This window comes from Aedes aegypti, chromosome 1 (assembly GCF_002204515.2).
Source record: "Aedes aegypti strain LVP_AGWG chromosome 1, AaegL5.0 Primary Assembly, whole genome shotgun sequence".
NCBI classification, from domain to species: Eukaryota; Metazoa; Arthropoda; class Insecta; order Diptera; family Culicidae; genus Aedes; species Aedes aegypti.
The window spans coordinates 114,016,940-114,089,028 of record NC_035107.1 but is presented as its reverse complement, the minus strand read 5'-3'; the positions used below and the strand labels follow the sequence as shown (position 1 = coordinate 114,089,028).

The following is a 72,089-nucleotide window of genomic DNA, read 5'->3' as shown; positions in this document are numbered from 1 at the left end:
GACACCCAGTTTATTGCCGTAAGACGTAGTTAACGTCAAAACATGGTGACGCTGTACAAAACACAACTACCTCCCTGCCCTGGATTTCGATACAAATATCAAACAATGTCCACCCCACAGATGTGGATCAGTGGGAGAGGAGGATCCTTATTATGGATCAAATCGACTCATATTATGGATCAGAACACTATAACAGCAATTTATCTGCGAGGTAAACGAAAAATTATATCCATTCGAATCGAATGAAAATAGAAATTTATAAGGTTTGAAATAAGATATCCGATTTTAACGTCCTTAAATTGTTTCAGTCTTGAAATTCAATAAACCGATTTACTACTTCAAGTCTAGTTCAAAATTTGGTTTCTTTATAATTAGATCGTTGAGATATATCCATCAAGTTCAACCAATTCATCAAATTGAATCGAATGGAGAAAATCGATTCACCCGATTTCAGATATCCAAAACATCGATTCATAAAATCGATTAATCGGAATGAAAACATCGATTTTCGGAACATCGATTCAAAATGTCCCAACGCTAGCTAGTGCGTTCCAAATGTGTACCTAATTTCATAATTTTCGTGTACAAAATCATCAAAAATAGGAGCTATGATGGAACAAACAGGTAGTAAAACAATTTTGCCCGTTACTGGTATATGATAAATTGTGGTAACGACTGTGCTATATAGATTTCGAATGGATTTTCTGCTTTCCGTAACATTGAGGTTATTTGTTTTGTCTCAGCTGCTTGAATTCCGAATGTGGAAAAAGTGTTTGTTTCGTTCAGGCAGATACTTGATTATGTTGGAAATTCTGTGAGAGCATTATGGGAAGGTATATGGTACGATAGGCCAAAATGTCTTCGACTCTGGGCACAGCGTTTGCATTGGATACAACCAGAAATGCCAAGAATACTTGCACTTGACGACGTACGTACCTACTGCAAAGTTCTCACCCGGAAGATGTCCTGCACGAACTACAATTGAAGATCGGAACAGACTACCATTAATGTTCGCTGAAGTGTTCTTGTAAAGCTTGAACTGCACGTCGCAACCACATTGTAGTTGTAGCATCTTTTTCAGTGAGTTTACATAGAACATATGTTATTTGTAATCAGTATAGTCCAACATTAATACTTCAGATTCAGCTACGTGAAATATATGACTAGCACCGATTCTTGGCAAGCATGGGGAAGGAGTAAAACTGGAAATAAACAGTGGCGTGCCAAACCGGTGATGGAATTGTACTGTGTCTGTAAACATCCTACGGCTTCGTTCTCAGAAGCGCTGAACAACAAGATCTTCTGCAACAGGCGTTCAATCGAATTTTGGAAGATATAACAGTTTAAATAAAAATATCATCGCGTTTTAAGCTAATCAAAAACTATTGCTTTCTGCATCTCCAAATTTGATAGTCCAGAAACACATTGGTGGAACGGAACCCAGTGCTCCAGTGCGCATAACAGGACCTGAAAACCTATGTGTCTAGGAATGAGCTACAAAAAATGATCATCAATGTCCAACCAGTTTCGTTGCAAGTTAAAGAATTTGCTCTGGACAATAATAAAATATCACACGAGAAAAATTTAGAAAAAAATGTCCATACGGTATTGAATCATTACCGTACAACGGGATAACTTCGATAATGCGAGACCCATAACATACTAAACGAAATAAAAAAGTTTCTGTTAATCAGTTAAGAAAAATGAATGCAAACATAAAAAAGTATTAGTATGGCACTTCATTTCAAAGCTATTTTCATTCATGAGATATTATCATTTTTCAAACGCTCACAAACAATCTGTTCTACGCTCACTATTTGATGAAGTCATAACAAGTTCATCACTTATCCTTGACAGCCTAGTTATAGTAGAACATGAATTCGGTCTCAAATATCGTAGCAAAAACCATTTGTACTGGGACCATTTTTGTAATCTAAGTCAGAAATTTCCATATAGCGTTAAACGTCTAGAGGTATGCAACGCCCTACAAATGTTCCGTAATTCATTCAATTTTGTTCGATTTATACTCCACTATCAAAGTTACCCCAAAAACAGAGAACCGTCTTTCGATTATATGAAAAAATATTTTTCGGGTGAAATTGATAATTTTTCATAGTTTTTCTTGTCTGTTTTTAATAATGTTGAAAATGCAAAACAACTGAATGCAGTAAAACAAGTACGACAGTCGGCCTTTTTGGCTCATGGGCCAAAATTTTCAACTAAAGTGTTTTTAGAGCCAAAAATCATCCTTTAAATAAAAAATCAGGGAATCCCATTTCGGGGTGAAATTGATCACTTGTCTATGCGATTATTGTTATTTTTGAAAACGACTCTACATAATGAATATGAGCTCCCTGAATCCCTAAATTCTTAATAATGCAATATTTAAAGAAATAATAAATAAACGCCTAAATGTAGGCAATTTACTAAGGATATCCCTGGTATGTAAAAGAAATTTAATTATTTCAACCGTATGAGGTAATTGGTACGACTTTAGTAGATGAAATCGGGCTCGGGGATATATTTTAAGCATCCTCACAAACTTAACTTACTTTGAATAATGCCGTTGTAATCGTCGCTACCTACATCAGGGTGTCTACTTCCTGGAAAATCTTGGAAAACCTGGAATTATCAGGGAATATTATTCAACCTGGAAAAAACCTGGAATTCTCAGAGAATTTCGATTACACTCAGGGAAATTTTTGCGAAACAGTAAAAGGCGGTAGAATATGTCCTCTTTGTAAAACAAAATCCTTTCAATGAAAAATCAGAGGGGGTTGTGTACAAGACACGATTTTTAATTGACACCCAGTATATTGCCGTAAAACGTAGTGAACGTCAAAAATTTTCGGTTGCACCGCTAGTAAAATTCTGTTTGAGATTTTCAGTATTTTAATTTTGAGTGATTTATATTTATTCCGAAAAAAAACTTATTTAAAGAAGGAATCAGGACCTAAGATTTCCAAGTTGGTGAAGGCAAGGACATTTCCCAGTGCCAGTTGGGTGTCTTTCATGAGCATATGAAATAATAAATTTTGTAAGTAAAGAGCAAAAATAACAAAAGGTACGAATAGTACATTATCAGATAATCAGGTATCTTCCAAGAGTCTTGATCAATATTTTAAAGCATGTCTCTAAACAAATTCTACTTTTGGTTAAGGTTATAAAAGCATTTTTATCAAAATGGTCTCAAAAGGCACTTTTTTGTCTTACCCCCATGGTAGCTACAGAGCTCCATTAATGTTCGACAAACCAGATGAATACTATGTATTAGTTACAAGAATATAATTCTATACTCCTCAGATTATTCCAAAATTGAACTGACTGTTTCAACAGTAAAACTTTTGATAAACAATCAATTTACTATTGAAATATAATAAACTGATTTAAAAAAAGACCACTTGAAATATTGTTTGTTCAAGTATTTAAAAAAAAACATAAAGTAATAGTCGATCAAAGTCGTGGGAAAAATAGGGTTAATCTGTTTGCAATGAATCCTAGTACAACATTCTAGAGGCCATAAAAAACTCAGAGACTATTATCTGACTATTTCTGCAGAGATTCCTTCTGGAATACTTTCAGAAACTCCACCAAAGATGCCACCAGCAATTTATCAATGGATGCTTAGAGGAATTTCTTCAGAATTTAGTCCAGAAAATCCTAGAGCACTCCAACGCTACCTCCACTAAATTTCATAGAGATTATGCTGAGGAAAATAATCTCAGGATTTCCTGCAGGTGTTTTTCCCCTGATGCTTCGCCAATTTCTCCAAGTGTTACTCCAGGATAGGTTCTTCCACAAAGGTAGAGGTAGAGTATCTTTAAGACATTTTTCCAAGAAATTACAATCATTCCTTTGCCTTTTTTTCATTTGATCCAGAAATTTCTATTAAGATTCTTTACAAAAACAATCAACAATAACTCTCCGGGATTGCTTAAAAATTCCATAAGGCATCATTCGAGGAAATAAAAAAAATCTTGATAAATTCCACTTGAGATTTATCATTTGTTCTTCTAAACATTTCTGCAGCATTTCATCAAAATATTATTGCTGCAGTTCAAACACTCCACTAATAATTTTTCAAATACAATTTCTTAATCTCCATGAACTCTTTAAAAATTCATTTAAGGTTTGGTGTGGAACCTTAATAATACAGCAATTATTACAGTTGTACTCCGATCATTTATAGATAAATTTATTCAGGGATTTTATCCGAATTTCTTCAAAAAGCTTTGTGAGACATTATTTCCTCAAGGCATACTTAAAATTTACACAAGTTTCATTCATTCATCTCTAGAAATTCCAAGCGAATTTTTCAAAACTCTTCAAACGAATCTGAAATATTTTCTAGATATTTTTCTGGAGACAAGCTTGGATAAATAAACTGAAGAAAATATTTAAAGGCTTCATTGGGATTATTTTTTTTTTTTTTTTTCAAATAATTAGGAATAAGTCCTAGGGCAATCAATGAAGGACTCCATGGATAATTTTCTGAAGAACTTGGGACTTCCTTGCAAAATGTCTGACACGATCCTTGATGGGATTCCTGATGGAATCTTCGAAGTAATTTCTACGCCATAATACAGAACCAACCAATATGATACTCTTTTGAAATAAAACCATGGTTTGTATTAGGGAAATCAGCCGTGGTAGATGCAGAAGTCTAGTTTTATGAAAAGGTATGGTTTTTCTTAGAAAAATCCAGATTGAATTAATGTAAGAATTACATAAAAAAGTTCGTGAAATTCTGGGTACGTCGGTGGATATCAATAAATCTGAATCCCATTTTAATGGAAAGGTTATTTTTTCTTCATGATTAAATAGAATATTTTTTCATATCTGATGTTGCTGGTTATATATATTTTCAGATCATTTCATGAACATTTTTGTTGATGGTGAAAATTAAATAAAAATCATAAATTTCTCTATTTTTTCATATGATATTTACATTCAGAACAAACAAATAAACTATATTTTAAAATATTTTAAGTGTTTCGAAGCCAAACTACCTATAATTGAAAATAAATTTTTAGTCAACTAAATTTAATCATTCGTCATATATGTATTTTAGAGCATTTCTTAAACCTGGAATTATTTTTTTTTAATCTGGAAAAACCTGGAAATATCAGGGAATTTGATTTCTGTAAATGAGTAGACACCCTGTACATGTAAATGCACACAGGGAAGACTGCAAAAATGCTACCGCCGCCCGATCCGATGAACGACGGGAACCTAAGTACCGTGAAACGGGGTAGCTTTGATAGTCATTTCGAAGAAAACTTGAATATTTAAGCATGCTGTTTCAAAGAATTATAATTTATATTTTTAAAACAGGTACTGGTATCCCAACTATCGATTGCAGTTGATAGATTGCCAAAAGATTTATTCTGAATGAATACATAATTTTTCATATAATCGAATGTCGATTTTCTGCTTTGCGGTAACTTTGATAATGGAGTATCACTCGAACAAAATTGAATGACGTTTAACGCTATATGGAAATTTCAGACTTAGATCACAAAAATGGTCCCAGTTTGTGATAGGGTCGGGGTTTCCTTAGTGGACAGTCCCCTATAGTCGCACTAGTGGCTTTTTGCGGCCGTTTTGCCATAAATCTTTTCTTGCGCCTATAGTTAACCTATTGTTCCTATAGTAGCACTACTGAGAGAAATTATTTTTTGTTATACGAAATAATTGATGAATTAAGAACTTTTTTTATATCAAACGAAAGGTTTTGATTCACACTTTGTAGGAAAAATATAAAAGTTTTGTAAAAATTCAGTTTTGATTAGTATTTTGCAAACGTCGTGATGCTAGAAATAGTGCTACTATAGGCACATGTATTCCTATAGTGGCACAAGCGATAATAAGTAGAAACATATGAGTTTCATGGTTTTCTTATTTTTCCCATCGACCCTAATGGGTTTCGCTAAGAGATTTGAGAGCGAATTCTACTGCATCTAGGCTGTCAAGGATAAGTGACGAACTTATTATGACTTCATGAAATAGTGATCGTAGAACATATTGTTTGTAATCGTTTCAAAAATGCTGAAATCTTATTTTTTTAATATATGCATATATTTTCTCAAATGTACTTGATTCTAACTAAAATAGCTTAGACATGAAATGTCATACTAATACTCTTTACTTTTGCATTCGTTTTGCTTAACTGATTAGCAGAAATTTTGTTATTTCGTTTAGCATGTTGTGAGTCTCCCACTATCAAAGTTACCCGCATTATCAAAGTTACCCCGTTTTACGGGACTACTTTGTTTGCCATTCATCTCCGTTCATTACCGTGACTGGCAACTTTAACATCGATTTGAGCAAAGAGGGAACATGAAGCTCCCGGACTTCATGGAGAAGTACCTCAACCCCAAATTGGCTTCGGAACCCACTAAAGCAACCAATCTTAGTGGATCATGCGTGAACCTAACGTTTGACCGGAATATTTGTTTGGGAAGCAAGAGTTACCGCTCATGCTTTTTCTTCCATTGACCGATTCTATCGGTGTTGAAGTGTTAACCGAACCTACCAAATAAGTGTGTTATTATTATTATGTCCATAATAGGTCAGAATTGACATGCAACAAATAGTATGAAAATTGATTGGATTTTTATCAGTAGAAATCTTTCATAAATTCGTGAGGGTCTCAAGCCAGGAAATAGAAGAAGCTAACGTTATCCAACGTCAACTTGGCGGTTGTATCTTGGAAACAACCTCTTACTTTTTATGACCTCTCTTTTCCGCATTTCAATACGTTGCTCGACTGGTGCAAAAATCTCGGGAAGTAAATGTTCAATTTCTCCCGGATAGACCCTGAGGAGCAAGTGGCAAAGTATTGGAATAACCAATTTAAAACTCATTAATTCCCCAATAACTATCAACAAACGATTGTTATCAACTGTAATCAAGAGTTAGGATACCAGTACTTGTTTCAAAAATGTAAATTACAATTCTTTGAAACAGCTTGCACAAATATTCAAGTTTTCTTCGAAAAAAACTATCAAAATTACCCCGTTTTACGATACCGATGAAACCAAAGATCAACGAAACGATGCTTAGTACTTACGTCGTTCATTATGAACTACTGCAAGTTCCTGTTACGATATATTTATCGACACTCGTAATAAGAATGTAGATTGGGCTAAGAAAGTTTAGCAGTGGGGGAAGTGTACCAGTTATGGCCATAGTGGTTCCCTATTTGGCCATACGTGAAATATTGATAACTTTCACATTTTATTTTTTTTATTGTTTTAACATCAAGATATATCTTAAATCTAACTACATACTACAACACACAAAAATTTTCAAATTTCTAGACATTAAAGTAAACTAAACTGTTACACAAGAAACTTAATCCGTTGGTGAAGTAATGTGGATTTATTGTTAGTTCAAAGGAGCCATGGCTCGTTTCTACAATTCATTGGAAATATTGATTATACTAAACAAGCTATAATTTAATTGAAATTGTCTGGACGGAAATTTACGGTAATAATGCAAAATGCCCCGCCTACTCCTATTTTTTTTTTTCAAAACAGAAGATGAACAAACTTCAAGATAATAATTATATATCAGATTATTTTCGAGCCTTCCTTAGGCGAGTGGTTAGAGTCCGTGATCTTTTCGTAAAGGAAATTTCCTTGACTTCCATCGTATCATCGTACTCGCCACACGATTTACAAATGCGAAAATGGCAAAAAAAGCTCTCAGTTAATAACTGTGGAAGTACTCATAAGATCACTACGCTGAGAAGCAGGCTTTGTCCCAGTGAGGACGTAATGCCAAGAGGGAGAAAAGCAGTACATTTTCCAATTTCGTTCCCCAATTACATTTTGCCAATACTTACAGAACACACTCTGGACTAACCGCGCGCTTCTAGCCAAACTCTCACTTTCTCTCACCACGTTGGACCGTTTCCACCGATAAATATGCTCACGCGATTCGCCCGTTTTCCTCAGTTCGATTCGATATGACCCGTCCGTTCGTCGCGTCGTTCAACATCAACTGACTGCTTGTGATCTCTCAGCAGAACAACCAGACAGACACCACCCCGGAGGGATCTTCTGGATTCGGTTGCTGCTTCCTAGAGCGGGAAAATCGACACCCACCCAAGCGAACGAACGCCAAAGCATAAGAAGCGAGAGGAAAACGTGAGAGAATGTTTTCTCGGTGAGCGAGAGAGTAAAATGTTAATGACGTCATTCAGGAAATGTGACCTAGTGACTGGATTTGTGGAATACGGCTGAGATTTGCACGTTTCGGCGGGACCGACGAGGGAAATTTTCGGTAGCACATGGTGGTTGCTGATGATTTATTGGTGCAGAGAGTGTGAGAGCGCTAGGAGAGGTTTTTGGGGAAATTCACTCGTGCTTATGACGTTACGTGGATAAGATGTTCGGTTGAAATGTAAAGCTGCTACTGGTTTGTGTATTTGGTGTGTAACGTATTTGAGAGCTAAAAAGTTTCTATAAAAATAAGCTTTTTAGCAAAATTATATTTGGATTCGAATAGGTTAAACGTGAAGAGTTTTTTGCTATTCGAAGGGGTATCACAGGGGGGGGGGTATACGCAACGAGGTGCGCCTACCGTTCATGTTTTGTGGGTGTATTCGTTTGGCCCACAACTCTGCTAGGCATCTCGCTGTTTGAGTGTTGAAATGCATCAGCATTTGCTGCCTGGCATGGCCCGCGTTTCGACCTGTGCTGTTTGGACCAACCCGCGTGAGCGATGATGCTGTTTGGGTCGGCCCGCCCGAGAGATGATTGTTAGGCGAGCTTTGTTTGTAGTTGACAGCCGTACACCCACCCTGGGGTATCAGCCATCGCTTCGTTCGTGTTTCTGCTAAAAATTCTTTCCGCAGCCAGAAGATGAATATTTTTAGATCGATCGCTTAGAGTGGATTATCTGGACATTTGAAGTCTCTGTTGGGGCGTGTTGCCTCCAGGGTCTAATGTCACTGTACTGAGTAAGGTTTAGATCTTCGATGGATTGTGTTGATCCTATTTGCCGGTCGTCCAGGCTGCTAAAATATTGTCTGAATATGCTGGTTTTATGAGGTGGTTCATTTTTTTGGTTCGTAGTCCCTATTCGAGTGTTTGGAACGTGGACAGCAAGACAAACCGGTTCTCCGGCTTTGGGTAGTGCGTTTGTACTTGGCTTTACGTTATCTGTGTTTCTTTCATGGTTGATTGCATCTTTTTACGTCGCTGCATTTCCGGGCATCCAGGGCCATTTGCTTTGTAGGCTCCTTTGAAATTTTGATATCTTACTACCGTTTTACAGACTGATGCGTAATGTACTCCTCCGCATGCAGCGCAATGAGTCATGAAAGTGAAATTTAGCGCTCTGTTACCGTATCGCCAGCAGTTACTGCATTGCCTAATGAGAAAAACGTATAGTTCGGATCAAAAGACCTTAGCTACTTATTGCTTCCGGTATTTAATCCCCTTCAACTGTCACTTTCAGATTGTAGGTGTCCACCAAATCGTTGGATTGAACAGAGATTATCTCATCAAATAGAGTTGCTACAACGCAGATCCCATTTTACCTAAGTGAACTATAAATCTATTTAGCATCGCAATCAATAATAATGAACTTTACGTATTTTCTCTGATTCTGCTAAATAAAATATCTATTACCGTAAGATGAGGTAGCTTTGATAGTTTTATCAAAGAAAACTTGAATATCATAACTGGCGATTGCAGTTGATAGATTGCCAAAAGATTTATATTGAATGGATATAAATTATTCATATAATCGAAAGTCGGTTTTCTGTTTTGGGGTTACTTTGATAATGGAGTATAAATCGAACAAAATTTAATGAATTGCGTATTATTTATAGGGTTTTACAACGTTAAATTTCTGACTTTGATTACAGAAATGGTTTTCGCTAAGAAATTTGAGACCATATTCAAGTTCTATTGTAAGTAGGCTATCCAATATAAGTGACAAACTATTCAAGACTACATGAAATAGTGATTGTAGAACAGATTGTTCATAAACGTTTCGAAGTTGGTAAAGTTGCATCAATGTTTGATATTCGTATAATAAGTCTCAAATGTTCTCGATGCAAATGAAAATAGCACTCACATGAAGTGTCATGCTAATATTATCAACTGTTGCATTTGTACTGTTTAAGTGATTAACCAATGTTATCTTATTTTTTTTAGCATGTGGTGGTTCCCGCACTATCAAAGTTACCAGTATTATCAAAGATACCTCGTTTTACGGTGCTTACAATACTGACCTGTTCTTAACATTTTTAAAAAATTCTCCAGAGTTATTTCCATATGAACCGTCTTTGGGCCACCTTCATATCACCACCTAGGAAACTGAAACTTTCTCAGAACGATATTTTTGTGGTTAGGATAATGAGGATAAGATATGAAAGATCTCTAGGGGTCAGGAATTTCTGTAGCTATTCAAACACGAATTCGTTCAGAAATTTCATCAGGAGTACCTACTAATATTCATTGCACTTGAGGAATAAGCGATAGTCGAACCAACAATTGGGTATACAGAATATGAAATGAAATCAATAATCAAGCATTATTCATAAATAATATACACTACCCATCAGAGTATGGAATCTTTGAAATACTGAGTATTGCAGCACTTTTAAGTTAAGCATCAACCTAGTTAAATAAGGTTTCTCAACTGAAATCAGAAATGTTAGGGAATAAAGGCCGCATATCAAATGACATTCCCGAAAAACAAATTAAGATTTTTATCTTTGCAATCCCGAAATAATATTCAATTTAGGTGATACTAAACTTTGCAAGGTGCTGCAATATTTAATATAAGTAATTTAATCAAGATTTCGTCCAGTTATTTAACCTAAAAAAAATCTTCCTCTTAAATTTCCAAGGGAATCAGGAGTTCCTCTAGGAAATCTTTTAATTGTTCTTCCCGGTATTCCATCAGGAGTTTCAACATCAAAAGTTTCCATCAGCAGTTCTTGTAAGGATTTCATTACAATTTTCTTCAGAGATCCCATCATGAATTCCATCAATAGATCCTCCAGGGATGCCATCAGTAGGACTTCTAGGGGTCAAGAATTGTTGCAGCTATTTAAACACGAGTTCGTTCAGAAATTTCATTAGGAGTACCTCTAATTATTCTATCATGAATTCCACGAAGGATTCCAACAGAAGTCTTTCTAGGGATCCCATCGGAAGTTCCTCTATGGGTTCCATTGGAAATTTCTCTACAGAAACCATTAGAAATTTATCTAGGGATTATATTGGAAATTTAGGGGCCTTCCTTAGCCGAGTGGTTAGAGTCTGCGGCTACAAAGCAAAGCCATGCTGAAGGTGTCTGGGTTCGATTACCGGTTGGTCCAGGATCTTTTCGTAATGGAAATTTCCTTGACTTCCCTGGGCATAGAGTATCATCGTACATGTCACACTATATACGAATGCGAAAATGGCAACTTAGGCAAAGAAAGCTCTCAGTTCACACTAAGCTGAGAAGCAGGCTCTGTCCCAGTGAGGACGTGAATGCCAAGAAGAAAAAGATATTGGAAATTTTTCTTGGAATTTTATCAAGAGTACTTTTGAGAATATTATCAGTAGTTGTTCTAGGGATTCCGTAAGAAGTTCCTTCAGGGATTTTCCCTGAAACTCCTCTAGGGATTCCACCAGGAATTCCTCTAGCAATTCCATCAGAAGTTTCTTTAGAGTTCCACCGAGAATTTCTGCAGGAATTCTATCAGGAATTCCTCAAGACTTCTAGCAGGAATCTTTTCAGGAATTCTTTCAAGAATCTCATCAGGAGTCCCTCTAGGCATTCCATCGGAAGTTCCTCTAGAGATTTCATCGAAAGTTCTTCTATGGATTCCATCGCAAGTTCCTCTAGGGTTTCCATTGGAGATTTCTATAGGAATTACTTCGGAAATTTCTCTAAGAATACCATAGGAAATATTTCTAGGGATTCCATCAAAATTTCTTCTGGGGATTTCATCAGTAGCTCTTCTGAAATTCATCCAGGGATTCCATCAGGAGTTGCTTCAGGGATTAAACTTAAAACTCCTCTAGGGATTCCATCAGGAGTTCCTCTACCAATTCCATCATAACTCCTTCAGAGATTCTACCTGAAATTCCTCCAGGGATTCTATCAGGAGTTCATCTAGGAATTCCACCTGGAATTCTACTAGGGATTTCATCAGGAGTTTCTTCAGAGATTCCACTTGCAATTTATCCAGGAATTCTATCAGGGGTTCTTCTAGGGATTCTCTCAGGAGTGCCATCGGGTATCTTATAAGACATTTCTACTGGGATTTCATCATGAGTTTCTATAGGGATTGCATCAGGAGCTCCTCTAGAGATTCCATCAGAAGTTTCTTCAGAGAATCCACCTGGAATTCTTCCAGAGATTATTTTAGGAGTTCCTCCAGGGATTCCTTCAGGATATCCTTCAGGAATGTTATCAGTAACTTCTCCAGAAATTTCAATACGAGTTCCTTAAGAGATTTCATTAGGAATTCCTCTAGAGACCGCATCAGAAGTTTCTGCAGAAACCTTCCACCAGGAACTCCTCCAGAGATTATATCAAAAGTTCCTCTAGGGATTACATAAGGAGTTCCTCTGGGGATTACAGTTCTTTTAGATATCCCACCTGGAATTCCTCCAGGCATTCAATCAAAAATTTCAGTAGGGATTCCATCAGGAGTTTCTCCAGGAATCCCATAAGGACTTTCTCATAGGGATTCCATTAGGACCTCTACAGGGGTTCTTTCAAAAGTTTTTCTAGGGGTTCCATCAGAAGTTCTAGAGATTATATCAGGGGTTCCTGAAGGGATTCCATCAGGATAACTCCTTGGAATTTTTAAAAAAAGGGTTTCGTCAGGCATATTATCAGAAATCCTTCCAGGGATTTCATCATGACTTCCTTCAAGGATCCCCTCAAGAGTTATTTCAGAGATTCTATTAGGCGTTCCTCCTGGGATAACATCAGAAATTATTCTAGGGATTACAACAGGACTTACTCTAGGGATTCCATCAGGAGTTCTTTTGGGGATTTTATCAGGAGCTTCTCCAGGGTTTTTATTAGGAGTTCCTCTAGATAGAGATTCTACCTGGAATTCATACAGGAATTATATTCAGATATTTAGGAATTTTATCAAGAATTTCCCCAGGGATTATATCAGATGTTCTTTCAAAGATTCATCCAGAAGTTTATCAAGGGATTTCATCAGAAGTTCTTCGAAGGATTACAATAGAAATACCTCTAAAAATTTGTTTTAAAATCCTTCTGAAGTTCCATCATAGACATCTTCTGGGATTCCATCAGAAGTTCTGTCAGGAATTCTTCTGATAGTTTCTTTAGGGTTATTCTGGGTTCCATCAGACTATTAACTACGGATTCCTCCAGGTATTTATTGGGGGTTTACACCACAATTTGCTGCCAGGGGTTTCTTTAACGAGTTCTTCAATTCCTCCCGGAATTCATAGAGAGATTTCTTCTTCTTTCTGGCGTTACGTCCCCACTGGGACAGAGCCTGCTTCTCAGCTTAGTGTTCTTATGAGCATTTCCACAGTTATTAACTGAGAGCTTACTATGCCAATGACCATTTTTTTGCATGTTTATATCGTGTGGCAGGTACGATGATACTTTATGCCCTGGGAAGTCGAGCAAATTTCCAACCCGAAAAGATCCTCGACCGGTGGGATTCGAACCCACGACCCTCAGCTTGGTCTTGCTGAATAGCTGCGCGTTTACCGCTACGGCTATCTGGGCCCCCCGTATAATTAATCAAGAGAAAGTTTCTGAAATTCCTCAAGGAATTAATCTCGAAATGCCTTAAAGAATTTCTCCCGGAATATTGTCAAGGATTCTCAAAGGTTATCAGAAATTCCTCCAGAGATTTTACCACAATTTTTTTCTGAGGATTTCTTTACCGGTATTCCTCTAGAGATTCCTTTCGGAATTCATGAAGGGACTCCTCCCGTAATTCTATAAAGAATTAATCTTGGAAATCCTCCCTGATATTCTCAAGGAATTTCTCGCGGAATTTTCCCAGGGGGTTCTCTTGGGGGTTTTCATAAATTCCTCCAACGATTTTACTAAACATTTTTTATGACATTCTTTCTTTCTCTACTCTAGAGATCTTCTTAAAACTTCCAATAGATTATTCCTCCTGCGATCCCACTGATATTTACTCAGATGATTAAATATTAAATGATATTTACTCAGATAATTAAATATTAAATGATCTCTGAATGCATGCTTTCAGGTGGAATCCCTGAAGCAACATCTGGAAGATACTTGGAAAAATGCATGTAGCGATTTCTTAAGAAATCCTTGAAGGTATCACCAAAGATACGCTGTAGGAAATTATAAAAGGATTTATTGCAGATCCCTAGAAAAATCACCGGAGGATTACCTGGAGAACCTCTCAAAAAATTGCAAGCGGAATCTCTAAAGGAAATCCTGGTGGAATCCCGGTGGTGGAATGTTTTGGTGAATTCTTTTGCAGTTTTTCTTGAACTATCCCTAAAGGCTTCCTGGTGAAATCCTTGGAGGGATTCTTGGTGGAATTTTTGGAGGAACTCCTTGTTGAATCTTTGGAGAAACTTTGGATAGAATCACTGTTAGAGGTTCAGGGGTATTTCTGTAGGAATGTTTGAAGGAATTTCTAAAGTATATCGTGTAGGAATACCTGAAGCAATGTTTGTATTAATCGCTGATGGATATTCTTCAGAAAGCTGTGGAGGAACTCTCAAGGAGATCAATAAAAGAATCACAATAAGATTTTTGATAGGAGCAAACCCTTGTGAAATATTTGATGAAATTCTTGTACCAATTTTTTGGGAGGGATTCCTTGAGCAATCTTTTATGAATATCTAGAGGAACTACTGTTGGAATCGCAGGTAAAGAATCCTGATAGAATCTATTTAAATTTATAAAATAAATCCTTGGAGGATTTGTTGGTGGAATTCTTGAAGGAAACATTGGATGAATCACTGAAGATATCCCTTGGCAAACTGAGGCAAAGAGTAAAAATTTGGTTTATTCATCTATTTTTAAGGCAATTCGTGTAGTTTTCAACCAAAAATGTTTGAATGTTACATGATCGTGTTAGTTTAAAGTGCATTTGATTGAAAAATAAGCGATTCATCGTTGGAATTTCCGTTTATTTTGCTGCTCCAAATATGTGCATGAAAATAAACTTAAATTTACAACATATGTTTAGCTGTGTAGAAAGAAAAGCTGGTGACATTCTGAAGAAGGTGGAATTTTTAAAGCAACTCCTGGTACAATGAATACTAGGAGGACCTGAGAAAAAGTTCTGGTGGAATCACTGAGGGAACTGATGAATTTCTTGCGGAATTCCTTGAGAAGTATCTGGAAGAATCCGATATATGATGCCTAGGTAATGCATGATGGAATCCTTAAAACTGTCTTCTTGAGGAATTCCTGAAGAAATCTCTTGTATAATCTTATGAACAATTTGTAGAGGAACCTTTGAAAGAATCTCTTAAAGATTGCCATCTGAAGGTTTGTCTGAAGGATTTTTCCTAGAGGAATTTCTGTTTAAATCTGTGGAAAAAAATTATATAGGAATTAGTAATAAAATTCCTGGTAGAATCCCAGGATTAATTTCTGGTGGAATCCCAAGTATAATCCATGGATTCTTGGAAAAACTTCAAAGTAGAATAACTAGAGGAAACCATTGAAAAAACTCTGGATAGAATGATTGGAGAAATCCCCATAGCCATTCCTATATCGATGACTGTACACAATAATCACTGAAAAAGGCCTATCATAATTTAAAAGTTATGCCGAAACACTTCGTGTTCCTCATCAATATCATTTTCTTCCGTTACTTCAATTTTGAAAGTCCTGCTTTTGCTTACTACAATTATTGCCCAAAAATCGTAAAAATGTTACACCCCAGAGCCACAGAGCTCGAAAAGAAACACATATCCACTAGACTTGCCGAGATCATTCAAAACATGCGAAGAAATATAGTGTTGCTGCAACGAACTTTGAAAGTCGGTCAAACGGTTGCAGCAACATAAATCGATTTGACTAATTGGGGGGCGGAGCCAATGTTGGTCGAACCGTCCGAGCATCTGTGGGCTGCATAATACATCAATGCGTTAAAAATTATAATTATTGCAATGAAATTGGTTATAAGTGTTACGTTTATTCGTCTGTGGTATGAAGTAATATCGTGACATTTTGTTCTGGATGGTAAACAACAGGAAACCAGAATTCAACCCTGACAAATTCTTATTTCTGCGCATGACCGATAATATTTTACCAACGAAGTTGTCGTTGTTACAACTGCTTGCCAGAAGATGACGTTTATCGTTCGGAGTATTTAAAGCCTACTATATGGCAGCTTTTGATCGATTGAAAGTTGCTCGGTTATGGTTTCCAAGTTAGAAAAGCTCCTACTAGTAATATCATAACTTGTCGGTATAAAGTTGACTTTTATCGTTGGCAAAATTGTCGGTATCCAAACGGTTCATTATTTGATATTAATTGATGAATAATTATTTTTCGCCACTTGTTAACTTTTTGAAAGAAAAAAGGCAAACAAGAAAATTATTAGACGAATATAGTGGCAATGGAAGTTTTTCGGAAAAGCATAACAGCAATCAAATTAGTAGAATATTTTATCCATTTATTGTATTTTAGTTTTGCTAGCACAAAGAAGCACTTGTACAGTTGATGATAGTTGTCCCTAACAAAAAATAAATATATAGCTTCTGTTATCGAGCAAAGCACAGGAAAACCATACTTGCGGCATGTGATAGTCAAAGATAGAAATCTGAAACTAAGACCATTGTAATCCTACTGATATGTCGTTGAGTTTTGTAAGGAAATCAATTGGTTTTGTTTGCAGATAAAATGTGTAAGTGATTCGGTAGCTCGTTATACATCAATTTCATTAGATTTTCACTTCTATGAAACTATCACTAGCTCTAGTTGTGAAAGTATACAAGTGTGAGTCCTGAAGGATTCAAGTCGACGCAGTAGTCAAAGGTTTTCCGTAATCTGGTATTGCATTCAGTTTCATGGGTTCGTAGTAGCGAGAACGGCCTTCAGCAGATGGATCCGGATAACCGTAGTAAGATTGCTGCTGCTGGTGATGGCTCTGCTCCATTATGGTGTTGTTCTGATTTTTGAACAATTCTCCATTGTTGTTCTCATGAGTTTTATTATTGGATAGTTTGCATTCCAGTTTCACTTCTGTTCGTTCCTCGTTGACGGAAGATGATTGTTTCATGCCACCATTGCCGTAGAACTCATTCACGATTCCATTGCTGATAGTAGCGTTTTCATTTTCCTGTCGAAAATAAATAAAATAAAACACATCAAAATTCTCCATTCAAGCTAGTCAAACCTAAACAAAGAAACCACACCAAACCACTTCGGCCTCTATCGAGCTATCTTAATTGCTAATTGGAATCGCTTGCAACCAATTTGTTATATTGCACCCATTTCGGGCCGCCAAGTTACAAGTACAGTTGAATTGTTAGTTGCAACGGTTTCGGTGGCGCTCAAAGTTGCAATACCCACCGCAGGTGGTCGTCCCTCTTTTTTGCAATAGGGGAAGACGGGATAATATGCGCCCCTAAAGAAAATGCTTATTTTAAACAGTGAACTTTGTAGAAAACTTTAATCTAGTAACCAAAATTTATTTTATTCTGCATATGTTACGGTGCCGCCATTTACCACGACGGACAATTTTACACCTAGTTCCTCTACATTCAAAGACATAAAACTAACGACATATCGCAGGAGGGTGAAATGGGGTATAGTGACGTCCGCACAAGGTGCAATGAGGAGTGATGAATTGCCTAATTGCATGACGATTACCCGTTTTTTCTGCTACGTAACGTAACGTTGTTGATTTGTGTTTTTTTTCTTCGACTAAATGCCTGTATGATGATGCCTAAATGTGCGGAAATGGGGAAACCGATGCCGTCAACCGGAAGGTAAAAATCAAATTAGCCAATGTTTCACCTCTTGATGACGTATTGAATTTCGGGAGGGCTGCATTGAAAGGAGGTAATCTAATTTAAAAGTTTGAGGTTATATGGGGGATGCGTCTTACGAGGAAGATTGTAGAACAGCAAGGTGAGGTAAGAGTGAGCACATAGTGGTGAAACATTTGTAGCGCCAGTATGAACAAGACGATATATTTGAAAAAGCAAAATTACCTCTGGAAATTGATTAAATACAGTTCTATATATGTTTCCGATATTCTATATTATATGTACCCGATTGTCGAAGAATTTTGACCATACTATTCCCTGTCGTATTGTATAAAAAAAGCTTTCTGATGTTTAACAGCTGTAAGGCACCGAATAAGAACTGTGCTTGTGGTGGACCAGTGGATCTGAACGCTGTGAACCGGGTTCCCGAGCCTAAGGACTGTTCATTTTATAAAGTGGACACCTTGTGCATGCTGTATCTTTCTTATTAATCAATGAAATTTCAATCGGTTTTTTGCACATCGTTCGACTAGTATTGTACAATGTTGTGATAATAAAAATTCTCCAAAATAATTAAATTTCACACGAATATGGAACAACGATTAGATCGATCGATTTTTTGAGGTTATCAAAATCAATGATTGTAAGAAATTGGCTGGAAAACTCGATAATTTATATTTTCTATTTTCAAAAAAGGCTTGTTCTTCGAAAGCACCATCAATCAGAAGTCTGATGGAAAAAATCAAGTTATTTTTGGAGCAACAATTTTACAGATATAATAAAATCAATTTTCCCGTATATTTTTAAAGAAATTTTTTTTAAATTTGATGGGAATTGATATGAGTAGATTTTTTTGTGTAAAAGTACGTCCTGACGGAAGTCCTAATATAGTTTTAATATGAAAAATAACTGACGCCTTCATAGAGTTACTTAGTAAGTCCCCACGTCACATTCAAAGCACAACAGAAACACAATTGTTTTATTCTTAGAAGACCTATCAAAGTACATTGACAATTATCAAAATTGGCAACACTGCTGTAATAAAATCGATTTTATTTTCCACATATTATTTTCATAATATGTTATTCTGAGATTACCAATTGAAAAATTCGGAGAATATTGTTTACAATTTGCTGTAGATCGATAAATATGCGTACATGATTTTAAAAGTATGAGACTTTTTAGTAAAACGACCATAAACAGTAAAATTTATACTTAAGACTGTAGTTTAATCTCGCGATTTAGCTTTCGTTTATACTAATATAGTTTCTTTAGTAATCCAAACTAGTTTTGAACACGCTTTTTACTTTTCTCTTTTGCTGGGAGTGAAAGGATGGTGTATCAGCAAATTTGGCCATAAATGGGTAAATCACTAAAGTTACCTAATGTCATAGAATGGTGGAATATATTTGATATTTTTAAAGCTTTACCTTTAGAAGAATAGTAAAGGATACAAACATACAATTTGTTCTTAAAAATAAGGATTTTTGTTTTGCGAAAAATAATGTTAAACTTTGACGGACAGCTTTTTTAAGAGTTTTTGGAAAAACTATTTAGCTCTTCAACCAAAAGCATTTTCAAAGATTTTATATTTTCATAGCATTTTAGAATAATAGGTCAACGATACACAGAAAACCGATTACGATTTTATCAATAAATAAAAAAGATATAGCATAAACAAAGTGTCCACTTTATAAAATGAACAGTCCTTATAATCTCTGAATCGCACGGTTCAGGAAATGAAGCAAGCGGTACGATCTTATGAGAGAGGATCGAAAAGAACCCGAAGCAGCAGACGACTAATAACGAGGAATAGGTAGCAAAATGTCCAATACCTTATACACGTACTGTCAATTTTAGTAGACAACCCCCCCAAATGATGGACGTCATTTTAATGACCCCTTGGCGAGAAAGTGTCTCGCCGATGGTATATATGGGATACAACAGTTGGCTCTCCTCAAAGGACCTGCGTATTTTCCATTCGCCATATAATATACTTCAGTTCCGAGAACGATACTACATCCATACGATATACGATACATCAAACTCTTTGGTAACCGAGGTATACGTTATGCTGCCGACCAATTTGCGAACGACTATCCAACAGCGGTTCAATATTTGAAACTAGATCATTTGAAATGATGTTGGTAGCACTGCAAGGAGTAGTCACTGACCAGAAATGTCTTGATACCATATTTGAAGATTTTTCTACGGAAAATGTATCGATCCGGCGTACAGAAGCGACAAAGATACCTGCTACACATGGCTCATCTGTTTAAAGGTAGTTCGGCACGGCTGTTTTCGTTATCTCCACGGCACTAATGGTCCGGGAAAGTTTCTTTCCTCTGTGGAACACCACCTGCCCATTTGAGCAAATTCGCTAATATTCACAACGGATCTGATTCCTTCTTCATAAGCGCATCTAATTGCTTTGTATCTCCACCCAACGACCCTAACATACTTTGACAGGAACTTGGAACTACCATAGTTGGTAAGTGGCTATCTCATTTCGTTGAACAGGCTGTGTGTTGAATTCATGAGACTTATTTCACGTCTCGCTAGACGATAATTTGGCATCAGCGCTTATAGCGCTCTTCAAAGCCGCTAACTAAACTCAAAAACAGTGGTGCAATACTCGGTTAGAACTAGGCAATATTCCAAATCCTAGTATACTAATTTTGGGAACATTTGGTAACGGATTCATCCATTTATTTAGCTAACATCTAAACAGATAACACTGAATCAACAATTTCACGCCACAATACTCGGTTCGATGCCGCATCTCTCCTTCCTCGGTTCTACCTCACGCTCGCCAAATTGATGCGCACTCGGTCTGCCCACCTAGCTCGCTGCGCTCCACGCTTTATTGTACCAACCGTATCCGAAGCGAACACCTTCTTTGCAGAGTTGTTGTCCGGCATTATTGCAACATGCCCTGCCCATCGTATCCTTTCAGCTTTGGCCACCTTCTGGATACTGGGTTCGCCGTAGAGTTGTACTAAGACGAAGACTGCTTGCAAGTCCTCCTAGAACATCATCCACGTTTCATGCTCGTAGAGAACCGGCCTTATGAGCGTTTTGTACATGATACATTTAATGCCGGTGTGAATCTTTTTTGACCGCAGCTTCTTGTAGAGGCCATAGAAGGCCCGACTTCCACTGATGATGTGCCTCCGTATTTCATGGCTAACGTTATTGTCAGCCGTCAGCAAAGATCCAAGAAAGACAAAATCTTTGACCACTTCGAACCCCAAGTAACACCGAAAACATAAATCCAAATCTAAAAATACACAGTTTGTCCTACAATGATTGCTAGAAAGTTTTTGAAACATGTCATGTCTCACGTAAGTCGCTATTTTGTTTTGATAAACCTTTTAATATTGAACTTGAATGGAGATGTTCTACTAAGGCATATTATTTGTTTTGCAATACAAATCTACCATTTTGCTGACAATGTTCTAATTATGTTTACTATGTTTCAACCATATTATGTTTTATATTTGTCTTCTTATGTTTATCAAAACATGTGTTTGGTTATATGTCTTATTTCGGTTGTTTTAGACATGTACGACAAATAAACACTCTCAATATGTCATATTCATGTTACATGTTATGAATAAACAAATAATGTTTATTTTCAGTCGAATATAAGTTTTTCTAGTTGTCTATAAGACAAATGCAACAAAAGTGACATTTAATACTTTTGATAGCATGGATGATACACTGCCGGCTAAGAAATTCGCCATATGGCGTTCACTGAATACTTTTAAGCAAATGTTTTGAGTAAATTATTATTTTTGAGGTATGCTCTAAATGCCGATTTATCAATGTATATGAATGAATAGAGTGTGGCGATTGTTTGCCACTATTTAGTACGAAAAAGGTTCAATGGAATTACCTAACTCGCTTACAGTTGTGTTCATGCAGGCCTTACGTGTTTTTGTGAAAAATTGTAGGAAAAAAATATAAATACTTAGAAAACACTTCATAGTCATTTGGTATAGAAGTTTTCTGTCAACAAAATTGTAACATAAAGTTTGTCGGAATAGGTTTTGGTAATAACCTGATTAGACTATTTTATTTCGGGTACAAATCAACAACGGTTCGTGAGATTTGAGAAGCAACTTTCATGTTACAACTTCCATTTATGCTGTCATAGTCAAGTGATTTATCAAACTGATATCACACTGTAAATTTATGATCACACTAGTTGTCCCTGAAAACTGTTCACTGCCTTGAATGAAACAATGGCAAATGATTGGCAATGAAATTTTTGTCTTTTCCCAAAACACTTGTCATGCAGTGTGTCTAAGGGGAACAAGATCCGCACTTACTCAGAGTCTTTGGAAGGTTTTAGGTGACAATTTAAACACCGAATTAGGCAAATCCGAAGAACGTTATTGAAATCAACAACCGATGGAAGCGATACAACAACACACTTCTCAGGGGATCTGTTTGCAGATTTCCCCCTTGTAGAAAACAAAAAAAGGCACGATTTTAACGAGATTCGATCAATTTGTCTGCTTCGTTGATAACATGGATATTATTGGAAGAAAATTTGAAACGGTTGCAGATTTTTTAGATGCCTGAAACGTGAAGCAACAAAAGTTAGACTGTTGGTGAATGATGGTCGTGAAGGCGCATAATCTGTGGAAGTCGTGCCTACTATTGGCTCCAGGGGAAAGGGATCGTTCAAATATTACGTTATGCAACAGGGGGAGGGAGGGGGTCTTCCGTAGTGTTACGGTCCATACAAAAATTTTAAATTTTCCTTACAAACGTTGTTACGTGGGGGAGGGAGGGGGTCTAAAATTGGCAATTTTTGCATTACGTAATATTTGAATAATCTCAAACTGCAGTAAAGAAAGATTCACGCCCGCACCAAATGCACGATGTACAAAGCAACGCTCAGTGGCACAGTTGGAAAACATTACTGATGAATAGTTTTCCGGCCTGAGGCGGGAATCGAACCCACACTCCTTAGAACGATGCGGCTAAATGCTTTGGTGACATTAACCGCACGGCTACGGAGCCTTGCTGTCTCCGTCTAACAACACCTTAGTTTCGCGATGGAGTGCTTGCAGTTTGACTCCGCTCATCAAACTCCATAACTGTATAAAGAATGATATTTGGCGGCGATGAATAAAATCCGAGCTCGCTCGATTATATGACGAAGGTCGCTTAAGCTGGAATACACTGGACGAAGCCTGATATAAAAAAAGGCGTATATTTCGGTTAGAATAAGAAGACGTGGGGCATTGCGAGCGAGATACATTCCTCTGGCGTAACAGGACCTGGAGATCGTAGGTCATAGACAAGGCCATTTTAAAGTGAACCATGAAGGTTACAAAGTATACTTGTTTTTAATTATGAATCGTGGTTTACGGCTACCCAGCCGGGTGGAAGTTTAACAACTACCGAAAACCTAAACATTACATATAACAACTACCGAAAAGCTAAACATTACATATAATTTGCAATTGGATTAGATGGACAAATTGATGTGAAGATTTGCGAAAAAGTTACACGTCTTCTCAGTGAGAATCGAACTCACGACTCCCCGATCTCTAGTTGGGGCGCGTTAACCACTACGCCATGAGAGGACTCATGAACGCAGAAGTTAACCTGAATTCGATTTCAGCTCAATAATCACGTGGTCCTCTTTCGCAAAGTGCACCTCTTTCGGAAGAATTAGATGTCCATCCAAACACAACGCTTTCTATATATATCCAATGCCTAGCCCGAGAGCGCATTGTTTTTTAGATATAGGAATAGCACACTACACTAGCCAGCAACTGCGCTGGCTGAGGTTTCTATTGTGTGGGCTTCCAATGGGTCGCGACGTTCTCAAACGACCGGTTACGGAACATGAGTCCGTTGCTCGATCCAATTGCAAATTATGTGTAATGTTTAGCTTTTCGGTAGTTGTTAAACTTCCACTCGGCTGGTTGGCCGTAAACCACGATTCATAATTAAAACAAGCATTACATATAGTTTGAAATTGTTTGCAAACTATATGTAATGTTTAGCTTTTCGGTAGTTGTTACAAAGTAGTTATTTACCTTATTCGCTGGAAATATGTATAAAAGTTAATAGTGTATAATGTAAAAAAGTTAATTGTTTGTATGCGCATCACATCGTAGCCGTTGTAGGTTTCAAATTGAACTAATGTAAGACGCACAAACATCGTATTAATCAAACAACCCTCAAAAGTCACAGACATTATCATAATCGTTTTATGGTCACCATTGACTCTGCCACAACAAATTACGATGCGTTGAAAAAAAAACCCAACCCGCAATAGAGATATGCGTATTCCACCCACCCACCGTCGTCAACCCATTTGTGTTTGTGTTTATTGATACTATCTACGCTACCCGAAGTTTGCTCTTCCGGAAATGTAAGCGATAGTTCCGTTTGCGACTGGTTGGTCATTGAAAGAAAACAAAAATCCTACACCGAAGAGCAAACTTGACGTCATGGGAAGGGAACGGGTCATTTCTCCATAGCAGGCGCCTAACAGTACACTAGGTAGGTAGTCTAAGCAAAAAATATCATAATTTGTAAGGGGGTGACGAGTTCCGAGGGGATAGCAGAAAAAAAAAATAAAAGGGGAAAACACAACCAAGGCTCACACACAGACAATTTACGACCGATCCATATCGCCGGACGGGTTTTGTTATTTTTATGTTTTTTTATGACTTTATTGAATTTGATTTGCCGTCACGTCCGTTTCGGCAGCAATTTTCTTTTTTTCCTGAGTTGGGAAGAGGGTGAGCAACAGTCGAGTCCGGAACCCCCAGAATTGGCGACCAGCAGGATCAAACCAAAACAAGATTAGAAGCGATTATCATCATTGATTTCGGATTTTGGCGCGTTTTCTAAACTGACCGTAAGTGGTTTGGTCATTGAAGCGGATGGAAACTAAATGGATAAACAAGAGGCAGCAGATGGAAGAGGAAACAGATCACAGCAAAGCGATGCTTTGAGTATCCTGGAGCTGTCAACCAACCTGAGCTTACGTACCCGATCGACGTGACCTAGCTGCGATTCCATGGCGTTGATGTCGGTCTTGAGCCGCAACATCTGGGACTCGACGCGGGCATTCTCCCTCTGAAGTTCGGAGATTTCCGCTTCCAGCGAGAGAAGATCTTCACCGGTAGCGGCGGAATCGGACTGATGGTGGGACGACTGCTGATCAACTGCGGTGGACTGCTGGTAGGATTCTGGCGAAATGTAGTTATTGGTGGGAAGGTCAGTATCTCCTCGCATGGAATGGTTGCTGGCTTCGCTGCTGCGAGTGTCGTTGGACGTTACAAGATCGTTCATTCCTATGGAATAAGGTTGGAAGTTAGTTGTTCAGCCATGATGCTTCGATTTAGTGCCTTACCATTGTAGCTTTTGGATATTCTCTCCGTATCATCATCGATGTATTTCATCTTTTTATGAACGGGTGAGACTAAAGAAGTAAAACATTGGTTAGTTTACCTTCAATCTGCTAAGGGCTCTTCTTACCTTCACAACCAGGTGTGGTGCAGCCAGATTCATTGCCGAACGTCATTCCTCCGATCGGTGTTCCTCCAGAGTCAATCACTCGTAGACGGTTTCTGCTCGCAATTGGACATCCTGAGGCGCTGTAAAACACGATACATGAAATAATAAAAAAAATCCAAATGGTCTGACATGGATCTTACCTTCGGTGAGATAGGAACTTTCCTGTCGAATGTCCAGATCCATCACAACCGGGGATAGGGCATCTGAAATAATGACTTGAGCTCAAAAATACAGTTGAGGCATTTTCTTCTTCTTCTTTCTGGCGTTACGTCCCTACTGGGACAGAGCCTGCTTCTCAGCTTAGTGTTCTTATGAGCAAAGGTCTTGCTGAATAGCTGCGCGTTTACCGCTACGGCTATCTGGGTTGAGGCATCTATCGGAACGATGTTCCGCTAAATGGGATGTATATTTATTCAATGTTCAGTATTTTATAAAACAAAAATAACATTCTATCATTAATGTAGATATGTGCAATCTCGAATGTTCTGGTCAATCACGCAGTAGCTACTGCACTGTAAGATTAGATTGCCGCAGTAAATAAAATTTTACCAGATTTTGATGTGCAAAAATGAGAATATTTTAGTATTGAGGTATCAATCTAATGCTGCATTAGTTTTTTATAATAAATGTTATACTAAAATTGGTTAAAGGAATACCCACTACGAAATTTTAGCACAAAATTCAAATTTTCTCATTTAATCAAGCAGCGCAAAATATAAGCACCTATTTCAAAAGGAATTCTGATGAAAATTACAAGGATTTTCTGAGTAGGTATATTCCACTTTTCTGACAATTCTGAACAAAACAACGAACACGAACGAATGGCAAAATAATTGCTTTTAAAATGCAAGTAAAATACCAATACATCACCTGAAATCACAATCTTCCACCACGCGTTTAGCCATAATTACCTCAGTGGTTCCGCTTCCGATCCATCTCGTGGCTTATTCTTCGGCTTGGTTGCCCTCGGACACCCGGACAGGCTCCGGTGCGACGAATAGTTACCAGTGGCATGCCCGGAACCGTCACAGCCCGGTGTGGGGCACTTGAGCTCCTGGGAGCTGGCGTGGAACGCCCGCCCGAGCCCCGACAGTCTGAAATGACAAACAGTTTTTGTGATTATAAGAAAATGGAAATACTCCTATTAAATATCCTCATAATAGTGCTATTTTTCATTAGTTTTTATATTTTCTATATTATATTTAAATTGACGACAAACTTTTGACCTCGCGTAATTTCAGAACGCATAATCAAAATTCCAACTGACATGTTTCGTACGGTTAGTTTTCAGAGGGTGGAACATTGTACAATAACATGTTTATACGTATAGGGATGGTTATACCATCTACCAGAGCTGCGGCAACAGACATGAGCTGGGAACAGCTTTTTTCGTGATGGGCGAAATGCAGAGGCGCGTGATTGGGTGGTGGCCAATCGACAACAGAATGTGCATGTTGAGGATCAAAGGCCGTTTCTTCAATATCAGCATAATCAACGTGCACAGCCGTCACCTAGCAATTGACGTTGACGATAAGAACGCTTTCTAGGCGCAGCTGGAACGTGAATACGACGGCTGCCCAAGCCATGATGTCAAAATCGTTATCGGAGATCTCAACGCCCAGGTTGACCAGGAGGAGGAATTTAGACCGATTATAGGGAAGTTCAGCGCTCACCAGCTTACGAACGAAAACGGTCTTAGACTGATTGATTTCGCTGCCTCCAAAAACATGGCCATACGTAGTACTTACATCCAGCACAGCCTCCCGTATCGGTACACCTGGAGATCACCCCAACAGACTGAATCGCAAATCGACCACGTTTTGATTGATGGAAGACACTTAACGACGTCAGAACCTATCGCGGCGGAATCATCGATTCGGACCACTATATAGTAACGGTTAAAGTGCGCCAACGACTCTCCGTTGTGAACAACATTCGGTACCGACGCCCGCCACGGTACAACCTGGAACGACTCAAGCTACCCGAAGTCGCAACTGATTACGCGTAAAGCCTTGAAGCTGCGTTGCCGGAAGAGGGAGAGCTCATCGAAGCCCCTCTTGAGGACTGCTGGAGTAGTCTCAAAGCAGCCATTAACAACGCAGCGGAAGGTGCCATTGGGTTCGTGGAAAGAAATCGTCGGAACGGTTGGTTCGACGAGGAGTGTCGGACGGTTTTGGACGAGAAGAATGCAGCGCGGGCGATGATGCTGCAGCAAGGCACCCGTAAAAACGTGGAACGATACAAACAGAAGCGAGGACAGCAAACCCATCTATTCCGGGATAAAAAGCGCCGCCTGGAGGAGTTGGAGTGCGAAGAGATGGAGCAGCTGTATCGTTCTCAAGACACGCGAAAGTTCTACAAGAAACTAAATGTATCCCGCAAAGGCTTTGTGCTGCGAGCCGAAATGTGCCGGGATGAGGATGGAGGTATCATGACGGATAACCGTGAGGTGATTGAAAGGTGGAAGCAGCACTACGATGAACACCTAAACGGCGCAGAAGAGGAAGATCAAGATAGCAGGAGGAATGGCTTCATCAGTACGGTGGATGAAGGAGACGTGCCAACTCCCACAATAGATGAAGTTAAGGATGCTATTAAACTACTCAAGAACAACAAAGCAGCTGGAAGGGATGATATTGGAGCGGAACTTATTAAAATGGGCCCGGACAGGTTGGCCACTTGTCTGCACCGATTGATAGCCAGGATCTGGGATACAGAACAGCTACCGGAGGAGTGGAAGGAGGGAATAATATACCTAATATACAAAAAGGGTGATAAGTTAGATTGTGAGAACTAGCGAGCGATCACCATTCTTAATGCAGCCTATAAAGTGCTTTCCCAGATTATCTTCCGCCGTCTATCGCCACTGACAAGCAGATTTGTGGGAAGTTATCAAGCCGGTTTTGTAGACGGGCGATCGACGACAGACCAAATCTTTATGTTGCGGCAGATCCTCCAAAAGTGTCGCGAATATCAAGTCCCTACGCACCACCTATTCATCGATTTCAAAGCGGCCTATGATACCATCGACCGCGAAGAGCTATGGAAGATTATGGACGAGAATGTTTTTCCCGGGAAACTGACTAGACTGATCAAAGCAACGATGGATAGTGTACAGTGCTGTGTGAAGATATCAGGTGCATTATCGGACCCGTTTGAAACACGCAAAGGACTTCGACAAGGCGATGGTCTTTCCTGCCTCCTGTTCAATATTGCGCTAGAAGGTGTTATGAAACGGGCTTCAACATGTGGAGCACGATCTTCAACAAATCCAGCCAGTTCATCTGCTTTGCTGACGACGTGGACATTGTCGGAAGAAGGTTCCAGGTGGTTTCTGAACAGTATACCAGGCTGAAACGTGAAGCAGATCGGGTTGGATTGAACGTAAATACGTCGAAGACGAAATATCTGCTGGCTGTAGGAACCGAGCGCGATAGAGCTCGCATTGGTAGATGCGTGATGATCGACGGGGATGAGTTCGAGGTGGTGGACGAATTTGTCTACCTGTGATCATTGATAACGTCGGATAACAACTGCAGCAGAGAAATTCGAAGCCGTATCATTGCCGGAAGTCGTGCTTACTACGGACTCCACAAGACCTTGCGGTCTGGTAAACATCACTTCCGTACTAAGTGTACCATGTACAAGATGCTGATAAGACCGGTAGTCCTCTACGGGCATGAGACGTGGACAATGCTCGAAGAGGACCTGCAAGCGCTAGGAATTTTTGAACGACGTGTGCTTAGGACGATCTTCGGCGGAGTATGTGAGAACGGCGTATGGAGGAGAAGGATGAACCACGAGCTTGCGCAACTCTACGGTGAACCCAGTATTCAGAAGGTCGCCAAAGCTGGAAGGGTACGATGGGCGGGACACGTTGTGAGAATGCCGGACAACAATCCCGCAAAAATGGTGTTCACCTCAAATCCAGCCGGTACGAGACGAAGGGGAGCGCAACGAGCTAGGTGGTTTGACCAAGTGGAGCAGGATTTTGAAAGTGTGGGGCGATCGAGAAACTGGAGGTTAGCAGCCATGGACCGAGTTAATTGGCATAACATTGTGGCGCAGGTCATGTCTTGAAGGACGTAGAGCCAGCAAAAGTGAAGTAAAGTAAGTATGTATTCATAACTATCCGATATAGTAGATGAATGTTTGACTTTGTTTTTCACTAACAACTAAGTTTGGAAATCTGGACCAATGTGTGCCGGTACCACTGAAGTTAGCTATGGAATATGTGACAAATTGTAATAATGGATAATTGCTTTTATTACGGAGCAATATTCAATTTTCTAAGGAGCATTGAATGGGCTGCCGTCTGAAATAGTTTCAAGCAAATCGTAGTGTTAGCTCGTCAAATTTTTGCATTTAACGCCAAATTCTTCGGACTTACCCTTCCTGCAGCAGCCGCTCCTGGGACGGAATATGACTCGGTGGGGGCATCGAGTAGTGACCACCGGCCGTCGAATACGCTGCACCGGACGAGTACAGATGGTGATGATGCGGTGGCGGAGGGGGTGCACCATACGGACTACAGCTTTGGTAAGCTCCTGCTGGGGCAGCGTAGCCTGGGTAACCGGACGGGTTCGCTGCGTAGTCCATATAGCTGGGATGGGGACTGTAACCTGGAGGAAAAACATTTGTAGTTACATAATTAGAAATCTTTCAAGCAGGGAAGTCCCACAAAAATTCCGCAAATTTTTGTCTCCGAGAAACATGAAAGGCTGCCGACTTGTGTAAAACACTTTCTCATTAGCTGGGCAATGGAGAGTGAAATTCTTTTGTCGAACCCCACTGCTCTTGTTGGGAGTTGACGGGAAGGAAAGCATTTTAAACGGGAAAAATATGCATTCTTTTCATGTTGACCAGTTTGGTGGAGAGATGGAGGAAAACGAGGAAAATTTTTCACCTGGCTAGTAATAATCAGCCTTTGTGGGATGGTCGTTATGATGCTTCGCTTTGATGCCTTTTGATGTCCCCCTGAGGCAATCATTTTAATGTTTTCACTTTGAAAGTCAGCATGAACTATGAATTTTCAACCAGGCAGGGTAGCTACTTACCGTTATGATCTCGATAGCCATCGGATATGTAGTGCGACGATGCACTGTCCGGTGTAGACTCACGGCTATAACCCATAGCTGGCGGTGGAGCCATGAAGCCAAAACCTAGTCCTGGACGTGGAGGGCCACTGAAGTCCACTGGCTCAGCTTGTGGGGATCTCGGAACCGGTGATCCGGATGAAGCTCGATGATTGCTTTGGGGGCTAGCAGTACTGTTAATTTAGGGAAAATACAGTCAGGTTTCTTCCACATAATAGGAGACTCAGGATTTCAGAAATTTGAAGGTGTTGCCGAAAGTTTAAGACTCGACCGCTAATGTCTAACTTGTTTTATATGGTTCCAGGTTATTTGGTCGAACGCCATTTGGCCGAATGCCGTTTGGCCGAACGCCATTTGGCCGAAATGGTCATTTGGCCGAAAATGAAAACAATAATGAATTACAGTTTGCAAGCATTTGTAATGAATTTTAAAGAACAGTATATTCTTGAAGAAGAATAAATCATCATTGATATATAAATAATTATTTCTTCTGTGTCAGATCAAGTAACAGTCGAAGCTGAAAGGAGAATATCCTGAATGGGAGCAACTGTTCATTTCTCTACTAGTGGCAATAGCTACCAGTAGAGGGTATTCTCATTGAGTTTGTCATCATCTTTTGACAGTAACTTAAACGGTTTACGACTCATTCGTCCTTCTGCAGAATCGGTTTGCTTTGATCCCTCAAGTATCGTACTTAGTAAATTATTTTATAGTTCTAGCAATGAAATTCACAACATAAGCTAAGTATGCTGTTTCGCTCAAGAAAAGTAAAGAAATTCCTTGACTGAAAGGGTCAAGAAATTTCCTACAGAGAGCCCCCTTTGAAGTGACATTTCTTCTCAACTGCGTACTGCGATCAGAAAAAAGTGATTTTCTTGACCATTTCTTGGGAGAAATTTTCCACGCATCGAGATAGGCGATTCCTTTTCTTGTCAGTAGCAAACCGGCCTATAATACGAAATTTAGGTTTATTCTTATCACAATGGAGAAAAAGTGAACACCAAGTCGTTCGGTTTACTGTTTCACACAAGCTACACAGCAGAGTTCAGTTCGCACGTTGCAATCTTAATTTTGGAAGAAAATGACATCCTTATTAACCCTTAAGCTATTTGAATAGGACTATTTATGAACATATTATAAGCCTTAATTCCAATAGTTATGAGAAATAGATTCCTCTTGAAAAAACAGCATTTGACCAAAAGAAGGAAAAATCTTTTAGGACTATATAAGCAAGTGTAATGCAAATAATCGTTAAATTAGTATAACTACAAAGAACTGCCGATGATTTAAAGAAGATATAATTCCCAATAAATAATTGCGAAATTATTACCAACAGTAATGAAACCAATAGAACTCGAAAGAATAGCCTATGTTTAAAACAAGTAAACATTTCGAATGATCTCATTGAAAACCTTAAGCACACCGTTGGTAACCCAAAGACGAACCAATCATCAGCTTAGAGTCTTGACACGGTGTTGGAGTTCACAACTTCGCCCTGAATTAACAAGTTGATCTACGTCCCATCCCACCACAGTTATTGGGCCGCTCTTCTGAATACTACACATCAGCGTAGTAGCAGGTCCGTCGCACTCGGGCTCAGATTGGGCACCACTTCTAGTACTGCATCGAGGGACCAATCGGTAGTGCAAAAGGTACCCAAGTTTGACACATCGCAGTACACTTTTCACGGCATTCTAGATTACCTTATGAACCATAAAATTTTGGGCAACTGCAAGGGACATGAAGGTCTTTAATTTGTCTTTGGTAGTAGCAAACATATTATTGTTTTAGTTCGTAATTCGGCCAAACGACATTTGGCCAAACGACTCATTCGGCCAGATGGCATTCGGCCAAACGGCGTTTGGCCAAATGGCCGGACACCGTTTTATTGAACCAAAGGTTGGCTTCATTGGAAAAATTGTTAGGTAGGTTAAATTTTAGCGTCAGTTGACACTAGTAAACTAGTATTTTTTTTGTTTCGCAGATCGTGATTTGTTTCGTGGATCGTGGCTACTCAAAAAAGGGTAAGGTACCCCGGGGAAAGTGACCTAAAAAAGCGACAGTTCAAACAAATTGTTCAATATTACTCTCAAAATAGACAGTGAAGAAAAATTAAGAATGCAGGCAATAACAGCTCTTTACCTACTGCACAACTTCGTTGAAGACGTCATTTATATAAGTAGTCAGGATCCTGAAGGATCTGCAAAACTAGTTATTTCTGGAATAAGTGGGAAAATTAGAATTGACGAAAGAGTCAAGATTTGCAACGAATTGCATACAACATTTTTTGCAATTAAGAAAATTGTTGTTATATTTGGATTGTTTCTAGGAGCATTGATCCTATCTTCACGCATAACCCCTTTTCTGAGATTAATTCAGTTCATCCAATGGATGCAGATACAGGGGCTAGTTGACTAAGTAATTAAGTAATCCGCAGTAATTCGAAGCACGTATTAAGGATTCTACCCCATTACCCCAAATCGCATTTCATCGAGTGCCATTAACCGGACTGTCATGACCCCAAACTCAATTTACTTACTTTTACTTTTGATGGCGCTACGTCCTTCAAGACATGACCTGCGCTACAATGTTACGCCAACTAACTCGGTCCATGGCTGCTAGGCTCCAGTTTCTCGATTTTTGTGAAATTGTTGTCCGGCATTCTAACAACGTGCCCTGCCCATCGTACACTTCCAGCTTTGGCGACTTTATGGGTACTGGGTTCACTATAGAGTTGCGCAAGCTCGTGGTTCATTCTTCTCCTTCATACGCCGTTCTCACATACTCCGCCAACGACCGTCCTAAGCACACGTCGTTCATAAACTCCTGGTGCTTTCGGGTCCTCTTCGAGCATTGTCCACGTCTCATGCCCGTAGAGGAGTATCGGTCTTCTCAGCGACTTGTACATGGTACAGTTAGTACGGTCTTGTAGAGTCCGTAGTGAGCACGACTTTCTCTGCTGCAGTTGTTATCCGACGTTACCAATAATCCGAGGCAGACAAATTCGTGCACCACCTCGAACTCATCTCCGTCGATCATCACACGTCTGCCAATGCGAGCTCTATCGCGCTCGGTCCCTCCAGCCAGCAGATATTTCGTCTTCGACGTATTTACCATCAATCTAAAACGCTAACGTCTGCTTCACGTTTCAGCCTGGTATACTGTTCAGCAACCACCTGGAACGTTCTTCCGACAATGTCCACGTCGTCAGCGAAACCCGCCCGTTCCATAACACCTTCTAGCGCAATATTGAACAGGAGGCAGGAAAGACCATCGCCTTGTCGATGTCCTTTGCGTGTTTCAAACGGGTACTATAATACACCCGATATCTCCACACAGCACTATACACTACTTATCCATCGTTGCCTTGATCAGTCTAGTCAGTTTCCCGGGAAAACCATTCTCGTCCATAATTTTCCAAAGCTATCATAGGCCGCTTTAAAATCGATGAAAAGGTGGTGAGTACGAACTTTTGGAGGATCTGCCGCGACATAAAGATTTGGTCTGTTGTCGATCACCCGTCCACAAAACCGGTTTAATAACTTCCCACAGATCTACTTGCTAGCAGCGATAGACGGCGAAAGATGATCTGGGAAAGCACTTAGAAAGCGTTAAGAATCGTGATCGCTCAATAGTTCTCACATTCTAAATTATCACCCTTTTCGTATATTGCATAAGCATAAGCATAAGCATAGATGACCGTACAATACGTAGTTGCTACTCCGTGATTGACCAGAACAATCGAAGTTGCACAGGGAATTAATGAATGGGGCTTGGGATTAGCTTACCATTCTTCAATGTGCACAAATCGAGAGCTCAAATTTAAAAGTCAATAACGGCGCCGGCCACGTCCTTACGGTCATCGGGGAAGGGAAGGAATGTTAGTGTAACTACCGTTGTTACTAGAGACCGAGATCACCTCTGCATCTCCACGGTTGTCATGGAGAGGATATTGGGTTAGTGGGATAAGGTAAAGATCTGGGAGTCACCAATGTTTGGTGATGCGATCCATGATATAATCACGCCTAACCGGATTCGCGAAATAATTCGCATTAAACGCGCCGAACAAGTGTTCGTCACTCGCCCACGCAAGAGCAAGCGACGCGATCAATAGATCAAACACTACTAGCGATCCGCGGCGCTTTTTCATTTCTCTGAGCGAACGACGCGCGACAAGTTAGATCCTGCCCCCATCGCCCGCCCCCGCAGGAGCAAGCGTCAAGGTCGAAGGATCAAACACTACTCTTATCACCCTTTTCGTATATTGGGTTAATTACTCTCTCCTTCCACTCCTCCGGTAGCTGTTCTGCATCACAGATCTTGGCTGTAAATTGGTGCACACAAGTAGCCAATCTGTCAAGGGCCTTTTTTAATAAGTTCATCTCTAGTACCATCCTTTGTTGTTCTCGAACTGTTTGATAGCATCCTTAACTTCATCTATTGTAGGAGATGGCACGTCTCCCTCATCTGCCGTACTGATAAAGCTATTCCTCCTGCTGCCTTGGTCTCCCTTCTCTGCGTCATTTAGGTGTTCATCGTAGTGCTCCTTCTACCTTCCAGTCACCTCACGTTCGTCCGTCAAGATACCTTCATCCTTATTCTGGCACATTTCGGCTCGCGCCACAAAACCTTTGCGGGATGCATTGAGTTTCTTGTAGAACTTACGTAATTGTTGAGATCGTTATAGCTGCTACATTTCTTCGCACTCCAACTCTTCCAGGTGGCGCTCTTTATCCCGGAATAGATTGATTTGCTTCTGTTTCAACCATTTCACGTTGTGACGAATGCCTTGCTGCAGCATCATCGCCCGCGCTGCATTCTTCTCGTCCAAAACCGTCTGACACTGCTCATCGTACCAACCATTCCGCCGATTTCAATCCACGAACCCAATGGCATCTTCCGCTGCGTTGTTAATGGTTGCTTCGACACTATTTCAGCCGTCCTCAAGAAGGGCCCCGGTGAGCACTCCCTCTTCCGACAACGCTGCTTCAAGGCTTTGCGTGTAATCAGTTGCGACTTTGGGTAGCTTAAATTGTTCCTGATTGTACCGTGGCGGGCGTCGGTACCGAATGATGTGCACAACGGAAAGTCTTTGGCGCACTTTAACCATCACAAGGTAGTGGTCCGAATCAATGTTTCCGCCGCGAAAGGTTCTGACGTCAATAATGACTAACAACAATCTAACAATCTCACAGTACATTCTATCCCAATATTTTGAATCGTTTGGTTTTTGGTTTGGTTTGGTTCTTTTGATTCGTTCTTCTGTTTATTTGGGATGAAGAAATACTGTTTTTTTTTGTACAACAAAACCAACTCTCTGCTGCACGAAGAGGAGTTTTTCGAATAACTTTGGTAGCTAGTCAGAAACATAGCACGTCCGGCTATGTGGGTGAATCAGGGGCCATCATTATTTTAGCCAGAAGATTAGATGATTTTGCCGCCATGTGGTGTTAGTGAGTTTTAAATTTCTGAATATTTACAAAGATGGCATCTTCTTGAAGATGTTCAGTAGATGAAGAAAGGAATATAATTATTTTAGCCAGTAGATTCCACTATACCGTAATAGGGTGTCACCCGTAGCCTTTGACCTTAATTTACTCTAGTTGTCGCAAGAGAGCATAACGACATTAACGACATCTCTGATAATCTTATAGAAGTATCCATCAGTACCACTCAAATCCAGCAAATGGTTTGAATATTGAAAAGAATGCAACATTGCTATGAATAAGCGCAACAAGAGTTTCATTTAGTGCGTCAGTTACCATGTACCGCAGGCATTGGATTTTCTGCGCGAGTCACAATACATATGTTTTGACACATCGCGACCTTATCTGTTTGTAAACAAAGTGACCATTTGCTTCGGCTTGTTGTGTTGTTCTACAGTGTCGTTAGTTTTCATGTAGGTTGAACAGTGAAAATAGTTATTGGATAACCAGTTTCGATGAAAAATGCCTACACAATGTTGTGTCGACTACAGCAGGTCGCGATCGCATCTAAAAACATCGATTTCGCTTCACAGATTTCCTCGGAGTGACAATTTTTGTAATGTATGGAGACAAGTTATCAAGATCCAATCAAATTATCTGCATCGAGAGTGTGTGGAAAGCATTTTCAATCTCCCAATATGATAACTATGGTAAGCTAAATTTCAACCATGTGAATCAGTAGTTTGAGAACTTGGGTATTTTACAGATGCGAAAACATTAAAAATAAATGCATTCCCCGATATGCAGCTGCTACGAACCAGAAAAGTGTATCAAGTAAACCAAAATCTGGTAAGTTTTATATTAATTCATTCTAGGTAGGAAAAATAACTTATTCTGTTTTTAAAAAGAGCGCAGAGAAGGCACACTCGGCTTATGTTTATTATAATGTCCGGAAGCATGGGGAATATGGGGCTCAGCACAAAAATCTTTCACTCTCTTTCACCCCTCCACAAAATTGGTACACCACAAGGCTAGTAAACGTCAAAATCCCATGCAAAATTAAAACAATGCAGAGCCCCATATCCGGTGTAAAGACATGTCCTACTCCGACTACAAAGAGAATATTACGTTTGTGATCCCACAAAAAGTGCCTAAAACCTCGGGAAATGTTCGAACAAGTTGTTCGCATTACTCGAAAATCCAGCAAACAATGAGCGCTGAAACTAATACGTGTTCTGGATCAATAGATTAATTGTTTTTTCTGCTTCGACATTTGAAAATGTTGGCCGTTAGGGTATTGGCCGAAACCACGCAGATCCACGAGGAGGGTTCTGAAAAGTCAGAAAAAGAAGACCACGTGGTTTATGGACGACCCCGAAGAATAATGTGTCATATTGTATGGGGGTTATATGACGTTTTACAACAGCTTACTTGATGGAAAAATAGTTATAAATCTTCACCGGAGACAGTATTCTACCCTCTTTTTGAAGATTAGAGATATTCAACAACACCCCCAAATTGATGAAATTTCGTAACCATATTGGAATTTCAGAATGCGCATTATGGTAATGCGTTTTATAAAAGACCTGTATTAAATTGAGAACTGTACATTATGTCACACTTCTTTAACTTACCTGTTGGGTAATCGATTCACGCTCAAATCCAAAGTCTGACGTTGGGGACTCTCTGCTGGAGCCCCCAGAGCACTATCCTCCGATGATCTGGGACTTTTCCTAGACGTCGTTATGTTTCCAGTTGAGAGATCGATTGCCGGATCGCGTTCATTGCTAGGAGATTTACTGTCCTGGATAGCCGCTTCCGTACCCGTATCCGAAGCGGTCTTGACACTCAAATTGATCGCCGAAAAGCCCGACCGCGCTACAGTAGGACCCGCTGCTTGCGGTACTGTTCCACCAGAGATGCTGCTGCTGCTGTTGGTGGTATTGGTATTGCTGTTGCTGGTATTGTTGTTGTTCGGCTCGTACTGCTGTTGGTAGACCGGACGAGGGCATATCGGGCCAGGCTGGGAGGTGTTGTTCTCGTCCATTTCCTGCTTCAATACCGGAGGGTTCGGCTCCGTTAGACCAAGGCTGGAAGTCGGACCCGAAACCTGTTGAAACCCCACCGCCGTAGATGAGCTGTAGTCTTCCATCAAACCATACGGAGCGTATCTGGTGGCGGAGCCGTACCCGTGATCGTATCGTTCGAATGCTCCGGGATCGTAAGCTCGAGTTGGATAGCCTCCGAAATCATACCCGACCGCAGTGCTTCCCATATGCGTGTTCGTATACTGTTGATGTGTTTGCTGCTGCTGACCATAACGGTAGTCAGTCTCTCGACCGTAACTACTGCTGTCCAACATTGTATCTTTACTTGGTGGTTCACTTTCAATGTCTGGTTTTTCTGTTTTAATCACAAGTGTGATCTCTTCCACTGGTTTTGGAACGTTATCTTCAGGACCCTTCTCCTGATTTCTTTCCTCTTTGCGTTCAGCTGTCTTTAGATTCTGTGGCTCTTCAGCTACACTGTTCGACTTATCTACCGGTGAGACGCTGCGACTACGCTGGACTTGATTGATCAATGAAGATCGATATTCGTTCAGCTGTTGATAGTTCAGTACTGCCGAATGAAGTTTCTGGCGGAACAATAAGCCATTTTGATATTTAAGTTCTCGAGCCGCTGCTTTACTGGCGGCTGCCTTTGGACAACCAGATAGACTTCGATGGGAGTTGCGTCCGGCGCTAACGTGACCTCGTCCGTTACAGCCAGGCGTCGGACATTTAAGAATGGTCTCGTGAAGTGCTAGTACTGAAATAAAGTAGGCATTATTAGCAGTATTCAATCATTACTGGAACTCGTGAATAAACTCACATTCAGATGACACTTTATCCCGTCGGGGACATCCGGACAAACTGCGATGATGCGAGTAGAGGCCAGTAACGTGTCCTAATCCTACACAGCCCGGGGTGGGACACTTGCTTGATTCTGAAAACGAAAATACAAGCAAATTGGAAATGAGTAAACACGCCTCTCTGGAATCCAGCAAACTTTATCTAATTTCGCATCGTGCACCCAGCTAGGTTGTCTTGTGAATAAACATTGTGTTGACGCCGAGTAGAGCGACAGGACTTGGATGCAAACAAGATGCGATGATAAACCGTGGCGCGTTATTTGTCAGCAGGTAAATATAGTTTTCCCTTTGGGCCACTTTCGTCGTCTATCGGCGGCGGTGAGTGGTGGCCTATCTTTTCCAGCGACCAGTTGGGAAACAGTTCAAACAGATATACAAGTGTTTGGTATTTTTCGGAGAATATGCTTGGCAGGAAGTGTATACTGAAAAGGGCCAACGAGTTATGGTGGATTATGGCAAACAAGTTTAAATTAATTAATTCAGATTTGAGAACGTGATTCTTATCTGTTAGTGTGTAAAGTCATTGATAGCTTGAATGTAGAGCTTTGGATGAAATCATACATTAAGAAAGTAAGTTTTCCAATTGGCTTTTGGTTGTACAATGTACATGTCCTTACAGTACTAACTAATGTTTTAGTTAGAAACTAATCCTTACTTTGATCCTGTCAAAAAATGAAACATAAAAGTGATTGGCACAGAGTCTTTTTGAACATCTTTATTATTTCAAACATTTACACTTTTGGTGAAGCAAAAGCATACATATAAACATTTTAAAAATTTGGTTGCAGATAGAAGGCTCCATTTATTGGAACTCCTCTCATCATGAAATAGTAGTTTACGGAACAAGTTGCAGAATGATGATTTTTACAGCACGAGTCGTAAATTTATTCTACGAGGCTTGCCGGGTAGGATAATTACGACGAGTGCTGTAGAAATCGAGTTCTGCAACGAGTTACGTACAACATTTTATGCAATTTCGTAGAAGACCACTTGAGGGTATCAGAAATTATGCCGGAATGCATTCACCATTATTTTAGAATTTCTGAGAAATTTTTGTGTTATAATTCATTACGCAACTCAAAACAGTTGCGTTATGAGAAAGCGTTGCGTAGTGAATCATTACAGCACTGGTTTCAGTTAAGTAATGACTATTCCCGCACTGCATACTTCAGGGCAGGGAAGTAGGCCGTTTCATGACAGATTGGCGTGATGAAAAACAGCCTATTACGATGAGAAATGGCAAAAACATGTTTACTTGACTGAAACCTTTAAGTAAAGGAAAAGCTTTTGGTTTGTATGGGATGTTTTAAGAGATATCTTCCATTGTTTTTTTTTTTTTTTTTTTGAAGAAATATGTCCAAACTTTTTTGGAATGTATAAACTGATCACATGTAGAAATCGACCATTGGTGGCGAAGCCTGCGTTATCCGTGAAGGCATCTTTAAATTTAGTGAAGATGGTAAAACATAATTTTTCCTAATTTTTGTTTATTTGCTGAAAGACGTACAGGTAGGAACTAATGGTTAGATTTATTGTTTCAAAAGGACCAAATGTTTGAGATTATCGTATATTACAAAAAAAAATCTCTTCACATTTGGTTTTGCAATATTCCTAGGTTCAACAATTTGATTTTTAATGTTTTAGCAGTGATGCATTTCAAACTGAACACGAGCCAAAAGTGAACTGAACGCGTTCTGCACGAGAACGCAGCAAACATTGAATTCCCGTGTAAGATTCTGACACTGCACAATAAAACCTAAAACTTGAATAAACTACATAAATCGATCTGTATTGAATTCAACTCACTCAAAATGTATGAAACGTAAACCGTCCCACAAAATCATTAGTAAATTTTTCGCATTGAAATATATTGTGCATCTGCCATAAATCAATGTTTATTGCGCGTTAGATTTTCTGCTGCTACGGGTTCCAATTTTTGAACTGATCAATGTTCAAGCCTACTTGATCCCTCGTTAAAAAAATGAACTGGAACGCAAACTGAACGCGTCCAAATGCAACACTAGTTTTGAGAGTATTGACATTGACATCGTTTTGAAAATAAATAATCACTTAAACTTGATTGTAACACACGTGGAAGCCCTTATTCTTCTGCGTAACTTTGCTGAAGACAGCATCACTCTACGTGTTCGCAATCTCGAGATATCGCATAATTAGACCCTACCAGAAGATAACTGGTCGTTCAAAGTGCTTTTGACCATATTAGTCTTTTATATTTCAGTATGGATACCGTTAGACATCATTCTCAAATGCGCTTCTATAGCTGTAGATGATCTTCGGCAGGCTTATTAAACGTGACTAGCGAACCTTAGTTGAGGCCCAAGATGTCCAAAGGATCGCTTGGACTCTACAGAGATAAGCGTCCGTTGTTCGGACTATGGTGGTTGTTGACCAAGCTACTATCAACTCAACTTCCTCCATCGATTCGCCATAGTCCACTAGGGTGATATCGTCGGCGAAGCCAACAATCTTAACACTCGTCGGAAAGTCATAGTACATCGTCAGTACGTCATAGCACATCGCATGCCATAACATCGGGCCCGGGATTGAACCTTGAGGTACTCCCACGGTAATTCGAACGCTTTTCGGCCCCTTGTTTGTATCATACAGTAGAATCCTACCATCAAAATAGCTTTTTAAAAGCTCTCACAACTACATCGGTACCTTGAGGCGGTGAAGTGCGTGGGCTATCGCTTCCCAGCTTACGCTGTTGAACGCATTCTTTACATTCAGAGTGACCGCGCAGTAACGGATGCTGCTTCTTATATACCCGATTACTGGATAGCGTCTAGCGTAGATTTAGCTTTCCTGAATCCCAACTGAATGTTGGACAGGTCGTCAGCACCTTTTGTTTATGGTACTAGCCTTTCCAATCTTTCCTTGCCCGTCGCGTCTAGTAGACAGATAGGTCTATATGCCGAAAGGTCACCCGGTGGTGTCCCCACATTTGGTAGTAGCATGAATTGCTGTCGCTTCCATACATAATTGAAGATTCCTTGAACTATACAGCGTTGAATCCCAATTCTGAACACGTCCGGATCCGCATTGACTGCTACTTAGGGAAATATTCAGAATACTATCGGGTCCCAGTGCCTTATTTAACGCGAATGATTTCATGACTTCTGCCAGCTCTTCGTTCGTCACCCTCGCTGCTACTTCTCCTTCATCTGCCACATACGGCACCGGGGGCCATGAGTGTGGGATGATGCGGGAACAGCACATTGATTATCGATAGCAGCAGCTCGGGCGACTTCTTTTGGAGCGCCATAGTCTAAGCCATTACCACTCTGTAGGCGTTACCTCACGGAAAAGTACCACCTGATAACGCCAACTGGGTGTCGGATAGAACGGAAACGGCTGCGATACATGTTATGGACAGATTCCCTATCTAGGAAGTGGTAAACAACTCAGGTGAAGGCTTCGTCATCGTCAAAATCAACGATGTTGATGTATGCAGTTGTTATGCACCTCCGAGGTGGACAGTGGAGCAGTTCAGTCAGATGGCTGACAAGTTAATCGGATAGAAACCGATACTCATTGCAGGAGACTTCAATGCCTGGGCTGGATATATCCTGCAGGAAGCCTTAGCGAAGCTAATTGTACGATTGCGCAATGAAGGGTCCGTTAGCACATTTCAGAGAAACTGAAGGGAATCCATCATTAATGTTACATTTTGCAATCCTGCACCGTCGGCGATCATGAACTGGAGAATTTATGAGTCTGTGTACCACTCATAGCGACCAACTAGCGATTCGCTATCGCATCGGTCAACGGAACCCTGCGCCAACAATGGGAAGAATAACTAGCGAACGGAAGTGGAAGACGAAAGCCTTCAACAAGGAACTATTCGTTAAGGCACTTCTTCAAGACGGCGATAACGAGGATGTCAACGCCACTGAGCTAACACAAAGGATGGTAGCGGCTTGTGACGCAACTATAGCGCGAAAACTGGAGCCGAGGAACAAACGGCGATCAGCTAACTGGTGGAATGGTTTGTCTCAGAGTCTGGAGGCTAATTGCTATAAGGAGCTATGCCGAGATGCAGATACCAATCCGTGGGGTAATGTGTATCGAATCGTTATGTCAAAGATCAAGGGCCCTTCGACACCAGCTGAGATGTGCCCAGAAAAGTTGAAGTTGATCGCGAAGGGACTCTTCCCGAAGCACGATCCAATGTTCTGGCTACCAACGCCATACGGTGAAGACGTATAAGCAATCGCTGAGGAACGGCAAGTGTAGAACAAAGCCCCTGGTCCTGATGAAATACCGAACGTAGCGCTGAAAGCTGCCATCCTGATATATTTAGACATGTTCAGAAAGGTGTTGCATAAGTGCCTTGACAAAAGTAACTTTCCAGTAAAATGGAAGATCCAGAAACTGGTACTGCTGCCAAAACAATGGAAGCCACTAGGAAATCCAGCCTCGTTTAGGCCCATTTGCCTGCTGGATACGCTCAGAAAACTCCTGGAAAGAATAATCCTTAGCAGGTTGATGTGTACAGAGAGTGAGCACGGGTTGTTCAAAATGCAGTTTGGATTCTGCAAAGGAAAAGGAGTGTCGACGGTAGACGCAATTCGAACCGTACTCGAGTGTGCTTCGACGCTTTCGAAGTAGAAACGAAGAGGAAATTGATACTGCGCCGTGGTTACAAAAGATGTGAAAAACGAATTCAACGCCATCGTCGTAGCAGTGCACAGAATGCAAGTCCCCGACTATCTGTGCGAGATTCTGAGGAGCTACTTACAGAGCAGATTCTATGTTTACGACTAAATGAACAGCAGAAGTCAATGCAAGTGACAGCGGGCGTCCCTCAAGTATCCATTCTCAGTCCGACTATTTGGAACGGGATATATGAAGGAGTCTTGACATTGTGGCTGCACAGGAAGATGAAGATTGTTGGTTTTGCGGATGATGGGTCACTAAAGGTGATAGGCGAGAGGCTGGAAGAAGTGGAGATGTCGTTGACGGAAATAATTGACGCAATCGAAGGCTGGATGAGCGAATTCAAACTGCAGATAGCTCACCACAAAACAGAGCAGTAATGATCGACGATCGGCTGAATTGAAATGAAACAGCCACGTTGATTACACATGCGAAAAGTCCGAGAAGGCAATGAATGCAATAAGGAGAATCATTCCAAACTTAGGCGGTCCAAGTAGCAGTAGGGGAAGGGGTGGTAAAATGAACACCTTAAGGAAATCATCTTGTTTCTGATAGAAAAACGAGGAATTTGTATAGTTCTATCCCACAACATCAAAAACAGGGATGTTATCTATAGCAGCAACACGAATTCAGACTAAAATTGCTGAATTTTCACATATTTTTGTCGCTAGCAAAAAAACGATGGAAATGTTCATTTTACCTGCACTATGTAGGTAAAATGAACAGCTGTTGGTGGTAAAATGAACATTATTCAAAAAACGCAAGCAAAACAAATATTTCTGAAAATTTTTATTGTTTCACCGAAAATATATCCATTAATGATTGTAACCCATTCAAAGAGAATTTTTAAGGTATCAGATTTGACCTCATATCATAACGATACTCACCTCACTGAAAAACCTCAAGTCTTCCGAGCTAAAAGTTACGTCAGTTCTAATTTTCAAACGTGGTTTTCTTAAATCTTAGTTTTCGTTGATATTTTCACTTCAATTGACCTACGTATCAACTCGAACACTCTTATTTATGCTTTAAATGGTCCGTGTGTGATAAAAATTTATCGATATTTGTTTTTTCTCGATAAAAGGCAAGGTGTTCATTTTACCACCCCTGTTCATTTTACCACCACTTCCCCTACGAGGCGTCTGCTAGCTAATGTGATGCTGATGTATGGAGTTCCTGCTTGAAGCTGAATAGAGCGTTTTGGCTGATAACAGTGCGAGTCGCGAGTGCGTTTAGAATGATATCGTCAGACGCTATATGCATTTTGGCCGGTATGATTCTAACGTTGAGACGTGAGAAACGTAGGGAAAATGGTCAGAGTCTGATCTATGGCGAGGTGGCAGCACGAGTGGGACTGCACGCGGTAAATATAGCGATAACGCAAATCATATCGTCACTGTAACAAAAATGGCGAGAGGACCTTTGCTGAAGGAGTTTGGGTTCGACTCCCGGTCAGTCCAGGATCTTTTCGTAATGGAAATTTCCTTGACTTCCCTGGGTATAAAGTCTTATCGTACCTGCCACACGATGTACGAATGTGAAAATGGCAACTTTGGCTAGCTCTCAGTTAATAACTGTGGAAGTGCTCATTGAACACTAAGCTGAGAAGCAGGCTCTGTCCCAGTGGGGACGTTTATGCCAAGATGAAGATGATGAAAATGTCAACGTATCAGATGACATTGAGTTCCCAGTTTTTCAGTTTCTTGATATTCATTTTACCGATCGTGATGATAGCCGCTGATTGTAGAAAAATCAAATGATTGCTAACCATGGCACCGAAACAAAAGTCGAGAGAAATGTCGAACTTTGACAGCACTGCTGAGCATTTACAAAATTCAATATGCTTTAGTTTGTAATATGCAAAGCTCATAGATTTGACCTATATTCCAGCAAGTTCTTAGATAGCACAGACCATCTTTTAAATACCACACAAAAAAAAACAACAACAAAATCGAAACAAAATTGCATTCCTCTGAACTTCCTTCCATGTCAAAGATTTCCAAAAGCTCATACATCACGCTTGTACATCAGGAGTCAATATTCCATAGTATCCTGGAGTTTGGGGCAGGTTTGACAATGGCAACAATGGATATTATAACACAATTTCCCATTGAATCTTCTAAACTCATAATTAACAAATTTCGTAAAAAGTAACGTGAATTGGATTCACGTAAAAATAAGGACTACGTAAAACGAAGGATTGTTCCAAAAAAGTATCGGAAAGGGATCAACATGTTTAAAGAGAAGCGTTGAACAGTTCTATCTTATTGCTCTTGGTAGTCTTAAAACTTCCTTCGGCAGAAAGATTTTGCGAACGCATATCATCGAAGCCAAACCTAGAAAAAAAAAAAACCTAACCGCAAACGGAGCCTGTGGAGTACCAGGGCGCCCTCTACAGTATTGTGCCCTTCCTGTGCTACCCGGAGCAATGGTGCAGGTGACCTTGTGTTTCTCCGAGACAATCGGCTTCCCTTCTTCAGTCTCAAACCTGAGGCTAAATAAGGGTGGGATTATAAGGATGTTGTAAATTAGTTTAAATTTTTCACCCTTATGGCTTCGCATTATGCGTTTTTTTTTTTTTGTTGGGGCAGCAGGGACGAAAGTCCAGGGGCTTAACGGACCCCCCCCCAGGACCTCTGCGAGTTGGGGAGTTGCCCAGGATGTGGTGAAGTTCGCAGTGGGCTCTGATGAACCTTCATAAAAACCACAAAAATCCGAATGCAACTCTGTCACAGCGACCGGTGCCGCTTAAAGTACCCTAGCCCAAACTAACAGGAGTGCCAACCGGCACATCAGGATTGATGCCAGTGAGATCCTGATTATGGCATACTGGTCGCGATACAAACGGACAAGGCATGGAATTACGAGTAGGAGTGCTTCGAGCACATTGGGACCAACGCCAGTACGGCCCCAATTATGTATACTGGCAGCGCACGACAAAGGACAAGTAACGGCATATGTACTAGATAATATGCTTTGAGGCTGACAGCGGCGACATTCTACTCCCTTAGTAGGGTCGGGTGACACTGGCCCGAAACGGCGAGTGGGTTAATGGCGCAGGCTGCCCCCGTCCCGTAAAACCGTGGCAGGCCTTAGAGTACGTTCCAAATCCGTCGCCTGGTTGTTCCAACTGGGCGGGAGTAGGCTCAGATGCCATTACCTGACCTGCGCCGATCCGGCTCTGAACATAGTACCCCATAAAGGACTATGTCAACCCTAGCATGGCCTCCCTGCTTGCATAGATAACCATGGGATTATAAAGGCGACTATTCCAGCGGAGATGGATAGCGGCTCTTAGGGGGACCCATAAGAGATGATAAACCAAAACAAACAACTAGCGGAATGTGAAGGAGAGGCTTCTGGACCTATCAGTAACCGGCTAAGGTTCCCGCCAAGGAAGGAGGCGACCAACTTTATTGAAAACAGTGTGGGCAAAAGCCTAGATACTGTGACGACGGCAGGCACTGGCCGCTCCAGTGCAACATGTGTGGTGACCGATGGCCCGGGACTAATCGAGGCCATGGATCGCAATAGGGAGTACCTCCCTAAAATGCAGGTAGCTGCTGAGCAACTTGATGTCATCATCGAGTATGTTAAGAGCAAAACAAATATCAGCAAAGACTTGAAAACAAGTCTACTGAAATTGCGACAATCAGTCCTAGCTGCAAAGCAGGACTACGAGAAAGCCAAGGAACAACTTGGCAAGGTAGAAGGCCAAAAAGACACTAGGTCGTGTCAGACCGAAGTGTTTTCCTTCACAGGCAACGCGAATATATCTGATGATATTATTCGATACGCGATGCGGAAGAGGGAAGCTTCCGGGGATGAATACGTGGCGAAAAGACGTATGGTTGCTAAGGGAAAAGTGACCTACGCGGCCGTCCTCCAGAGCGGAAAAGCTGGCACGAGCCAAGCCCCGCGATCAAGAGGACATGGCAACAAAGGAGAGGCCAACACCAAGCCTAAGGCCAAGAAAGCCAAGAAAAAGGAGCCACGGGTTAACCGGAACCAGGCAATGCATCCACAGGAACCACGGGCGCAAGGCAACAGCAACCCGTGGATACGAGTTGGAAATAAGAAAAAACAGAGGAAACCGAAAACGGAGCCCAAGGAGAGCGCTAAACCGAAAACAGCGAAACGTAGGAATTTAGGCGAAGCCCTCGTTATCAAAACGGAGGAAGCAAAATACGCCGAGGTTCTGAAGGCGATGCGAAGCACAGAGAAGCTATCGCCATTGGGCGCAGACGTGCGAAGCATAAGGCGAACTAGGATTGGTGAAATGATCCTAGTCTTAAAGAAGGACGCCAAGGAAAAGGGTGCAGTCTATAAGCAACTGGCACAAGAAGTACTTGGTGACGAGGTTGATGTAAGATCCCTTACTGCTGAAGCGACTCTCCAGTGTAAAAATCTGGATGAGGTCACCGATGCAGCGGAGGTCTCGGCTGCCCTCAAAGAGCAGTGTGACATCGACGTAGCCAGCAAGGCCATCCACCTTAGAAAGGGCCCGCAGGGCACCCAGGTGGCGGCGATCAGGCTGCCGGTCGCAGAGGCCAACAAAGCGAAGAACTTGGGCATACTCAAGGTAGGCTGGTCGGTTTGCCGGCTGAGCATACAACAGCCTCCTGAAGTTTGCTTCAAGTGTTTCGGGAAGGGCCATAAGTCGTGGAATTGCAATGGTCCCGACAGAAGTAAGATGTGCAGAAAATGCGGCGCTGAAGGCCATAGGGCAAGCGATTGTAAGCAAATCGCTAAGTGCCTAATATGTGTCGACAGAGCAGACAACGGACACTTAACGGGCGGACCCAAATGTCCGGGCACAAGCGGAGTATCAAAGCAGCCAAAACGGAAGTAACACAGTTAAATTTAAACCACTGTGATGCAGCCCAGCAGCTGCTTTGGCAGTCAGTCTCGGAAACCAAGACTGACGTGGTGTTATTATCGGACCCATACCGCATACCAGCCAACAACGGGAATTGGGTGGCGGATAGGTCTCAACAGTTAGCAGCTATAGGGACGACAGGACGATACCCAATCCAAGAAGTAGTCTCTAGCTCAAATGACGGTTTTGCGATAGCAAAAATCAACGGCGTGTTCTATTGCAGTTGTTACGCGCCCCCAAGGTGGTCGATTGAGGAATTTTCCCACATGGTCGACAGGATGATAGCCGAACTAGCTAATCGGCAGCCAGTAGTGATAGCTGGCGACTTTAATGCATGGGCAGTGGAGTGGGGTAGCCGCTGTACCAATCAAAGAGGCCAACTATTGCTGGAATCCCTGGCCGCTTTAAATGTAGAGCTGGCAAATGTGGGTACAGTGAGTACCTTCCGCAGAAATGGTGCAGAATCGATTATCGACGTGACGTTTTGTAGTCCTAACCTTTTAGGTACCATGAACTGGCGCGTTGATGACGGTTATACTCATAGCGATCATCAATCGATTCGCTATAGTATAATACCAGGCGGGCGGAAGGCGGCGCGATGTAACTCGACCCAAACCCGAGGATGGAAAACAGCGCGCTTCGACGGCGAAGTATTCACTGAAGCCCTGAGGCGCGAACGGAACACTCTGGACCTAAACGGTGAAGAGCTAGTTGCTGTGATATCACGAGCGTGTGATGCTTCCATGCCGAGAAAAGCACCTCCTAGAGAGAACAGGCCGCCGGTGTATTGGTGGTGCGAATCAATTGCAAATCTTCGAGCAATCTGCCTTCGGGCTAGACGAAGAATGCAACGCGCACGCACAGAAGCACAAAGAGAGGAACGCGGTGCAGCATTCAGAGAGGCAAAGTTGGCTCTCAAAAAGGAAATCAAGAGTCGAAAACGGGCATGCTTTGAAAGCCTATGCGAGAGTGCCAATTCTAGTCCATGGGGTGACGCCTACAGAGTGGTAATGGCTAAGACCAAAGGAGCCATAGCGCCCCAAGAGAAATCGCCCGAGTTGCTGCGATCGATAATCGATGTACTCTTCCCGCACCATCCCATAAGCCCATGGCCCCCAGCGCCGTATGCGGCAGATGAAGAAGAAGAAGTGGCGAGAGTGACGAACGAAGAACTGGCAGAAGTCGTGAAATCATTCGCGTCAAACAAGGCACCGGGACCCGATGGTATCCCGAATGTTGCCTTAAAAGCGGCAGTGAACACGGATCCGGACATGTTCAGAACCACGATGCAACGCTGCATTGATCAAGGAATCTTCCCGGATGTATGGAAGCGACAGAAATTGGTGCTACTACCAAAGGCGGGGAAACCACCAGGTGATCCGTCGGCGTATAGACCTATCTGTCTACTAGATACGACGGGCAAGTTATTGGAGAGGTTGATTCTCAACAGACTAGTACCGTATACGGAGAGTGCGGACGGCCTGTCCAACAACCAGTTTGGATTCAGAAAAGGTAAATCTACTCTGGACGCCATCCAGTCGGTCGTTCAGACAGCTGAGGTGGCAATCGAGCATAAAAGGAGCGGCATCCGTTACTGCGCGGTTGTCACTCTGGATGTGAAGAATGCGTTCAACAGCGCAAGCTGGGAAGCAATAGCACACGCGCTTCACCGCCTCAAGGTACCGGTGCAGTTGTGTAAGCTTCTAGAAAGCTATTTTGATGGTAGGATTCTACTGTATGACACAGAGGAGGGGCAGAAAAGCGTTCGAATTACCGCGGGAGTACCTCAAGGTTCAATCTTGGGCCCGCTGTTATGGAATGCGATGTACGATGACGTACTGAGGCTGCCCCTCCCGACGGGTGTTAAGATTGTTGGCTTCGCCGATGATATCACCCTAGTGGTCTATGGTGAATCGATGGAGGAAGTAGAGTTGACAGCAGCGCACTCTATTTCCCTGGTTGAGGAATGGATGAAATCTAGGAAACTAGGACTGGCCCGTCACAAGACTGAGGTGGTGGTGGTCAACAACCGCAAGTCCGAGCAACGGGCGCTTATCTCGGTAGGTGATTGCACCATAGAGTCCAAACGATCCCTTAGGCATCTTGGGGTAATGATCGATGACAAGCTGAGCTTCGCTAGCCACGTTGAATATGCCTGTAAAAGGGCATCTACGGCTATAGCGGCGCTTTCGAGGATGATGTCTAACAGCTCTGCTGTAATTGCCAGCAAACGCAAGCTGCTGGCAAGCGTGGCGCTATCCATACTAAGGTATGGAGGACCAATCTGGTCAAAAGCGCTTAGAACAAGAAGAAACCTAAAGCGGTTGGAAAGCACGTACAGGATAATGTGCTTAAGAGTAGCAAGTGCATACCGGACGGTATCTAAAGAGGCCGTGTGCATCATAGCCGGGATGACGCCCATCGGGCTCATCATCAAGGAAGATGTTCAATGCTTCAACCAAAGGGGTACCAGAGGAGTCCGCGACACGTGTAAAGAGGAAACGCTCAGAAGCTGGCAGCAGGAATGGGATAACTCCACTAAGGGTAGATGGACCCATCGGCTAATACCAAATGTGTCAGATTGGTATGGTAGAAGGCATGGGGAAGTGAACTTCCACCTGACGCAGTTTCTGTCAGGACATGGTTGCTATAGACAGTACCTGCATAGGTTCGGGCACTCAGAATCTCCTGCGTGCCCCAATTGTGCTGGTGTAGAGGAAACAGCGGAGCATGTCGTGTTCGATTGCCCCCGTTTCACTGTTGTGAGAGGTCGCATGCTCACTACATGCGGAGGGGACACGTCCCCCGACAATATTATAGAGAGAATGTGTGCGGATGCCGAGTGCTGGAATGCAGTAACTACGGCTGTCACTCACATTATGTTAGAATTGCAGCGTCTATGGCGCGCCGACCAAGAGTTGGCTGCAGAGGATTAGCCCTGCCGAGGCTGGTCCCTTGTAACATTGTTTAAGTCGGCTAGGAGAAGCAGTTTGCCTAGGCTACTTCTGCTACACGTGTTGTGCTATATGCACTGGTCCCTTCCCGAAGAAATACCGTAAGGTGGTTCCGGGGAGATGAGGGTCTGAGTCCAAGGGTCATGTCGATGCACTGTTCACCACTTGAGCAATTCTAAATGAATTGCTCATGCACAGTGCATAGGCTGGTTTTAGCGGGTCGTCGTTGGTGCGTCATCCCCGCATTCCCTGAGTTATCTTCTCAGGGGATCTGTTTGCAGATTTCCCCCTTGTAAAAAACAAAAAAAAAAAACCTAGAATTTTTAAAAGCGCAAATCTGGAGAACCAAACATCGGATTAAGCTGAAAACTTAATCGATTGATCACTAACTGGTATTAAAAAATCTATTAGGTTTTCACCTCAAACGGGTGTTCGGTTCACCAGATTTGTGCTCTTGAAAAATTGAGGTTTGGCTTCGATTCATCTTCACCTTAAATTAACCTTCATTGTATTCCACAAACTTTTTCAGTTTTATTCCTCTTATGATTCTTTCTTAAAATTAATCTATCTACAAACACTTGATCTCAGCCGAGGTTCTTCGATCCAACGACAACGTGCTTGGAATATTCACTGTGCCATCACCATCGCCAGGTCAGCCCCTTCCACGTTGTTTTACCTTCTCCATGACATGTGTTACTTTTCCCTCACGCATTCCATCAACGCGTGCCTCCTGACAAGGAAACTGTAGGCTGATTAGAATTCTTTTCCCGACCTTGCTGCTACGCTCCCTGTACCCACCATCAGCTTCTGTCTTTCACCTTCAGAGCAAGGCCTCTGGAATGCAGCATCGTAACACAATCGACCGGGTGATGGGTTCTATTTTTCTTTTATCCACCCCTTGGACATTTCCGGAACGAAGGGTAGCTGGGGATCCAGAATAACACACACATGCCGGGTCGAATCACACAGGTTAAAATAGTTGGACCTGGTTCACTCTCCGGTTAGATGGCTTGTTGATTTTTCCCGTAGATATGGCGAGTTGGGAATGAAAGCACGAATGGTAAATTCATTTACAAAGCCATAAAATAAGTACCAAACAAGGATGTTTCGCACATCACTTCGGTTGTACGGTGTGGCTAGGGGTGGGAAATGGAAGGGGTACGCCGAAAGAAGTGTGTGAGGGGATATATGTGTACTTTTCGACAAAGTGGGAAGTGATTCACTACTCTGGGGTAAATATTTGCTTAGGATACTTGGCATTTCGAATGAAGATGAGCTAATTTGGGAAATGGTCGGTCTCTCATTTTGAAAAATCTGACTTTCAATTAGGATCAACTGCTTCCGAGTGCAAGAAGATTGTTTGATGCTTTTTAGTGGAAAGTGGGGTGCTTTCAGTGAAGGGCAAATTTTCCATTAGATATCAACTCTTTATCGGGTCATTATTATTCTAAAATACTTATGTGTTACAACGTAACTATTTTGCTGTCGGTATTTCAAATTGTCATTATACAATTTATTTAAACTTCACTTTTTGATCTAACTGCTCTTGGTTTTGCTCTTGCTCTTGAATTGTTAATAGGAAGTCGGATCCTATTCTTGGCACTTTTGATTCACTTTGGCAGTGGGCTTTTTCGAAGCTACTGAGCTCATATTTGGCAACAATATGCGCCAGTGAAACATAGAAGTGTCCAAGTAGCTCTGCACCACATAGTTTCATACACTTCTATTTAAATATTTAAACATTGTCCAGAATCAACAATTTGAAAAGTGCACCAAACCAACGTTGTTAGTTTAAAATATAGTCCTATACAAAAACCTTACAAATGTTGTATAATAATGCTTCATATTCAGAAGCTCACAAGTATTCTTGTGAGTAAGGGGTCATGCACAAATTACGTCACGCTCCAAGGGGGTGGGGAGGGGGTCAAGCCAAGCGTGACAAGCCTTACACAATTTTCGAAGGATTCATACAAAAACCTTGACAAAGGGGGGGAGGGGGTCAAAAAATTCGAAATTTAGCGTGACATAATTTGTGTACCATCCCTAAGCAGAATTAGGTTCTTACCTTTCAATCCAGCTGGTAATCCACCAAGCACTCCTAAAGACGGCGAAGAGGTCGAGGAAGATGATGTTCCGTGTCGCAAAAGTGCTGAAGCTCGATCTAGACTACTAGCTGACGCATAGGACGAGGATGCTGACCCACTACCGAGTGTTGTTGGACCACTACGTTGGTTACTTGTGGTAGATGAACTGACTGCACTTTCACTACCCGGACTTAGCCTTCTAGTGGCGTAAACTGTTCCGGAACTTTGGCTGGAACTAACCGATGATTGACGGTGGAAGGAGGACGGCTGACGAGGATCAACGTTTCGGCTTGTGCTTGTGCTGCTGCTGACGGTCGATACGGATACTACTGTGGTATCTCTGCGCATACCAGAATGACCTGGCGCTGGCGGTTGATGTCTCTTGCTTAGCGACACCGGTGGCGATGAATCCATACGAGAACGAAGATCTTCAGCACCGGCGGATCGTGGGTCGTCTCGGATCTGCACCTCAGGCCGGTGGTGCATATCAGACGAATAATGGCTAAAGCTATCTGCAACGTTCTACATTTCCGGAAGATCAGCACCTGAAATGAAAGGAATAAACTCGATGAGCGGAAGCGCTTTAAGAATTCTAATAATCGATTGCAAAACTTCGCACCACCAGCTTCAACATCCCCCACCCAATTCGAAATCCATTAATTTTCCTTTCCATTGCAGAACTTTTCCCACTCCTCATCGCCTGCCTTCCAAGAGTAGATTTTAATTCTTAAAACCCCAAAAATCGATTTTTACTCTACCTTCCATACAACGACGAAGACCAAATTTAATCCCTTACGCTGAATCCCCCTCATCATCCCGCCATCTACACACCCCATTAAAATCTCTACCGAACGATAATGACATTTACGCCAAACTGTCTTGTGTTGGTAGCGAAAAAGGATGTTAAATTGAACTCCTCTATCGAAAGAGGACCGAGCGGTGAATTTGAATGTCCATTTCTCTCGTCTCTGGTCGCCGTTGTCGCAGAATATCTCGAGTAAACAAAGGCCAACGAAACCTCCTTTCCGTATGCGTACGGAAATCAAGAATCCCTTCGAGACCACCCGGTGGTGATGTTCCTGACCATACTCAAACGGTAGCAAACCGACGACGACATCGTACACACATGTGGTGTAAGGGTAAGCAATATTCGTAATGATTGCGTCAAAAATATTAAAAGCGAATTTTTACTCTTATAAGCAGGTGAAATCAAAAAATCTGCAAAAATTTTGAACTGTTGCGAAAAATTAATTGTTATATGTTATTAACAAAATGTTAATAAACGCTTAATTAAGTCTTAACGAATTGGGATGATAGTGTTGTCTAACACAGAACTCTTATTTATAAGAAACGAATGAAATGACGAAAAAGTAAGGTGAGTGTGTATATTAAAATTATATGCAGCAGGAATAAGGGTTTACGTCGACACTTGTAGTGATGAACTATCCATTGTCACTTGCAGTCTTCTGACACCAAAGAAGTATCTATCATATACAATACTCAAATCTTTTTCGATTCTTTTTAAACGTAACAGGTTCATGTTGATACTTTTATAAGGCGTTACCCACCACATACTAAACGAAATATCATCATTTCTGTTTGTCGGTTTAGCAAAACGAACACAAAATTATAGAATATTAGTATGACATTTCATGTAAGAGTTATTTTCATTTGTATCGAGAACATTTGGGGCTTTATATACGAATATCAAAAATTGATACGATTTTACCATTTGCGAAACGCTTACAAACAATCTGTTCTACGATCACTATTTGATGTAGTTTTAAAAAGTTGGTCACTTATCTTTGATAGCCTAGTTATCATAGAACTGGAATATGGTCTCAATTTTCACAAACTGGGATCATTTTTGTAATCTTAGTCAGAAATTTCCATATAACGTTTAACGCCTAGAGGTATGCAATGCCCTATAAATGTTCCGTGATTCGTTCAATTTTGTTCTATTATCAAAACAGAAAACCAACTTTCGACTATATGAAAAATTATATATCTATTCAAAATAAATCTTTAAGCAATCTATCAACTGCAATCGATAGCTAGGATGCCAGTACTTGTTTAACAAATATAAATTATAATTCTTTAAAACAGCATGCATAAATATTCAAGTTTTCTTCGAAAAAACTATCAAAGTTAACCCGTTTTACGGTACAAATCAAATAATGATGAAAAATTACGCGGAACAAAATCAAAATTTCGGTTTCGTTTCGAGAAGATCCTCGCCATGTAAAATCGGGTTGAACGAAATATTTCCATTTTTAGTTGCTTTTCGTCATTATTAGTCCTGCACCATTTCGTTTTGTATTAACATAAGAAATCTGTTTATCGCATACCCTTAATATGATGCAGGGGGTGTACATACGACCACGTATCTACTTGTTCGGTCTAATTCCCTTTTAACCCTTCTTTTTTGCAGCCCACTCACACCCCATCCTACGGTACGAAAGCGAATGGGTTTCGAAGAAATTATACGCATTATTATGATAATAATCAAATTTGAAAGGGTAAAACAAAAGAAATCGATGCCTACCTACATGGTCGCCGAGGTCGTGTCGGGTCGTGAGGAGTCGACTGCTCGGTGCGAGGGTTCGTTATCTTCGATACGTATGGAAATTTAGTGACTGTGGATGGAAGGGAGCCAGACTATGTCCGTTGAATACGTAACGTCAACAATTAACGACTTTGACGTCCCCATGTACACATTTTTTGCACGCAATTTCCAAAGCGTTGCATAATCTACGGGCGACACACGGTGAGGAGTCATACGTGCGTGGGTCATGTCTGGGTGCTGATTAGAAAGTCAAGATGAAGGGGTGGATGGTTGATTTTAATTTCTAAACTACCCCTCAGGATTTAAGTAATTTTGCTCTATGCGTGTACGCACATATGCAATAGTGTTATTTTTACAGATATAAAATTGAAATGCAATTCAAGTAGTGTTGAAGATATGCAATGTGTTACGTGGGTGTGAAAACTGCGTAGAGGATTGATCAATTGAATGATTATGCGTAGCACTCAGTGCTTGAGCGATCCTCTTAATGAAAGCTCCTCTAATAGAAATTCATGAAACCCAAACACGAAAGGCAGATTAACACGAAACATGTGAACGTTTATCATCAACTGCCCAAAACTGTGTGTAATTTATGGGCAGATTCATATGAAATCATATTTTGCTACCGTAATCCGCGGGAAAATTGATCACTGCACTGGGGCGAATTTGATCAGGTCGGTACCAAAAGACATTTCCTCCCAAGGATGCTGAAGGTTTCGTTGGCACCACAGACATTCCATGTTTTCTAGTTTATAGATGTCTGATGATGATTTTGAACTATTTCATTTTTATTTGGGTCAGTTTTGCATAGAAATATTCACAATTTTTAAAGGTCTAAGCAATACAGTTGGAAATGTCGGTGCTAAACAATCCACTGGTGCATGACATCTGTGAATGTTTAAAATGTTGTGTACGCTTAAGTATGAACTGCTGGACTCACTTTCGATATCATACAGCATAGCAAGTATGGATTTTTGCTCATAAATCCTCTTATTCTCAAATAATGTGCTTATTTTAAGGTAAATTGCCTACATTTAGGCGTATTTGGCAGACTTTTTTTACATAACTTTTGCTGTACGGGTTCACAATGTGAAAAATAAAGAATATTTCTGTCAGTTAGATTAATTTCATAACAACTGCAAGAAACGCTTCTTTTCACTCGCCTTTTCGAAAAATTTTACAGACTAAACGGCATATCTGTTGGGCTTGGGTTTTTCATAAGCCCAAATTAAGGTTTTTGCATGACAGCTTAAGGCGAAGTAGGCCGTCATTGAAATTTGTACGCGTCGTTGATGATTGTTGCTAATTCATCTCAAGATTTCGAATCAAAGAAAATCAGTTTGTTTTTCACTGACACACCTGAAAAAGTATCAGCATACTTTATGCATGTTAGCGCGTACAGTGACACTTTTTCTAGTCAATATAAGCTGTCAAGACTGAGTTTTATCACTTTGAAATGCTAGCTGAACAGTCATCATTGTTGCCAAAACGAATGACGGGCTACTTAGCCTTAATTCGTCAATCACAACTTTCCTGAATCATTGGCTAGATTTCAGCAATATCCAAAAATATATGTTCATGGAATTTTGAGTATAATATAACAGTATCCCAAAAATGATTTAGTAATATATTCTTGGGCATGATTTTCACAAAACTCTATTATAGGATATTTACCAGAATAACATAGAATTATAGATGTTAAAATGTTAAAATCCATGACACATGGGACAGGAATGCCATATTTGGGGAGAATATTATCATAAGCAAAAGCATAGATGACTGCACAATTCTTAGTTGCTACTCCGTGATTGACGAGAACAATCGAAGTTGCACAGAGATTTAAGAGATTTAATGAATGGGGCTTGGGATTAGCGCGCCATTCTCAATGTGCACAAATCGAGAGCTCAAAATCTAAAAGCCAATAACGGCGCCGGCCACGTCCTTACGGTTAACGGAGAAGGAAAGGAATTTTATTTAGACAACCGTCGTTACTAGAGACCGAGATCACCTCTGCATCTTTACAGTTGCCATGGGAAGGATATTGGGTTATTGGGATAAGGTACAGATCTGGGAGTCATCAATATTTGGTGATGCGATCCATGATATAATCACACCTAATTGGATTCGCAATATAATTCGATAGTCGCATTGCACACCGAACAAGTATTCATTACTCGCCCACGCAGGAGCATGCGTGCTAACAAGGTGAAAAACTTATTATACTACTTAAAATCAAAATGGCATCAAAATCTAAAATGGCCGCCATATTTTTCCACATAAATCTCTTATCCTTCACTCGACTATACATACATACATACATACAGCCAAACCTCTTTTTACGGTTACGCTCCCTCTTTTCACGCCCCCTCCATTTACGCTTCAAATTCCAACTTACGCTCCCTCTTTTTACGCTCGAAATTCCAAATAACGCTCCATCTTTTTACGCTCCAAAAATTCAAACTTACGCTTCTGCCTGATAACGACCCACGAGAACCTGGGAGGGAGGCACCGATACTACACACGAAATATGACACAACACTTTTCCAAATTGCAAGATAACTCCCGCTCACCAACGACAATCAAGGCAGGCTTGGGGAAAATCGCTAGTTTTCTTTTATTGTGTACCTTCGATCTTTCTGGACAAACTTGGAAAAAGGGCCATAGTTTTATGTGCATTCAATTTTAATGATGATTGGAAAACAGTAAAAAAATGCGTGTTTCATTACTTTATATTCGATCAAATTAAAAGGTACTATCGTGGCATTGCTTTTGGGCGTTGCAGGAATTGATTTTCAACCGACTGTTGTCAACTTTGTTGGAATGCAAAAATTTGTTTTGATCAATTACGCGCTTTTATCAAGTTTGTCCATTCTTCAAGATCTGAGCTCACAGTGATAGTTCGGGACAGCAGAATCTCGGCTCACTATGACGTACATAAATTTTGTATCGGTTTCTCCCTCCCAGACGAGAACCAATGTAGTAGCGTATTTTTGGAACGAGACCGATGAGTAAATGCTAGAGATCGATGTCTGGCGCCATTTTGGAATCCAAGATGGCAACCTCCGGTTTATAAAAATCACTTGAAACCACACAAACCGGAAGTAGCCATATTGGATTCCAAAATGGCATTAGACATCGATTTCCGGTACCGTAAAACGGGGTAACTTTGATAATGCGGGTAACTTTGATAGTGCGACAACATACTAAACGAAATAACGAAGTTTCTGTTAATCAGTTAAGGAAAACGAATGCTAAAGTAAAAAGTATTAGGGTAGATGTACCAATAGTGGAGGTACTAAGCACGATTGAACTTTATTTAACCGCCTATATTCAAGAAGTGCAATTAATGTACACGTTAATGTTGTAACGGGAAGTAACGACCTGGGAGGGAGAAACCAATACAAAATTTCTGTACGTCATAGTGAGCCGGGATTCCGCTGTCACGAACTGTCACTGTGAGCCCAGATCTCAAACATTGGACTAACATAGAAAAAGCGCGTAACTGATTAAAACACATTTTCGCATTTCATCAAAAGTGATAAAAATCGAATGAAAATCAATTCATGCACATAATGCAAGTAATGTCACGTGAGCACTTTTCAATCTGATTGAATATGAAGCATTGAAAAACGCATCATTTTACTATTTCCAATGAAAATGAATATTTAGTGCATAGAAAACTGTGGCCCTTTTTCCATGTTGCGGTATATTTTTAATTTGTGTACCTTTAGTTGCGGTATCCGTTGTTTTCTTATGGGATCCTCAACTATAGGAACACTTTACCGCAACTATTGGTACAAGTAAGAAAAGTTTTTGCAATTCAATGGTATTTCATCAGTTTTAAGGCAATTTGAACCCTCTTTTCAATAGTTCCGTGTATCAACAAGCCAATACATCGATTGGCAGTGTCGGTTCTGTGGCTAATGTGATAAAATCAGTGAAAACGGCACTACCGCAACTATAGGAACACCCACAACTAAGGGAACACTTACCCTAGTATGACACTTCACATCAACGCTATTTTCGTTGGAATCAAGTACATTTATTGAAAATTCATAAGATTTTCACATTCTTTAAAAGCTCACAAACAATCTGTTCTACGATCACTATTTGATGAAGCCATAATGAGTTTGTCACTTTTTTTTGACAGCCTAGTTGTAGTAGAACATGAATTCGGTCTCAAATCTCTTAGCGAATACCATTTTTACAAACTGGGACCATTTTTGTAATCGAAGTCAGCAATTCCCATATAGCATTAAACGCCTAGTGGTATGCAACTGTTCCGTAATGCATTCAATTTTGTTCGACTATCAAAGTTACCACAAAACAGAAAATCGACTTTCGAATATATGAAAAATTATACATCCATTCAGAATAAATCTTTTGGCAATCTATCAGCTGCAATCGATAGTTAGAATACCAGTACTTGTTTTGAAAATATAAATTTAAATTCTTTGAAACAGGATGCATAAATATTCAAGTTTTCTTCGATTTCTTCGAAAAAAAACTATCAAAGTTACCCCGTTTTACGGTATCTCCTTATCTGTCCTGTTTCAAAAATATCCATATTGCATGGGTTTCGAGAGATTTTCACAAACCGGAAGTCACCATATTTGATTCGAAAATGCCTTCAGACATCGATTTCCGGCATCTACTCATCTGTCCCGTTTCAAAAATACCCATGTTGCATGGATTTCAAGTAATTTACACAAACCGGAAGTCGCCATCTTGAATTCCAAAATGGCTTCAGATCATGGTTCACGTCATCCCTATTGAAATGCTTGAGAAGAACCACGGATAAACCCCACCTCTTTGTAAATCTTCTTGGAATCAAACGAAAAGCTTTGTTATGCTTCTAATTCTTTTTACGCTCAAAATTCAAACTTACGCTCCCTGTTTTTACGCTCCTTTCTTTTTGCGCTCCTCCAGTTAGGGGCGTAAAAAGAGGTTTGGCGGAACCAACGCTTGAAAACTTGTTTCTTTGGTGTACCGTAAAACGGGGTAACTTTGATAGTTTTTTCGATGAAAACTTGAATATATATGCATGTTGTTTCAAAGAATTACAATTTATATTTTTAAAACAAGTACTGGTATCCTAACAATCGATTGCAGTTGATAGATTGCCAAAAGATTTATTCTGAATGGATATATAATTTTTCATATATTCGAAAGTTAGTTTTCTGTTTTGGGGTAACTTTGATAATGGAGTATTAATCGATCAAAATTGAATGCATTACGGAACATTTATAGTGCGTTGCATACCTCTAGGCTTTTAACGCTATATGGTAATTTCTGCCTCCGATTACAAAAATGGTCCTAGCTTGTAAAAATGGTATTCGGTAGAAGATTAGAGACCGAATTCATGTTCTACTACAACTAGGCTGTCAAGGATAACTAACGAACTCATTAGGGCTACATCAAATAGTGATTGTAAAACAGGTTTTTTGTGTGCATTTAAAAAATGTTAAAATCTTAGAAATTTTTAATATTTGTATATAAATCCTCAAATGTACTTGATTTCAACGAAAATAGCTTTGACGTAAAGTGTCATACTAATACTTTTTACTTTTGCATTCGTTTTGCTTGACTGATTAACAGAAACTTTGTTATGTCGTTTAGTATGTTGTGGGTCTCTCATAATCAAAGTTACCCGCACTATCAAAGTTACCCCATTTTACGCATAAGCATAAGCATTGATGACCGTACAATTCGTAGTTGCTACTCCGTGATTGACCGGAATAATCAAAATTGCACAAGGAACCAAGAGATGTAGCTTGGGAGTAGCTTTCCATCTTCAGTGTACACTTTCGAGAACTCCAATCATTGAAAAGTCAATAACGGCGCCTGCCACGTCCTTACGGTCATCAGGGAAGGGAAGGAATTTTAGTGTGACATCCATTTTTACTAGAGACCGAGATCACCTCTGTATCTCCATGGTTGTCATGGAAAGGAGTTTTGTTAGTGGGGAGGGTTCACCTTGGTAAGTGATGCGATTCATGCAACCTTAGTTAAAAAAAATAACCTATCAGTACTCTAAAAACAACGTTAACATACAGTAAGTCCACATAAATCATTATATACATCAGGAAAAGGGAAGGTAAAGGATTTTAATGGCAATGTACAAGAGTCTATATCGTATACTTACTGTGACGAACTGTTCATAATTTGTTTCATAATTTATTGTACATTTGAAACGAGCTCACCAAATTGATCATCCATCCTTGATTCAGCAGTTGTTAGCCACTTTAATCGTAATGCTCATTCCAGGAGAGCAAAAAAATACTCCGGCGCCGCGAAAACATGCATTCGATTGCATTCCGACCACGTGCAAACTAAAACGAAAATAAAGCTTTGACCACGACGCAGAAAAAAACGATTTTCTGGTGAATATGAAATGAAGCCAAAATTCAGCATCTAGAGAATAAGACAACGACTCAAGCTGAAAACTCGATCGATTGATAACCACCAGTGAGTAATCAATCGACCAAGCCCTCAGCCCGATCCGCTGTCCGGCTTTACAGACCCACGCTCCTAAAAACTTGAGGTCCGACCTCGATGCATTATCACCTTCTGCTTGGGCTTTAACAAAGCTACCCAGCAGAACGCGTGCAGAATGTACCTACTTATTTAAGCTAAAGACACTTCTGCACTAGCCGTTTCACCAGCCGAATCTAATAATTCACGGAGACGATAAAAAACGTGACAGACCAATTTTCAAAACATCCGTCTGCGCCAAAACATCCCACAGTGGACTTTTTTGCAAAAAATGTCTTTAAATTCAATATCTCTGGATGCCGCTTAGACAGTTTCACAAAAATCAAAATTTCTGGGATTCAACCAGTCACCCGCTAGTCCTAGTTGCAATACTTAAACAAACTACCAGACAAATTTTCATCCAATTTGAAAAAGATTAGGAGGTGCCTCAAGTTGAACATTGGCTTCACTCGAAAAAAAAATCATAATTGAACTCCGATCCTCAAGATCAGTAGTCGAGAAGCTTGACCTCGGGGCTATATCAAATATGTAATTGCTTGGCATCAAATGCATTTGTTGTTTGAAACACGACTACGTTGATGACATTTGATAGCTGTTTTCGTCAATCATCATCCATCATTGAAAAAGCAAAGCTACTATGTTCAATTTTGTAACATGTCAGTAATTGCGCCATTTGGCAGCAGCTCTAAATGCAGGGGAATGAGGAATGTCGTATTTCCGACGATTTTTTACAATTTATCTGTAATTCGGATACAAAAATGATGTACTACAATAATGTTCAGAAATGACAAAGGAATGATACAACGATTGATCTTTTATGATTAGGCATTAGGGTAAGAATCTTGTAGAACAAAAACTGTAGAGAAATGTATGTTTTACAGGTACTTTAATGAACAGAAATCAATTTTATGAGGTCAAAACCATCTCTAATCGGCATACAGTGTTCTCAAAAGTTGTAAAGTACTAATAATACGTTCAACTAGTGGTATTTATTTTGATTTTCGTTTTTCCAAATTCTCGTTAGAATTTTTTGAATGTAAAAAATAGCCAAAAAACACAAATTCAACTTGAGGCACCTCCTAATCTTCTCCAAATTGGATGAAAATGTGTCTGGTAGTTTGTTTAAGTATTGCAACTAGGACTAGGGGGTGACTGGTTGAATCCCAGACATTTTGCTTTTTGTGAAACTGTCTAATGCCGCTGGAATAAAATCGATCTTTTTACCGCAAAAGAAAGATTTTTTCATGGGCTAAATGATAGTGAGGTGAATGTTCACTGCACGTTATTTTTTCGTACGGTTTTGGCCTATTAAAGGTAGTTTTACCCTATTTTCAATGGAAGTGATGCATTCATAAATCAATATCTCTGGATTCCGCTGGAATAAAATCGATCTTTTTACCGCAAAAGAAAGATTTTTTTATGGGCAAAACGATAGTGAGGTGAGAGTTCACTGCACGTTATTTGCATCCGTTCGCGCCTACCATGAAAATGGTATGATCATTGATTGCACTCGCCGTATACGTCAAAATCGTAGAACATGATTTAGAATGTTGTTTATTTTATAGGGTAGATACATTGCTCACCTAGTTTTTGTAGCCTATCTTACCCAGTTTTTTTCTCAACTTTCAAAATTCTCAGATGAAAGCTATATTTTTCCTCTACTAAGTTTGCTTTGTGTATGAAGGGAAATATGAGACATATCACGTGAAGAAATACCTAAGATTTATCAAAATGGGCTTTTTTGTGAACTGTTTAGTTAGCTGGCGCACGAGGGGTCCACTTTAAACGGTGTTGTTAAGTTCAGACATAGCACATTACATCATTTTTGGATGGCGCCTTATCTTTGATTCAAAACTGTGGTATGGCTTTCAATGTCTCACAGTTTTGAATCAAGGATTTGAGGAATATGTTTGAAATTTAATTTTCTACGGACGCAGAAGATATGCTTGAGCCCACTTTAACTGATTGCAATTCATATAGATTTATGACTCATGTTGGTGTTTTGCGTAATTGCAAACCTATTTAATGAGATATTCTCCATTCAATCCAACCTTGATCCATATCTTGTGCTATCCATAACTGTGAGATGAATGTAATTCTAAAAGTTCTTCGTGACTCTCTTGACACATGATGACGAAACAAAGGGCAACCGAATTGTACTGATCAGTGAAGATTTCGTAGATCTTCATACGGATACAAAGGCATATGTCATATCAATAAATTGGATGTCCTGCAATATCTAATGTATACCAAACAATGATACCACCAAAACGTTAATTCTACTCTTAAGCATTTTCGGCATTCCATTCAGTTCAAAGGATAATGGTAACTGAATGGTAAACCAAGTAGGAAACTAACAAAATTTGATATGAACTTCTAATGAATTGTTTTGGTTCATTTTTCTTCTTCATAAAAAATCCACTACTCCTTGGTATGATAATTCTTAATACACAATTCTCTTGATATAGCTTTCTTGCAAACAAATCAGCGGTTGCAGCATTTGCCATATTCATTTCTTTGGACGATAATATGCTTACGATCATCATGGCTTTATTCATTAATGGTTTTATGCTTGACCACCGACGAGTGCAATTTAAATGCAAAACCGTTTGTCACACTTCATCGAATAATTTTTCCACATCGAGTGGAAACAACTTTTAGGCCCCTATCATTTACATACAATCAAACATAACCAGCGACAAACATTACCAGTAGTGGTACAGATGGAGATATCGTCACACTTTCCCCCTATATTCCCAAAAAAGCGTTTGACACTGGAACTAGTCCAACTCCCTACGCTCCTACGCATCGTCAAAACCAAATCAACCGACCAGAACCAGCACTGCCGAGGATGACAACGAAGGCAACGAGTAGGGGTAGGTATCTGTTTATTACCGTTATTATCTTGCACCGTCTCCCCCTCTGCCATCAGCAACACCCCTCCTCGAAGGCAATCATCGTACTCACCTCCTGCGCTTCTGCCTAAGGCCTTTCCATCGCCCACCGCCCTACGGGAACAGCTAACGATAAAAACCCTCGGATTTTAAGCCGTCTTATTGTTGCACTAGTTTTCCTTTATTGTTGTTGATTTTCACTCTCTCCCTCCCTTCCCCTCGCCCTTTCCCACTTCCCGGGATTCTTCGGTAAATCCTCTGGCACAGCTATCCTAGAAACACCACACTACCTGTTCACCACTTGGTTTCGTCTTCCCCCCTCCTCCAACACTTGACAGCAGAATCGTCGTCTTACCACTGGAGGAATCACGTCCCGTCGGTCCTACTCACAGAAGAGCACAGAAAGTCGCGCGGCAAAAATTAAAAAACACACACCGTCCTGGTCGCAGTTACCCAGGAATTCGGAATCCTTCGCTTTCGACGACAGCGAGATCTACCTGACGGGACGCGCGCGCGAAAATATTACGGTGGCGTTGGCTAAGTTTGCAACTAAACTGCGAGCCCAACACAACTCCAAACCAGCGAACGGCAGCGAGAGACAGAGAGCAGCAGTTCAAGTTTACAGAAGCCCCCGAAACGGCCTCCTGATCGACGTCAGCAAACCAGAAGGAAGAAGCCACCACCGAAATGTCCATAGGATAGGACTCCCCATGCCACTCTCCGGTACTCTTCAGTGCGCTTTCAGGGATTCCTTTCCGCAAAACGTACGTCAATTGCACGGGGGTTTCCACAAGGCTTCCTCCCCGGATCCCGAACTCTAGCCGAAGTGGATGAACTTCCATTCGCAAGTTCTCCCTTTCCATCGGATGCTCCCCAACGACTCCCCTTTATCCGACGTCAAGGCTCTGTCGAAGAAAAAAAGGCGTTAAAATTCCAGCTTTTCTCATGCAACGAACTTTTTTTGAAAGGTTCTTCACAATACTGCATTTCCCTCGGTACAGAACAGGACAACCAGTTTTCCATCGCCCCAAACCCAATCGCGCAAGCTCCACCAAGACAAGCACACTCAACAGCAACTGCATCGAGCCAAGTGTTCATCCAAAGGATACTCCCCCTTGCGTGCCGTTGTTGTTGTTCGGATGCCTGGCTTTCGTGTCGACTGCTTCTCGTAACGAACTCCAGTATGCAGCGATGCTTCGACCGGTGAGGGCACCCCTGCGCGTCGTTTTTTCACGTATAGGGCTGAAAAAACGACGTAATTTTGTTCCCACGGTCGCTCTCTACGCGGTTTGGCGGTGACTAGATGCTAATACCGACGGGAATTGAGCAATCAAGCTACTTGCGTGGATTTGACGTACTCAAAAAGTATCAAAGAACACTGTTAAATAAACGAACTAATTAGTTATTGACAGATAGATATATTCACAGTCAGTTACAACAGATAGTAACCAAATGCTATTTTCCAATCCGGATACATGACCGAAAATGTAATATATTTCGAATGTGTTTATGTGAAAGTATATGAATTGAGTAAGTATGTGTCAAGTCTTGCAATCTCATGTGGATCATTTTAAAACCACAATAATCACTTAGCCACTTGCCATGTTCAGATACAGGAGACAAATAAAATCGTATGTTTTTCGACAAAAAATGTCCATTGGAAGTCTTTCGGGAATCAATCCATTTCTGATAATAATCCTAGAAGGCTTGTTTAGAAATCCCTGTAAGATTTCTGATAAAAAGCATGGACAGTTTCTGGTGTCAATACTGGAAGGTTTCTGATGAAAACTCTTGTAGGATTCTGATGAGAACCCTCGAAAAATCTTTTCGAAAACCTTGGAATTTCAGATGTGATCTCCACAATATTCCTTATGCAAATCTTAGCTAGTTTGTGATGTTTAGACTAAAATAATGAAAATCCAGAAAAAAAAATGATAAAAATCCAGAAAAAAAATGATAAAAATCCAAAAAAAATATGTTTTGGTATGCTGGAAAGATTTGGATGCAAGTCTTGGAAGGATAATGTTGCGAAAAATCCTGGAAGAATTCTGATGCTAATACTGGAAGTATTCTGATGATTCTCATAAGTATCTATAAGAATTCGGATGAGAATCTAGGAACGATTCTGATAAAAATATATCATTCTAATAAGAACTTGTCATCAATGCTGATGAAATTCTGAAATGCTGATGACATTTAATGAGAGTCATGGGAGAATTATTCTGAGAACTTTGAAGAGATTCTGATGAGAATCCTGTGAAGATGTCTGATATTAACGAAGATTCTGACAAGCATCTCGAGAGATGATCTCTGATAAGAATCCTAAGAGGATTATGATGAGAATCCTGAGATTATTCTGAAGAGAATTCTTATGAGAATCCTGTGAGGAATTTTAGGTGAATTCTGCGAGGAATTGAAAAAGAATGCTGAGAGGATGATGAATATTTTGTGAATATTGTGATAGATCCCTGCGAGGATTCATCAGAAACCAGGATTGTCATTTTTCTTTCCAGGATTCTCAATGAAATCAAAATTTCAAATATCACGTTGGAACATTGTAACTAAACCTGAGTTTCTGCTCAACGAGCTAATAAATCCAAAATACTCAAATTAAGCTAGTTTTATCATTACGGAACAGTTTGGTTTTATTTTTCTCGTGATGAGATTTTTCTTCAAGTCTTCATTTATGTGCCAGTTCTCATGTTTTAAACCATGAATTTAAACTCCGAAACCAAATATCGGAGCTGCCGAACAAAAGCCAAAAGGTGATCACACAAAAAACTCGTCCACGCCTTTTAAGAGTTAAAAACGGTAAGATTTGAGTTGACCAAGTTGAACAGTTCCAGAAGTTACGCAAATTTTCAGAACACAGGACAACCAATAACTAACAGTTACGAATTACCGATCTTAAATTAAATTGAAAAATCTCTCAGCTACTTACTTTGGTCTGTGTTGAACAACCTTCTGAAACTTTTTGGAAAATTACTGTAATGTAATGAATTCACTACAGACGAAACTCCAGGTTATTTGTCATTTAAATTTCTGCCAATTCGTACCACAAAAAGCTGAGGTACAAAGTCCCAAACTTGTACATTTTGTGTGTTGAAACAGCATTTAGTTACTATCTGTGCATGCAATGGATAAGATATGAAGAGCTGTAACAAAATCTTCAAAATCTTATCCGCAAAATGCGCTACTTTTGAGTTCGATCCGTGTCTGAAAGCCTCAATCCACATCAAAAAGAAAAAAAAAAAACACTCAAATTTTTCACGTTAAATGACATTTCTAATTTTCGATACTTATCGATACTCTCAATATTTACTCTATACAAGGCATGTGCTAGTTTTACTACACCAACGGCCCAAACACTGAGGATGAAATAGAAGGTGCCCAACGTCCATGGTTTGCTATACAACAGGTCGAAATGGCTTTAGGACATTTCGTCGAATGATATTTGGTCGAATGACGTTTGGTCAAATTACATTTGGTCGAAAGTACATTTGGTCGAAGGGACATTTGGTCGATTGGACATGATATTTGGTCGAATAACGATTTGTTAAACGGAAATTTGATCGATAGCTTATTTTGAAATTGTTTATTGAAAGATCATTTAGTAAAACTGATTATTGTTGTCTAAGTTTTATAAAGTTGGTAAGTCATATTTTTGAGTTTCATAAATCTTTTTGTTTGGGATTTGAAATTATGTATATATCTAGACTTTCGATAATTATTCAAATGAACTTTTTAACGATAGTTTTTCAGTACATTGACGGAAATATTTAGCTCTAGTGAATTTATTATTCTTTTAAAATATCATCATTCTTTAAAAAACTGCCTAACAAGTTGTTTTTTTTTCTATCAATGATGTGAACATCATGATATTTTGAATTTATTGTTCTTTTCAAATTTCATCAATTTTTGTAATGAACTGCTGATCTTCATCTGATGGAAGCATTTGGAGAGAGTGCTCGAGATTTTTCTTTGAATTCCTGGTCTTGCAGCTTATGTAGGTGGGTAAGCCTTTGAATCGAAAGGCAGGAAAAATTTGCTTTAAGGAAATTTTTTACACTGAAGTGAATGTTAAATGTCGATAGCTCTACTTATGGCCAATTGGCTTTTTGTGACTTCCAGCTTATTAACATTTGCTAAGAAAATGCTGACGGTGTTGATAACCTCGGGTGAATAAGAAGCATTGAAATACTAAACAAGAAAATTGTGCTTATTATGTATCGGAGAAGAGAAGACAGGTTGACTGATGATGGCTTGCTTCCATTTAAGATCAGTTGATCTCGACTCGCAGAACATGCATGAATGAAAAAGCAGCATGAAACGTCAAAAACGCAAGAGGTTGATCAATATGTTGGAAGAGTAGGATCCATCAAATTGAATAACAAAATTTTGGTAACCATATATAGATTCAATCACTCTGTGTATTAGCGACAAAATGCTACTTTCGACGATAGTCAGACTAAACGTAAAACTTTGTTTCCATATTATTAAGATTTGACCTTAGCTTCGAAGTTGGCTGGGATCTAGACGAAGAGATTGATGCTAAGAAATCGAAAATCCGTTGATATTTACTCAACTTTTTAGGAAATCTACGGGTTTTTTTATAATTTCATTGGATTTTCAAGCATGGGTCCCACTAAAAGTTGGAGGCTAAGGTTTTGGCAGAGTGAATTGATAATTCCAACACACGAAAAGTAAGCTGGGATCCAGACGAAGCGATTGATGCTAAGAAATCGAAAATCCGTTGATATTTACTCAACTTTTTAGGAAATCTACGGGTTTTTTTATAATTTCATTGGATTTTCAAGCATGGGTCCCGTAAAACGGGGTAACTTTGATAATGAGGGTAACTTTGATAATGCGAGACTCTCAACATACTAAACGAAATAACAAAGTTCCTGTTAATCTGTTAAGCAAAACGAATGCAAAAGTAAAGAGTATTAGTATGACACTTCATGTTAAAGCTATTTCCGTTGGAATCAAGTACATTTGAGGATTTATATGCAAATATGGAAAATTTATAAGATTTTAGCAATTTTGAAATGCTCTCAAACAATCTGTTCTACGATCTCTATTTGATGAAGTTACAATGAATTCGTCACTTATACTTGATAGCCTAGTTATAGTAGAATTCGAATTCGGTCTCAAAACTCTTAGCGAATACTATTTTTACAAACTGGGACCATTTTTGTAATCTAAGTCAGAAATTTCCATATAGCGTTAAACGCCTACAGATATGCAACGCCCTACAAATGTTCTGTAATTCATTCAATTTTGTTCGAGTGATGCTCCATTATCAAAGTTACCCCAAAACAGAAAACCGACTTTCGATTATATGAAAAAATATATATCCATTAAGAATAAATCTATTGGAAATCTATCAACTGGAATCAATAGTTAGGATACCAGTACTTGTTTTAAAAATATGAATTGAAATTATTTGAAACAGCATGCATAAATATTCAAGTTTTCTTCGAAAAAACTATCAAAGTTACCCCATTTTACGGTCCCACTAAAAGTTGGAGGCTAAGGTTTTGGCAGAGTGAATTGATAATTCTAACACACGGAAAGTTAGCTGCGATTCAGACGAAGCGATTGATGCTAAGAAATCGAAAATCCGTTGATATTCAATCAACTTTTTAAGAAATCTACGGATTTTTATAATTTCATTGGATTTTCAAGCATGGGTCCCGTAAAACGGGGTAACTTTGATAATGAGGGTAACTTTGATAATGCGAGACTCTCAACATACTAAACGAAATAACAAAGTTCCTGTTAATCTGTTAAGCAAAACGAATGCAAAAGTAAAGAGTATTAGTATGACACTTCATGTTAAAGCTATTTCCGTTGGAATCAAGTACATTTGAGGATTTATATGCAAATATGGAAAATTTATAAGATTTTAGCAATTTTGAAATGCTCTCAAACAATCTGTTCTACGATCTCTATTTGATGAAGTTACAATGAATTCGTCACTTATACTTGATAGCCTAGTTATAGTAGAATTCGAATTCGGTCTCAAAACTCTTAGCGAATACTATTTTTACAAACTGGGACCATTTTTGTAATCTAAGTCAGAAATTTCCATATAGCGTTAAACGCCTACAGATATGCAACGCCCTACAAATGTTCTGTAATTCATTCAATTTTGTTCGAGTGATGCTCCATTATCAAAGTTACCCCAAAACAGAAAACCGACTTTCGATTATATGAAAAAATATATATCCATTAAGAATAAATCTATTGGAAATCTATCAACTGGAATCAATAGTTAGGATACCAGTACTTGTTTTAAAAATATGAATTGAAATTATTTGAAACAGCATGCATAAATATTCAAGTTTTCTTCGAAAAAACTATCAAAGTTACCCCATTTTACGGTCCCACTAAAAGTTGGAGGCTAAGGTTTTGGCAGAGTGAATTGATAATTCTAACACACGGAAAGTTAGCTGCGATTCAGACGAAGCGATTGATGCTAAGAAATCGAAAATCCGTTGATATTTAATCAACTTTTTAGGAAATCTACGGATTTTTATAATTTCATTGGATTTTCAAGCATGGGTCCCACTAAAAGTTGGAGGCTAAGG

The 72,089-nt window shown here is 40.2% G+C and overlaps 1 protein-coding gene across 3 annotated transcripts; it reads right to left on the bottom strand.

Moving 5' to 3' along the window:
- Positions 1-16,615: 16,615 nt before the first annotated feature.
- On the bottom strand, positions 16,616-66,192 carry LOC5569250 (myelin transcription factor 1). 3 transcript variants are annotated; one of them, XM_021845728.1, is made up of 12 exons: positions 65,567-66,166; positions 53,520-54,083; positions 38,902-39,015; positions 37,665-38,838; positions 30,566-30,777; positions 29,899-30,130; positions 26,420-26,602; positions 25,649-25,723; positions 25,470-25,588; positions 25,345-25,413; positions 24,981-25,285; positions 16,616-17,302 (listed from the first exon to the last, which is right to left on the bottom strand). In XM_021845728.1, the coding sequence occupies exons 2-12, from the start codon at positions 54,022-54,024 to the stop codon at positions 16,976-16,978; spliced, it is 3,315 nt and encodes a 1,104-aa protein (XP_021701420.1). In that variant the 5' UTR covers positions 54,025-54,083; positions 65,567-66,166; the 3' UTR covers positions 16,616-16,975. The 3 variants fall into 3 exon arrangements, with proteins under 3 accessions (XP_021701420.1, XP_021701426.1, XP_021701429.1); XM_021845734.1 differs by having other exon boundaries at positions 25,649-25,711; positions 65,567-66,163; XM_021845737.1 differs by having other exon boundaries at positions 17,145-17,302; positions 24,967-25,285; positions 65,567-66,192.
- Positions 66,193-72,089: the final 5,897 nt, after the last annotated feature.

What these genes read in the sequence shown, in the direction of transcription:
- LOC5569250 (XM_021845728.1), bottom strand. Translation starts at nt 54,024, where the DNA reads ATGCACCACCGGCCTGAGGTGCAGATCCGAGACGACCCACGATCCGCC. An exon ending in GAGCGGCTGCTGCAGGAAGG is followed by an intron (nt 26,603 to 29,898) that starts GTAAGTCCGAAG and finishes TTGTCATTTCAG; the next exon opens with ACTGTCGGGGCTCGGGCGGG. An exon ending in CACCACACCTGGTTGTGAAG is followed by an intron (nt 25,414 to 25,469) that starts GTAAGAAGAGCC and finishes TTACTTCTTTAG; the next exon opens with TCTCACCCGTTCATAAAAAG.